This window comes from Rana temporaria, chromosome 1 (genome assembly GCF_905171775.1).
Source record: "Rana temporaria chromosome 1, aRanTem1.1, whole genome shotgun sequence".
NCBI classification, from domain to species: domain Eukaryota; kingdom Metazoa; phylum Chordata; class Amphibia; order Anura; family Ranidae; genus Rana; species Rana temporaria.
Genome location: NC_053489.1, coordinates 257148307 through 257213503, shown reverse-complemented (window position 1 = coordinate 257213503; position 65197 = coordinate 257148307). Strand labels below are relative to the sequence as shown.

General features: G+C 45.0%; 1 protein-coding gene across 1 annotated transcript; it reads right to left on the bottom strand.

Moving 5' to 3' along the window:
• Positions 1 to 26784: 26784 nt before the first annotated feature.
• FITM1 (fat storage inducing transmembrane protein 1) lies at positions 26785 to 63170 on the bottom strand. The gene is made up of 2 exons (XM_040354592.1): positions 62595 to 63170; positions 26785 to 27640 (listed from the first exon to the last, which is right to left on the bottom strand). Exons 1-2 carry the CDS (start codon positions 62786 to 62788, stop codon positions 27022 to 27024), a joined length of 813 nt encoding a protein of 270 aa, XP_040210526.1. The 5' UTR covers positions 62789 to 63170; the 3' UTR covers positions 26785 to 27021.
• Between the last annotated feature and the right edge of the window lie 2027 nt (positions 63171 to 65197).

Below are 65197 nucleotides of genomic sequence, written 5' to 3'. Positions count from 1 at the left end.
GCAGCACCGCCTGTCAAATTCACAGATTAAGGCTGCATTCACATTGTAACGCCGCAAAATACGCCGCATACGCGGCGTTACAATGTGAATGCAGCCTTAATCTGTGAATTTGACAGGCGGTGCTGCCTGTCAAACTTTGCAGCCAAGTTAAAATTGCCACAGCTGCAGTATGTGTCAGCCTGTAGCGTTAGGCTACTTTCACACTGAGGCGTTGTCGGTAAAGCGCCACTATTTTTAGTAGCGCTTTACCAACGTTTTTGCGGGCACTTTTTATCCCCCACTAGCAGCTGAAGAAAGGTTTAAAATCGCCGGCAAAGCGCTGTATTTTGTTTAACTTTTTTTTTCACAAATTTTTTTCATTGCTGTCTATGCCCGAACGCCAATGCCGCCTGAAAAAAAGGGTCCAGGACTTGTTTTCAGGCGGCAGGCGTATGGCTTTTCGGCGTTCGGCGTGAGATGTGAACCATCTCATAGACAGCAATGGATATTCGCCCCTCCAGCGTATCGAGCGTCGCGCTTCAGGCGTTTTGTCGCCTAGGTGTGAATGCAGCCTAAGATCGATGAGGTTGGTGCTGCTGCTGCAAAAAAAAAAAAACAGGCATCTGGAGGCAACAGTAGTGCCTCCTGAGCGCTTGCCAGCCACTGCTATACCTCCCTCTGAGAATGCAACCAACAATAGATCGCTTTTCAGAGGGCTTTTCAGTTTAGGCCCATACGTATTCTTCTACATATTGTTGTTAAAAAAAAAAATGCAATAAGCGTTAATTGATTGGTTTGTGCAAAAGATATAGCGTCTACAAAATAGGGGATAGTTTTATGGCATTTTTATTAATATTTATTTTTTACTAGCAATGGCGGCGATCAGTGATTTTTATCGTGACTGCAACATTATGGCAGACACATCGGACACTTTTGGCGCTATTTTGGGACCGTTCACATCCAGCAATCAGTGCTATAAAAATGCACTGGTTACTGTGTAAATGTAACTGGCAGTGAAAGGGTTAACCACTAGGGGGCTAGGAAGGGGTTAAGTGTGTTCTAGGGAGTGATTCTAATGCCGTGTACAGACGACCAAACATGTACGATGAAACCGGTCCGCCGGACCGTTTTCACCGTACATGTCTGCCCGGGGATTTCTGTATGGTGGCTGTACTCACCATCATACAGAAATCCGCGCGTAAACAATATGCGGGGCGTGTCCACGCCATTGCCGCGACGTGGGCGGCCCTGCCAGTTCAATGCTTCCACGCATGCGTCGATGGCGGACATGTACGGTAGGTCTGTACAGATGACCGAACATGTCCGAGCGGACAGGATTCCAGCGGGCTGTTTTAAAACAAGTCCAGAAATATTTGCCCGCTGGAAAAAGGCCCGGCAGGCAAATGTACGCTGGAATCCTGTCCGCTCGGGCCTACACACGACCGAACATGTCTGCTGAAACTGATCCGCGGACCAGTTTCAGCAGACATGTTCGGTCGTGTGTACGGGGCCTAACTGTTAGGGGGCGTGGCTACGAGTAAAACGTCACTGATCACTGCTCCCGATGAGCGGGCGCAGACATCAGTGACCTGTTACTAGGCAGAACGGTTTTGGTTGCAGAGTATTTAGTTAATATGCAAATACAGTGATACCTATTATAAATAAGGTGCCAAATGTGATATTAAACAGCGCTCAGAAAAATAAGTGAAAATGTAAATCAACAAATATAATATTGGTACAGTGACATAGTGAAAAATAAATAAATAATCCACCCTCTAAGTGAGTCAATATATAAGTGTCCAAAAATCTGTGCAAAAATTGCATCAAAAAATACCAGGTTGGCAAATAAAGTCCATAAACTGCCTAAGTGAACAAAAAAATATATATATATAAATAGTTCATAAATGGAGAACAAAGGAAAAGAAAAAATCCTTCCCGATCTTCAATAAGTGCTTTCACCACACCACAGTGACTGCGTGCTTCCACCACCCATCAGAAATGCAAACTCACCGCAACAAATGGCCTGACACTTTCGTGTTTAGGCACACAGGCTTGTTAACTGACCCCCTCAGTTTAGTTGATAGAACTCCTTCTTTTCATATAGAGTGGAGCATTCAGTTAAACAGATGGAGATCCGAAGCAAAAAGAAAACTCCAAGATAACAGCCATATGCAAATAAGAAAAAGAGAGCACAATAGTGTGATACTGTAACACAACTTTTAATAACACACTACAAATCTCCCAAAGAATGCACTCACAAAGGTAACTCTTGTTACAAGCAGTGTATAAATCCAAAAACTGACACGGTGTAAAACAAAAAATAAAGATATCCTCCAGGTAGTGGTCACAGCGGACCAACGAATAGCCCAAGTGTTACTCACAGCCCTTGTGCAGGTGAACTGGAGCTGCTGCTTAGGTAATTGAGCTGGTGGCAGATTAGACCATTCCACGTTCAAGCTTAGAAAGTTAAGGTATGCGGTTGTGACTTTAGTAATCACTCCCCGACATGTTTCATCGAAATGATTTCTTCATGGGGTTCTAGTATAAACTGTATATGTATACACAGTATATATTATTGATTTGTATTGGACATAGCAGCACTGTGCATGGACTATATGTTGAATTAATACCTACTTTGATATACAGTAGCAGCATTGTGTGTGAAATACAGCAAACACTGTTTAAATAAAACCCTCTTACTTTGAAACTTACGTGATATTCTATATGTCAATAACAGGTTCATAGTAACAGACTATATTTATATGTGAGCCACTTTATTACGGTACTTAAAAGTCAGACACCATGATTATTGTAAAGATGAAGCTAGCATATAGGAATATTTTGGTGTATTGATATATAGACTGTCATATAAGAACAGAGGGCCATATTCTCAGTGAAGTTACGATGGAGTAAGTCAGATACTCCATCGTAACTCCCTTTTTTGGCCAGTGTATCTATGCTCCTGATTCTCAGAATCATTTTTGCATAGATACACTTAAGATCCGCCATCTGTAAGTCACTTACACTGGCGGATCTTAAATGCAATGACGCCGGCCGCCGCTAGATGGCATTTACGTGAAGGAGTCATTTGCGTATGCAAATGATCCTTCTACGCCGATTCTCGAACGAGTTCGCGTCGCGTAACCGTCGCTAACGTCGTTTGCGTAAGCGGAAACTTACTCCTGCTATATGAGGGGTAAGTTTCCGCAAGTTCCCGTCGTGTTTTTTCGTCGGGTACGTCGTTTACGTAAGTCGTTCTTGAATACGACTTTACGTCAATGACGCACACGTCGGCGTCATTGACGTTTTCCGCCGAGAACTGGAGCATGCGCACTGGGCTTTTTGCAGCCCGGCGCATGCCCAGTTCTTTCGCATCGGGGGCGCGCTTCATTTGAATAGAAGACGCCCCCTTGGAGATCCGCCAGGCTACGCCGGGACACTTACACTCCGCTGTCCCAACTTATGGAGCAAGTGTTTGGGGAATACAACACCTGCTCCAGTAAGTTGGGACAGCGGAGTGTAAGTGCCCTAAGCGCAGCAGGCGGATATTTAGAGAGAATATGGCCCAGAGAAGCTACAAATTAACTTTCTTGTGAATTTTTCAATTTAACAAACAATGGTTGATAATTATGTTGTATAACATAATGGTATTCAGTAGGATCAGGGTGGCATATTGGTCAATTGCACAATCCTCTGCTATAGACTTCAATCCACTGTAAACATAAATATTCTATGATTTTATGTTTAAAAACTCTACACTAGGTGTAATGTTTGGGGGACCAGCTTGATCGCAGGACACAGGCTTTTTAAATCAAAACTAAGGTTTATTAAACTTAAATGGCTTAGCAGCAGCAAAAACAAAGGAAATAACAGTCTCACCGACTTGTACAGCTCAGAACTGCTATCGCAGTTAAATAGTCCTTGCAGGTAAGTCCTTCAGTAGCAGGCTTTCAGGCAACACACTGCCAAGTCCTTTCACAGCTTTTCATAGCTTCCACAGCTTTCCTTGTCCACCATTCACCATGCATAGACTCTCCTACACTCCTTCACTCTCACCTGCACTTCCTGTCTGCTTTAAACTACTTCCTTGGACAGGTGCATTAACCCTTTCCGTTCCCTTAAAGGCACCACAGTCCAAACAGAGGGGAAATATAACGTCCTTCCAGGACCCAGCCATGGCGTCCTGTACATATCTCCCCCCTGTGCCCCAACGCCAAGGAGGTGGAGGCAACAGTGGAGCTCAAACAATGGACTCGGGAGAGGGCATCTGCATTTTGATGCAGTCTCCCGGGCCTATGCTCCACTATAAACTTAAACTCTTGGAGCGCCAGGAACCACCTGGTAATCCTGGCATTAGTCCCTTTACCTTGCCTCAGCCACGTTAAAGGGGCATGATCAGAAATTAACCTAAATTTCCTCCCCAAGAGGTAATATCTGAGGGACTCCAGAGCCCACTTAATGGCCAGACACTCTCTTTCAATAATAGCGTAGTTTTTCTCCGCTGGTGTCAACTTCCTACTGAGGAAGACTACTGGGTGCTCCTCACCATGAACAACCTGTGATAATACAGCTCCCAATCCTACATCGGAAGCATCAGTTTGGACAATGAACTCTTCAGAAAAATTGGGCGCTATCAAGACAGGGTGTTGGCACAGTGCTGACTTGAGCTCCAAAAAAGCCTTCTCAGCGTCTGCATTCCACTCCACCATGACCGATTTCCGGCCCTTAGTCAGATCGGTCAATGGAGCCGCCAATGTGGCAAAGTTGGGTACGAACCTCCTGTAGTATCCCACCATGCCCAGGAATGCACGTACCTGCTTTTTTGTGAGGGGGCGGGGCCAACTCTTTATAGCCTCTACCTTGCTGACCTGAGGTTTCACCACCCCTCTACCCACAATATAGCCCAGGTATTTCACCTCCTCCATTCCCAAAGCACATTTTTCAGGGTTTATTGTAAACCCCTCTTTCCAGAGAGAGTCCAGTACTGCCTGGACTTTGGGCAAGTGTGACTCCCAGTCTCTGCTAAAAATGACTATGTCGTCCAAGTACACTGAGGCATACTCCCGATGAGGTCGTAAAATCCTATCCATTGCTCGCTGGAACGTGGCTGGAGCAGTTTGCAGTCCAAAAGGCATTCTTTTGTACTGAAAACTCCCCTCTGGAGTAGAAAAAGCAGTTTTCTTTTTAGCAGCCTTAGTTAATGGGATTTGCCAATACCCCTTGGTAAGGTCTAACGTTGTGATATACCTAGCTGGACCTAGTCTCTCAATAAGTTCATCTACCCGGGGCATGGGGTAGGCATCAAACCGTGAAACTTCATTAAGCTTCCGGAAATCATTGCAGAATCGCAGAGTCCCGTTGGGCTTTGGTACCAACACAATCGGGCTCGACCACTCACTCTGCGATTCCTCAATGATCTCCAGGTCCAGCATCTTCTTTACTTCCTCTGAAACGGCCTTCCTTTGAGCCTCTGGGATGCGGTAGGGCCTGACAAAAACTTTGACTCCAGGTTCCGTGATAATATCATGCTCTATGATACTAGTTAGCCCCGGCAAGTCTGAAAACTTCTCTTTATTTCTCTGCAAGAACTCCTTTGCCTGCTGACTTTGGTATTTAGATAGGGTATTTGCTACTTGGACACTCTCCACCCCAACCTGTGGCTCAAGCCTTGCACTAGCCAGGGAGGTCACCGGTTCCCTGTCTGTCCAGGGCTTTAACAAGTTGACATGATATATCTGATACGGTTTCCTCTTGCCTGGCTGGTGGACTCTATAATTGACCTCTCCCACTTTTTCCACAACTTCAAAGGGTCCTTGCCACCTGGCTAAGAACTTACTTTCCACAGTGGGAATTAGCACCGCTACTCGATCCCCCACTTGGAAGTGCCTTATTTTAGCAGCCCTGTTATAGACCTGTCGTTGAGCCTCCTGGGCTTTTTGCAAATGCTCTTTGACTAGCGGCATCACGGTTTGGATCCTTTCCTGCATTTGGGAGACATATTCCAGGACACTCTTATGCTGAACAGGTTCACTTTCCCACTCCTCTTTAACCACGTCAAGAAGTCCGCGAGGTCTCCGCCCATATACCAACTCAAAGGGCGAAAAACCCGTGGAGGCCTGGGGCACTTCCCGGATAGCAAACAGGAGAGCTGGTAACAGGCAGTCCCAATCTTTCCCATCCCTTTGTACCACTTTCTTGAGCATAGATTTAAGGGTCTTATTAAAGCGTTCCACCAACCCGTCCGTTTGGGGATGGTAGACCGATGTGCGTAGCTGTTTAATCCGGAACAGCTTACACACATCGGCCATAACCCTTGACATAAACGGGGTACCCTGGTCTGTGAGTATTTCCTTGGGGAAACCAGTCCGTGTAAACATCTGGAATAATTCCCGGGCAATGGCCTTTGAGGAGGTATTCCGCAGGGGTAGCGCCTCAGGATATCGGGTGGCATAGTCAAGAATCACCAATATGTAGGAGTGACCTCGAGCTGACTTTACCAAGGGACCCACTATATCCATGGCTATCCTCTCGAATGGGACCTCAATTATGGGCAGAGGGACCAAAGGGCTCCGAAAATGAGTCACCGGAGCGGTCAACTGACAGGTCGGACAAGAGGTACAGTATCTCTTTACCTCTGCTTTCAGACCTGGCCAGTAAAACCGGTCGGTGATCCGTGCCTCCGTTTTTTCAACTCCCAGGTGTCCCCCTAACACATCGTTATGGGCCAGGTCCAGAACCTTTCGTCTATATTGTTGGGGTACCAACAATTGCTCTACCACATTTTCTCTCTCCTTGGTAACCCGATACAGCAATTCATTATATATTGCAAAGTGTGGCCACCTCTCATTCGCACCTGGCTCTTGGGGAACCCCATTTACTACTACAACTTGTTCCCGTGCATGGGCCAAAGTGGGGTCCTGCATCTGAGCAGTCCCAAATGCCCCCTGGGGAACACCCAAATCCGGCAGCGCAGGGGTAGAGGCCACTTCCTCATCCTCTTCCCCCAGCATTGCCCGAAGTGGGGAAGGCTCCTCCCCCTTAGGGTTTTGATAGGTCTGTGGACCACATATCTTGACATTCTCAATAGTATCAACACTACTTTCATCACCATTAACCCAATCATTAGCATTTTCCTCATCTGGGTCCACATTAACATTTGGCAGTTCAGGGTTATCCCTCTCAGCAGCAGGAACAGGGGGGCTAGTTTCTCCCCAGTCTCTGAACTGTTCTCCTTGTTCCCACAGTTTTGTAAACAATGGACAGTCTCGTCCTATTATAACATCATGCACCAAGTTCTTTACCACCCCCACCTCTTGAGTAACAGTGCCACATGCTGAGGCGATAGACAACGTGATGAGCGGGTACTCTCTAGTGTCCCCGTGAATGCATACCACCCGTAAAGTTTTTCTTACCGGACCGATCTTCCCAATCACTCTAGGATGAACCAGGGTTACCATGCTTCCAGAGTCCAACAAAGCCCGGGCAGGGAGGTGGTTCACTTGGACTTCACACTCAAACTTTTCCTCATCCAGGTCGAGGTGTGTGGTGCACACTTTATGGGCACAAAAAGACCCCCTCCGAAGAACCCCGCATTCCATGGGCTCCTCTTGCAGTGGGCAGTGTGTCCGGGTATGACCCCAGGAATGACATCGCCAACATTGTACATCCCCTCCTCTCCGAACAGGAACAGAACGCTGAGGAGGTACCGGGAGTGACTCTTGGCCTTCCGGGGTGTTTGTCCCAGGGCTCCTTGGAACATCCTTTCGAAGGGCAGCAGTTGGTCGAACAGGCCGTGGCAGACTGGGCCCTATGCGCTTGGTAGGTCCGAGCAGGTCCTCCACCACTGTATATCGTTCCACCATCTCAACAAGGAGGTTTGCTGTTTTGGGGTCTCCATGGCTGACCCACCGTTGAAGGTCATCTGGCAGGGACCTCAGGTATCGGTCCAGCACGACCAGCTCCACGATTTGGGGGCCAGACAACACCTCAGGCTGCAGCCATTTTTTTACTAGTTGCACTAGGTCGTGCATTTGAGCCCGGGGTGGCCGATCTGGATGATATTTCCATTGGTGTACACGTTGGGCCCGAACGGCCGTAGTCACCCCCAGACGAGCCAGAATTTCTGCCTTTAACTTTTGATAGTCTTTAGCATCATCTGGTGGCAGGTCAAAGTAGGCTTTTTGAGGATCTCCAGTGAGAAAAGGAGCAATGAGGCCGGCCCACTGGTCCTGAGACCATCCTTCTCTCTCCGCTGTCCTCTCAAATGTAGCAAGAAATGCCTCTACATCATCGCTCAGGGATAATTTCTGTAGAAAATGGCTTGCCCTCACAGTCACCTGGTTGCCAGGGGCAACAGCCGCTTGTTCCCGAACCTGAGACAGCTGCTGCACTGCTTCCTTTAAAGCCGTCACCTGAGCCTGCATAACCCCTTGCTGCGTCGCTTGCTGGGCCGCCAACAGGCGAGTATTTTCTTGCTGCAGAGCCAGCGCCTCTTTGTGGTAAGTTTGTTGTGCCTCCAGCTGGGCTGCTAAGCGCTGATTAGCTTCCTCATTGCGAGTCTGCGCTTGCATGTTAGCCAAGGTCAGCTGTTTAATTAGCTCCTCCATTGCTTCAACTTTCAATGTTTGTGCAGCTTTAACCCAGGACATAAATTCAATGTACTGTCTCTTTAAATGTCAGTTCAATATAAAGTCCAATGCAAAAAGAAAAAAAGTTTTTTTTTTTTTCTCTTATGCCTGTTATTCTGTCCTGCCCGCATTCGAGCACCAGTGTAATGTTTGGGGGACCAGCTTGATCGCAGGACACAGGCTTTTTAAATCAAAACTAAGGTTTATTAAACTTAAATGGCTTAGCAGCAGCAAAAACAAAGGAAATAACAGTCTCACCGACTTGTACAGCTCAGAACTGCTATCGCAGTTAAATAGTCCTTGCAGGTAAGTCCTTCAGTAGCAGGCTTTCAGGCAACACACTGCCAAGTCCTTTCACAGCTTTTCATAGCTTCCACAGCTTTCCTTGTCCACCATTCACCATGCATAGACTCTCCTATACTCCTTCACTCTCACCTGCACTTCCTGTCTGCTTTAAACTACTTCCTTGGACAGGTGCATTAACCCTTTCCGTTCCCTTAAAGGCACCACAGTCCAAACAGAGGGGAAATATAACGTCCTTCCAGGACCCAGCCATGGCGTCCTGTACATAGGGTACGATTCACACTTGCGAATGGGGCCGTTTGTGCAATATTACAGCTCCCACAGCAATTTTCAGCTGCTCACGTGTAATTGCTCAAACTGCTATGGGACTGGATACAGAGTGTTTACCTGAAATAACGACCCCAGAGGCAGAAGGTGGGTTAAATTTGGCCGCAGGCCTTTATTACTGGTATTATTTATTTAAATTTAAACCATATTTTATTAAACAATTAACCAATTCAATATACCATATAACACATCACTTATTAACTTAAACCACCAGCATTCATCAACCCAGTCACTACGACTCAGGTTGGATACACTTTTATTTTTAACTAAACCCCACCAGCCGGGCTTGTTTCCATTCTGACCACCTAAACAAGACCGGCACAACCACCCCGCCTCGCGGCCAACTCCACCATATTCTGCAAATTATTATTGAAAATATTGAGCCCAATTTCAGATAGATGGACACCATCCGATCTGAAAAGCCCCGCTATTCCCCCTTCTAGATCTACATGCCTGAAGGACAGACCACCAATAGTGGGCATGAACTTTGCTATCGCCCTGTTCAACCTATTTCTAACCCTCTCAAACAGAGAGTTCAACCACACCAATCTTGGAACCACTTCGTAAAAAAACAACTGTACCCCAGGGAAGGACTGACATAACTGGCCCAGATCATACTTAATCTGGAACAACAAATCCAGGGACTTACTACACCCTATATCGTTCCCACTGAGGTGGATAATCAAAACATCTGATATTGGCATGGAATAGAACAATAAACCCAGCTCTTCGAACAGATTCTCCCATACCATACCCCTCCTACCATGCCAAAGAATATTCACCAACTTGGGGTCGAAATTCAAACTCCCGGAATACACTCTTCGCAGAGCTCTCCCTTCTGCCCAGAATATGAAAGAGTGCCCTACGATCCATACTGATAGGGCCTGACCTGAAAAATTAAACAAAACAGTGAGGACGAATGTACAATTTATAAGCATGACTGCCATCTACCTATGCGTTTGAGATTGACAACGTCAAGACCTAATCTAGCTGCCTCCGTCGCCGCACCAATACGAAATGAGTGCGAGGAGAGGGGCAACCTTCCCATATCCAGTATGGATAAACACTTGCGAAGAACAGAATTAAACTGGTAACTGGTCAAAGGAAGGCCGTTGTTGTGAATAAAAAACGACCCACCTTCCGAACCCCTGACCTGCAAGAACTGCCTTACTAAATTGACTGGACAAATGGGAGAGCCCGGGAAAGCATGCAGTTTCCTCCACGCACCCTTACCGAACTGGTCCGTTTTTGATCTTGGAACAAAGATTGTAAGACGGGAACCTTCCAAACAAACATGAGACATGTGAATATTGGACTCAGCCTTCTTACTCAGAGACACAAGCTCGGATAACCTAAACGCACCGAAAAACAGTAATGAAAAAACAGGTCGAAAAAGGGTCGCCTCGTAACGCGAAAAACAAACGAATTCCGCTGCCGAGCACAATTTAGCGAGGATAGCCAGAGTTACCGCCATTCTGTTATCCCTGTTGTATGCACCTCTTCTATAGCCCTTCAATGCCTGGCTTACTCAAAATAAAGAAGTGCATGGGGGTTGGTTATTCAGCTTTCCAAAGAAAGAGACCACCGCCAAAGTTTTATTAACCTGGGACCAGGATACAGAGCTGGCCAGCAATTTGTTTAAAAAAGACAAAACCAAACCTTCAGAAAAATCTAACTGATCCTCTCCCAGAGAAACGAAGTGAGATAGCCACAGCCACCAGGCCGATGAATACGCTGCCAGAGTAGCGGGGGCGACGGACTTCATAATATTTGCCCAAACCAAATCTAGATCAGTTCCCATAAATGAGCAGGACACTGGAAACCTTCCTCGTCCGCAGCTGGAAACAGCAACTTGAATCTCCTCATCTGTAAACGCGAGAGAGAGTCAGCAATGCCATTCTGTTTCCCCGGCAAATAACGAGCCTTGATCCAAGCATTTAAACTCAGACATTTGAAAACAAGGTACCGAATCAGCGAAATGGCAGGAGGTGATTTGGATGATAAACAATTTATAGCGAAAAGCACCCCTTTATTGTCAGTGCTGAAAAGTATTCTTCTATTCACAAAATACTTACCCCATATCTCCAATGCGACCAGAATGGGAATGTTCTTGAGATAACCTTTTTCCCGCCAGCCAGGATGCCATAGCGAAGCGCACCAGTGGGTCCTCCATATGGCTGAAAATCCCACTGAACCCGCTGCGTCTGTGTATAAACAAAAATCTTCGTCTGATACAAACTCTGAGGCCGGGTACACACGGGCAAACATGTATGTTGAAACCGGTCCGTCGGACCGTTTTCACCGTACATGTCTGCCCGATGGCTGTACTAACCATCATACACAAGTCCGCGCGTAAACAATACGCGGGGCGTGTCAGCGCCGTCGCCACGACGATGACGCGGCGATGACGCGGCGACGTGGGCGGGCCTGCCTTTTAAATGCTTCCACGCATGCGTCGAAGTCATTCGACGCATGCGAGGGACGGCGGGCGCTCGGACATGTACGGTAGGTCTGTACTGACGACCATACATGTCCGAGTGGGCAGGATTCCAGCGGACGGTTTTAAAACAAGTCCAGGAATATTTGCCCGCTGGGAAAAGGCCCGGCGGGCAAATGTTTGCTGGAATTCTGCCCGCTCGCACCTACACATGACCGAACATGTATGCTGAAACTGGTCCGCGGACCAGTTTCAGCATACATGTTTGGTCGTGTGTACGGGGCCTGACTGAAAAATTGCTCTGCCGTTGAAATTAACCAAAAATTGCGACCAAACCAGCAAATCCTACCTGATCTCCGCCGAGATTCTGATATGGGAGGAGGGGGATTTAAATCCCGAAATAGCCAAATAAAGGCGCCTCGAAAATATACGCCCAACGGGCAGTATTCTGGCAGCAAAGGCCAACAGACGGAGCAATTTTTGGATTTCTTTTAAGATGGACTTCTTTTTTCTGATTATGATGCACAAATAGTCCCTTAATTGGGTGACCTTCTCAGCTGGTAGCTCAAATTCCATTGCTACTGTGTCAATGGTAATGCCCAGAAAAAACAAACCGCGTTGTAGGGTATATCGTTTTTTCATGGGCCAAAGGAATGTTGAAGGACCCACAAATCTTCAAAAAAGAAGACAACACATTTGAGCATTCAGCGGCAGAAACCCCCAAAAAAAGGAAGTCATCCAGATAGTGTAACAAAAAGGATAAGACAGAGTGCCTCTGCACCACCCATTCCAGAAAGGTAGCGAAGGACTCAAAATATCTGCAGGAAAGTGAGCAGCCCATTGGAAGGCATCGATCAAAGAAAAAACAGTCATCAAAAACAAAACCTAAGGAACTGAAGGACAAAGGGTTAATGGGTAACAAACGAAAAGCTGACTGAATGTCGGTCTTAGCAAGAAAAGCTCCCTGACCTAGCAAACAAATTTTAACCAATGCATCGTCAAACGTTGAATACTTCACTGACGACATTTCCTCACTGATTTGATCATTCAGAGAATCCCCTTTTGGCGAAGACAAGTGATGTATCATCCGAAACGATCCTTGTTCCTTTTTAGGAACGATCCCCAAAGGGGAAACTCTGAAATTTTTAAAAGGGGGGTGCGAAAAAGGACCAGCAATCCTTCCTTCTTGTGTACCAAAAATTCTGAATGAACAAAATAGTAGTGCTAAAAAATAACTAAACGTTTCTAAATATTAAACAATACATTCGTGATACAAAAAATATTGTGAGGAATGCAGGAATATATAAATAAAGTGAAAAAATTGTATAAATATATATGTGAAAAAGCGTCCACATAGAAAATCCAAGGTGATAATATTCCAGGTGAAAACAATTAAAGTGTCCAAAGGAAAACAAATCTTCAAAAAATCTTCTTAACCACTTGACCACTGGGCACGTAAACCCCCTTAATAACCAGACCAATTTTCAGCTTTCGGTGCTCTCACAATTTGAATGACAATTACTCAGTCATACAACACTGTACCCCAATGAAATTTTCGTCCTTTTTTTCACACAAATAGAGCTTTCTTTTGGTGGTATTTAATCACCGTTGGGTTTTTTATTTTTTGCGCTATAAAAGAAAAAAGACTGAAAATTCGGTAAAAAAAAAATTTTTTTCTTTGTTTCTGTTATAAAATTTGGCAAATTTAGTATTTTTTCTTCATTCTTTTGCATAAATGTGAAAGATGAAGTTACGCCGAGTAAATAGATACCCAACATGTCACCCTTCAAAATTGCACACGCTCGTGGAATGGCGCCAAACTTCGCTACTTAAAAATCCCCATAGACGACGTTGCAGGGTATTGCGGAGTATTGTGGGGTATTGTGGGGTATTGGGGAGTATTGTGGGGTATTGCGGAGTATTGTGGGGTATTGCAGGGTATTGCGGGGTATTGCGGGGTATTGCGGAGTATTGCGGGGTATTGCGGTGTATTGTGGGGTATTGTGGGGTATTGCGGAGTATTGTGGGCATTGCAGAGTATTTGGGGGATTTGCAGAGTATTTTGGGGTATTGCACAGTGTGGGGGTATTGCACAGTGTGGGGGCATTGCAGAGTGTGGGGGCATTGCAGAGTGTGGGGGCATTGCAGAGTTTGGGGGCATTGCAGAGTATTGCACAGGGAGGGATCGATGGCTGGATCTGTGACTGCATGTGTCACAGATCCAGCCCGCAGCAGCAGCAGCGGGAGCGCGATTCTAGGAGGACGTACATTGACGCCCTCCTAGAGTTAAGCAACCGCCTTGTAGACGTATTTCGTCTATAGGGCGGTTGCTAACTGGTTAATAAGAGACCTTTCACCACACCAAAGAGCTCAGTGACTCCACAACCATAAGAATTGCGCTTACCAATGCGATATGCCTTGCATTCTCATGCTTGGCACAAACAGCAAAATATTTAAAAACTGACCAATTCCACCAGTGATTCTCACAAGCCGAATCGTTGTTCCACATGAAAGGTAAAGTGACTCCAATGGTGAAGTATATCAAACTTGTTTATTTAACCACTTGCTGATGACCGTACGACTTTGTACGGCCGCAGCGCGGCTCTCAATCTCTAACAGGCCGTCTTTTTACGGCCGCCCCTTTGCTCGTTCCCCGCGCGCACTCCCGAGCGCGCAGCGGGGAACTGCTGTGCTGGCCGTGTCCCCTGGACACAGCCAAACACAGATCGCGGTAAATAGCCAATGGCAGAGCGGCTATTTACAGCGCGATCTGTGCGGCCAATGAGAGATGATCTCATATGTAAACATATGAGATCATCTGTCATTGCCGGCTCTCCCCTCCTCACACAGACACCGCGTGTGAGGAGGGGAGAGAAATCTGTGAGTAACCAGCGATTAAAAAAAAAAAAAAATGACTAACCAGTGCCACCACCTGTGCCCCCACAGTACTACAGTGCCCCACACAGTGCCCCCCACAGTACTACAGTTCCCCACACAGTACCCCCCCAGTACTACAGTGCCCCCCACAGTGCCTGCCACAGTGCCCCCCACAGTACCACTGTGTGCCCCCCCAGTACCACCGTGTGCCCACCAGTACCACCGTGCCCACCTGTGCCTACCAGTACCACCGTGCCCACCAGTACCACCGTGCCCACCTGTGCCACCATGCCCACCTGTGCCACCGTGCCCACATGTGCCCACCTGTGCCACCAGTACCACCTGTGCCCAGTGCCCATCTGCCACCTCAGTGCACATCTGCAATCAGTGCCCACCTGTGCCACCTCATCAGTGCCCACCTGTGCCACCTCATCAGTGCCCATCTGTGCCACAGTCAATCAGTGCACATCAGTACCCATCTCATCAGTACCCATCTCAGTGCCATCTGTGCCACCTCATTAGTGCCATCTGTGCCGCCTCATTAGTGCCATCTGTGCCGCCTCATTAGTGCTATCTGTGCCGCCTCATCAGTGCCCACCTGTGTCCACCAGTACACAGGCCTCATCGGTGCACATCAGTACCCATCTCATCAGTACCCATCTCAGTGCCATCTGTGCTGCCTCAGTGCCATCTGTGCCACCTCATCAGTGCCATCTGTGCCACCTTAATCAGTGCCATCTGTGGGCATTCCTGGCTTGTTAGGGTCTCAAGAAATGAGAGAGGCCTTCAGTACATCAGGTGTGATCAGATGTGATAATTTTTTATGATTTGCACTATAGCTTGTAGACTCTAAAACTTTCACACAGACCAAATAATTTCCAAAAATGTTGGGTTATTTTTATCAAAAAAATGTAGCAGTATAAATTGTGGCCAAAATTTATGAGGAAAAATTAATAATTTGCAAAATTTTATCACAGAAACTAAGAAAAAAACATTTTTTTCCCCAAATTTTCAGTCTTTTTTCATTAATAGCGCAAAAAATAAAAAACGCAGAGGTGATCAAATACCACCAAAAGAAAGCTATATTTGTGGGAAAAAAAGGACAAAAAAATCATTTGGGTACAGTGTTGCATGACTGAGTAATTGTCATTCAAAGTGTAAGAGCGCTGAAAGCTGAAAATTGGTCTGGTCAGGAGGGTGTTTAAGTGCCCAGTATGGAAGTGGTTAAAATCAGTAAAAAAGCTTCACACATTGCACTCACATTTGATACAGCAAATCAAGGCACTTCAATAGTGAACTAAGCAGCGAGTTCCTCACAGGTGATTATCTTGTTGCATTATGGTCACAGCGGACCTAAATAAAAACCGTCAGCCTCACCCCCTGCTCCGTTCGTCTCACTCGTCACTTCACACACTACACATGCGATGGTCGGTACTCGGACACTTTCTTGGTGTGCCGTGTAACTTTCCCTAGACTAGTTTCGTCGCTCTGGACTTCTTCACGCAGTTCTTGCAGTTCCTTAAAAATGTTTTCCCTAACCACCTCAGGGAAGTCTAAAGCGGACTTTAAGTTTCTACCTATGTCACAACCTTGACCTTCAAAGGGAGGAAGAACAAAACCGTCCCTAAACCCTTCATATAGCAGCTGGGCCATCTGCCTGTCTGTGTAAATTTGCAGCCACGGAAGCATTCTTTGCAGGCTCACCGGGGATAGCGCCTTTTGGAAAGGATTCCCTGTACTGCGGCTGGTTAGCGATGGCCATTTTTTTTAAGCATTTGGTAACGGGATGTGACCCTGCGCAAAAGGCACACTCATGTCTGTATCTACAACTACGCGGGAATCTGCATTGAGCATCATTGAATGAAAAGCATATGCCTTTCCTATATGCAGCACCTGGTGTACCTGAGGCAGAGGGCTGTGGCTTTGGGTTAAAACGCTCTCTGTGGCAGAAAAAGATTGAGCCATAGCCCGATATCTTTTGATCCCCATGCCAAATTTGGGTGCACCGCTAGTTTCTGACGAAACGATTCATCGTATACAAACCATACGACACCCCCAAAATTTGTGTAGGCTTCCAGAACAATGTCCAAATGTTGCAGGAGACTCACACTTTTCTCAGGACACTTTTCACATATAATACTAGAATATATCAAAAAGGCCTGCAACCAATTACTGAAACTTCTGGACACCGGCCTGCGCCTATCCTCATCACCTCTTTCATCCTTTTTTTCTTTAAATAAAGACTCTTTTGCAGAAGGTAAGAGTGACAGTAAGTCCACAAACTCACCTCTGACAATTTTTTCCTTCATAGCTAATGACAAATGATATCCCAAAGGTGAAAGCGTGGATGGCAACGCTTCCCTAGCACAGGTTTCTGGTACATTAACAGGAATATCGGGCCAGATTCACGTAGAATTGTGGCCGTGTAACGTAACCCGTTTACGTTACACCGCCGCAAGTTTTCAGTGTAAGTGCCTGATCCACAAAGCACTTACCTGTAAACTTGCGGCGGTGTATCGTAAACACGTCCAGCGCAAGTCCGCCCAATTCAAATGGGGCGGGTACCATTTAAATTAGGCACGCTCCCGCGCCGGACGTTCTGCGCATGCTCTGTTCGCAATTTTCCCAACGTGCTTTGCGAGAACTTACGGCGGCCAGACGTGTTTGTGAATCGTGACGTGCGTAACGTACTTACGCCGAAAAAAAAAAAATCAAAAGCGACGCGGGAACGACGGGCATACTTTAACAAGGTGGAGTAATTTTACACCATGTTAAAGCACACCTAACTTTGCGACGGGAAAAAAATACTTGCGCCGACGTAACGACGGGAAAAACCTTTGTGGATCGCCGTAACTGCTAATTTGCATACCCGACGCTGGAATACGACGCAAACTCCCCCCAGCGGCGGCCGAAGTATTGCATCCTAAGATCCGACGGTGTAAGTCAATTACACCTGTCGGATCTTAGGGCTATCTATGCGGAACTGATTCTATGAATCAGCCGCATAGATACGACAGGAGATACGCCGTCGTATCTCCTCTGTGAATCTGGCCCATCAACACTATTTACAGACTGTAACACCAAAGGGGCGGCTAAATTACCCCCCATTCCTTGCCCCCCTCGCACCTCCTCGGGGCTAGCCCATACTGAAGCTGCAGAGCAAGGTGCATTCTGACTAGCTGCAGGCAAATTAGGTGACATACCCGCAATCAGGGAGGACAAAGAAGCAGTTAAAGAGGTTAACAAGTGTAATTGAGTCAAATTATCGTTACCTGGACCTGGTGCAGTCGTCTGGGAGCACACCACAGGTATCTGCTGTGCCTGAAGGGATGACTGGGTGCTAGAACCCTGGCTGCCTCCCCTAGCCCCAGCTGTCTTTTGTGTCCTGGTGGCGCTGCTGCCGAGACCAGCCAGCAGCCTGGAATCCCTTGCGCTGCTGCCTGCTGCTTGTGACACTTGTCCTGGGACCTGTGGGAAAAAAGACAAAGAAGATGCCGGCTGTCCGCTAGGGGGAGCTCCCGACCCCCTGCCGCGTCCCGCACGCTGTCCTCCGCTTCTTTCACCTTTCTGTGCCCCCCTTCCCGAGGGTGGCAAGCTGTCTGTGGGCGCAGGGGAGAACCTATTTGACCTCCTGCACTTGGTCGGGAGAGGATCCGGGTCATCTACAATCGCTGGGAGGGTAAAGGCCGCCTCCTCCTCCATGCTTCCAATAGGAGCGTCGACCGCTGGAGTGACAGCTTCCAGGTCCAACGACCATGCAGAAGCTGCAGACGGCTCCAATAGGCGGGGAACGCTGAATGGGGAGGAGGGCTGCGCTGAGGCGACGACAGAGACAGACGCTGGGATGACCTCCGGGGAAGAGGCTGAGGCAGCCGACCCGGACTGCTCTGAGGAGAAGGAGCCTAGCAAATACCGGCGCTCTGTACCTGGGGACAAAGAGAGGCACTGCTGCATCCAAGCCTCGCCATCCTCAGCCCCAGCTCTCTCCAAAATGCGACGGACCAGGCTCTTCATGGCAATTTCTGGAAAAGCAGGAACACAGGTAGGGGTCACCTGAAGTTCTGGCTGCTGTAGCCTGTTGCCCTGGCTTAAGTAAACGTTTCCCTTTCCAGAAGGTTCCTCAGTGCCATGTGACCTGATCCTAAACTCTCATTGGGCCCTGGCTAATTCACCTGAGCTTTTACCTTACAGGTGTGAAGGGGAGGGGCCACCCCCCCCCCGCCCACAGGGGCCTAAATTACCTATTATTCCCCAGGTGAGGGAGAGGGGGAACTATAAGCTTCCCCTCTGCAACATCCCCATGTGCTCAGGGAGCTTAGAGCAGCTCCCCTCACATACATTACCTGTGAATGATTGGCTTGGACACAGACAGTCTGCATTCAGGAACGCTCATTCCCAGGTAATGGCTCCACTTTCCTGGAGGTCAACTTTCTACCCTTGAGGAGGCTCGGAATCACAGTATCAGAAACACCTCTATCCCTAGGACATGGGCTTTAACAGCCATGCAATCAAATCCAGCAACCATATTGCAGGATGGAAGATCGGACTTAACACAGCAAATCCGGCTAATCTAAAAAAAAAGCCCACGCTCCTCTACCAGGATACTTATTTTGTCGGTATACAACATTCTTCTTGGCAGTGCAGTAAAAATCACCAGAATGCATTCAAGCATATCCTGCAAAAAAAGAAGAGGTAGCAGTTGAAGTGAAGGAAAGGTGTGGATTAGGTAAAACTGATCCCAAGGAATCGCCAGGGAATGTACTGCAAATGTCTAAAGATCCCTGGTTCGGAACCTGTTTAATTTGTTGTCTTGATCTGGCATCTCCCAGTGCAGAGATCTCTGCGAACATCACTGGGTGAAAAGCCCAAAGCCCATTATCCCAGATTCAGCTTCTGATGGCTAAGAAAATCCACTTGACAATTTCCATGCTGGGAACGCACAGTGGAGAGGGTCGGAACGTGAGGTTCTGTGCAAGACAAGAGCAGGCCTGCTTCCTAATGAGCAGCTTGACTTATTGTCCCTCCTAATAGTTGTCTATGCCACAGCCATGACAGGAGACCCCAAAAGGCAGACAGACCAGTGTGAAGGAACCAGCCAAATTGGCCAAAGTTCCAGGATATTGATCAGCAACTTCCGCTCTTCTGATAAACCACATCCCCTGTACTGAGAAGTTCCCCAGAACAACTTCCCAGCCTGGTCTTTGTAGCAGTGACAGCTGGTGCTCAATATTTTGGGGGGCAAACAAACCTGCCCCTCACTCGCACCAGACAATAAACCCCCCTTGGGAGACGGACGGAAGTCGGAGGTGGTGCAGGCTCCTGGAAACTGCCCCCCGCACAGACGGGTCGGATGCCATCCATGTCCTTACCTTAGAAGGGTGGTGCTGGTGATCTGGGGTAGGGCTCCTGGAAGCTGCCCCTCCACCTGCTGCAGTGTGCCGTGACACCGGGCAATTGCTTCTCCTCCCAGCCAAACAGGAAGTGGGTCCTAAGGCTCCCTGGCCAATCAGGCCTCAGGACCCCCGTCCTGATTGGCGGGAGAAGAATCAGGAAGACAATAGCGGATATTATTTCGCTATCGTCACACAACTGGGTGGGCTCAGGGTGCAGTTCTCTGCATCCTGAGCCCACCCTTTTTTTAAGCCAATTAACGCCTCAGGCTCTAATCACGTGCTGCTTCAAAAAAAAATTGAAATGGGAGTCCTTTTATCATTTCCCCCTTTTTTTTTTTTGTGATTTACATCTACATACAGCTGAATGTATCAGGTTCCACGTTGTTGTTTTTGGAATGTTCACAATTTTTTTGTGAAGGGGTGTCCCCATTTTTAATACCAAATACATCCAGTATCTGTATAAAATATATGCCCATAGATGCATCGAATCTCAGCTGGTCCCTGTTGAATTTGCCTAATTTCAATCTATGTATGGCTGGCTTTACCCAATCCATGGTGTTAGAAATAGGTGAGGAATAAGGGGCACTAAGCCAACTACAGGCAATCTTTAGGGAGACATACAGAGGCATCCATTAGCTAAGGACACTAGCTAAAACGGAGGCTTAGCTGTGCTGGGAGGAGTCATGGCAGAAATTATTTCTTTTTGTGGCCAGTGTCCACGCACTTGGGGGTAGCAGCCTAGTCCAAGTAGACATGTGTATGATATATTTGATGTCTATCTGATGACCTGTGCTGTTTTGTATGATTAAAGCAAAACTTTACAAATGACAACTTGATAAAAAAAATAATGTTATTTAGCAAGGAACATTTCACATTAATAATTATGCTACCAAAATGAGTGTGTGCTGTAAATTGTGTCCAACGCTGCTCCTGTTTCTTCTTGCTGAAGGCTGCCATTTTGCTAAAGCCCAGAGCCCTGAACAGCAGTAGATAATAAAGTGGAAGTAAACCCATCGATTTACCGGTTTCAAAAAACAGTTACATTCCTAGAATGTTGACATTGCTAACTGTCACATTTGCTTCTGTCCTCAACCAAACTGTCAAACCATCAAATAACTGGTGCAGCACCTCGGCAGTTGCAGATCAAACAGAAGCAGCTTCCTTGGCTGTAAAGGATAGTAGGGTTTAATTTCTGCTATAAGGCTGTCAGCAGACCGGCCTCTACAAACTCAGCAGTGCCTAAAAATAGAGAGCAACTGAGCATGTGCAGAGCGGGGTGAAAACAGTGAATTACAGTGTGCGGGGACCGCCCTGTCAGCTGATCCGCCGTCGTATCTCTGAGATCCGACGGTCGGATCTATGCGACTGATTCATAAAAATCAGTTCCGCATAGATCTCCCTTAGATCTGACTGGTGTAAGTGACTTACACCGTCGGATCTTAGGCTGCAATCTCCCGCCGGCCGCTAGGTGTAGCCTCGGCCTTTTACGCGTTGGATATGCAAATGAGGAGAACCGCCGATTCAGAAACGAACGCCCGCCCGTCGCTTTTTTTTTACGTCGTTTGCGTTCGGGTTTTTCCGGCGGATAGTTACCCCTGCTATATGAGGGGTAGCTAATGTTAAGTATGGCCGTCGTTCCCGCACCGAGTTTCAAATTTTTACGTAGTTTGCGTAAGTCGGTCTGGAATACAGATGGCCGCAATTTACGTTGCCGCCGAAAACAATGACGTCATTTGGAGCATGCGCACTGGGAAATTTCGCCGGCGGCGCATGCGCAGTTAAATCGGCGCGGGAACGCGCCTGATTTAAATTGTACACTCCCCCTAGCCGCGGAATTTGAATTCCGCCGGGGGAGTAACGATCCGCCGGTGCAAGTTTCGAGGTAAGTGCTTTGTGAATACTGCACTAGCCTCGCAAAATTGCACCGGCGGATCGTAAATCACATAGATTAGCGGATCTTTAGATCCGCGTAATCTATGTGAATCTAGCCCACGGAGCGGATCATTACTGATCCGCCCGTGTGAAAGGGCCCTTAAGCTTTAACAATAAAACCTAGAAGCTGATTGGTTTCTATGCAGAGCTGCACCAGATTTTGCACTCTGCATTTTTATATGTAGAATGTCCTTTTAATTTAACAACATTGACAAGTCTCTTTAATAAAAATAAATCATACCTTTATTTAAATAAAACATTTTCGGCAATTGCATAAACTGGGATGTTTTTTAACCCCTCCTCCCCAAATATTTATTGAAATATACACTTTTTAGTTTATATAAAAGGAAAGTCATGTACTCCCTTAATTACAGGTTTTATGTTTCTTATTTTTTTCTCTTTTTGGTGGTACATATTTTGTCAAAAACATTATATTTTATTGCTATTATTACATTACATCAGACATATCAGCAAGGAGAGTCTTTATACTGCTGGTCCAAACCAGGGCAAAGTACAGGTAACAGATATATGCCCGGATTCACAAAGCACTTACGCCGACGTATAACAAGTTACGCCGACGTAAGTGCAAATATGCGCCATCGTATCTATGCACAAGACCCACAAACAGAGATGCGCCTAAAACCAGGCTACACCCCGCCGACATATCTTGCTTACGCCGGCGTAGAGTGGGCGCACATTTAGGCTGGGAGCATGGTGCCACTCCCATTGATTAGTCATTCAAATATGTAAATGAGGGAAATACGGCGATTCACGAACCTGCGTGCGCCCGACGCAGGCTACGAGAGGTGCGCGTAAGTTGTACGTCCGGCGTAAAGTTAAGCCCCATAAAGGAGGTGTAACCCAGCAGCAGACATGCAAAGGTCTGCACCAGGGAACACAAGCCGGCCAAGCCGGCGTATTTTACGTTGGACGTGTGTCTGGCTGGGCGTAGGTTACATTCATGGCGTACGCATTGCGTATCTTAGGCAGTTGTTCCGACGTGGTTGTGAGCACGGGGATGCGTCCATGTCACGGCGCATGCGCAGTTCGGTAAACGTACTTGTCCATCATTTGCATGGGGTCACACCTCATTTGCATGGGTCAAGCCCACTTCCACCTGCGCCTTTGAAACCTACGCCCAACTCTCTGTGAATCCGGGCCATCTTCTGCTAAACAGTGCATTGGAAAGCAAAGCGTTATATCAAATCTGAGCCCATCCTATAAGGGTATTTTTGTCCATCGGACTATTATATTTTCCTATTAAAATTCCTGCAGATATATCTGGGATGTGCAATAAATTTTCATTAGAAAAAAAAAAATCAATTGAGCACTGAAAACCTAATTTCAGTTCTCTTAAAATATCAACAGAATCTCTTTGACTTTATCAGATAATGAGTAAAACATACGTTTGTGCAGTGGCGGCTGGTGCTCCATTTTTTTAGGGGGGCGCAAGCAAAATCACAAACACCCCCCCCCCCCAACGTCACTCACCCGTGATTGGGCTTACAGACAGACGGACAGAGATATAGATAGATAGATAGATAGATAGATAGATATAGATAGATATAGATATAGAGATAGATATAGAGATAGATATAGAGATATAGATAGATAGATAGATAGATAGATAGATAGATAGATAGATAGATAGATATAGAATAGATAGCTAGCTATAGAATAGATAGATAGATAGATAAATAGATAGAAATAGATAGATATAGAATAGATAGATAGATAGATAGATAGATAGATAGATAATAAATAGATAGAATAGATAGAGATATAGATATAGAATAGATAGATAATAGATAGATAGAGATATAATAGATAGATAGATATATAGATAGATAGATAGATAAATAGATATAGAATAGATAGATAGAGATATAATAGATAGATAGATAGATAGATAATAGATAGATAGATAGATAGCTATAGATATATAATCGATAGATAGATAGATAGATAGATATAGAATAGATAGATAGATAGATAGATAGATAGATAGATAGATAGAGATAGAATAGAGAGATAGATAGAGAGATAGATAGATAGATAGATAGATAGATAGATAGATAGATAGATAGATAGATATAGAATAGATGATATAGAATAGATAGCTAGCTATAGATATAGAATAGATAGATAGATAGATAGATAGATAGATAGATAGATAGAAATAGATAGATATAGAATAGATAGATAGATAGATAATAAATAGATAGAGATATAGATATAGAATAGATAGATAATAGATAGATAGAGATATAATAGATAGATAGATATATAGATAGATATAGATAGATAGATAGATAGATAGATAGATAGATAGATAGATAGAGATATAATAGATAGAGATAGATATATAGATAGATATATAGATAGATAGATAGATAGATAGCTATAGATATATAATCAATAGATAGATATAGAATAGATAGATAGAGATAGAATAGATAGATATATAGAGAGATAGATAGATAGATAGAGATATAATAGATAGATAGATAGAGATATAATAGATACATATAGATAGATAGATAGATAGATAGATAGATAGATAGGATAGAGATATAATAGATAGATAGATAGAGATAGATAGATAGATAGATAGATAGATAGATAGATAGAGATATAATAGATAGATATAGATAGATAGATAGATAGAGATATAATAGATAGATAGATAGAGATATAATAGATAGATATAGATAGATAGATAGATAGATAGATAGATAGATAGATAGATAGATAGATAGATAGATAGATAGAGATATAATAGATAGAGATAGATAGATAGATAGAGATAGATAGATAGATATAGAATAGATGATATAGAATAGATAGCTAGCTATAGAATAGATAGATAGATAAATAGATAGAAATAGATAGATATAGAATAGATAGATAGATAGATAGATAGATAGATAGATAGATAGATAGATAATAAATAGATAGAATAGATAGAGATATAGAATAGATATAGAATAGATAGATAGAGATATAATAGATAGATATATAGATAGATAGATAGATAGAGATATAATAGATAGAGATATAATAGATAGAGATAGATAATAGATAGATATATAGATAGATAGATAGCTATAGATATATAATCAATAGATAGATAGATAGATATAGAATAGATAGATATATAGAGAGATAGATAGATAGATAGATAGATAGATAGATAGATAGATATAGAATAGATGATATAGAATAGATAGCTAGCTATAGATATAGAATAGATAGATAGATAGAAATAGATAGATATAGAATAGATAGATAGATAGATAATAAATAGATAGAATAGATAGAGATATAGATATAGAATAGATAGATAATAGATAGATAGAGATATAATAGATAGATAGATAGATATAGATAGATAGATAGATAGATAGATAGATAGATAGATAGATAGATAGAGATATAATAGATAGAGATAGATAGATAGATAGATAGATAGATAGATAGATAGATAGATAGATAGATAGATAGATAGATATAATAGATAGATAGATAGAGATATAATAGATACATATAGATAGATAGATAGATAGATAGATAGATAGATAGATAGATAGAGATATAATAGATAGATATAGATAGATAGATAGATAGATAGATAGATAGATAGATAGATAGATAGATAGATAGATATAGATAGATAGATAGCTATAGATATATAATCAATAGATAGATATAGAATAGATAGATAGAGATAGAATAGATAGATATATAGAGAGATAGATAGATAGATAGATAGATAGATAGATAGATAGATAGATAGATAGATAGATAGATGGATAGATAGAGATATAATATATAGATATAGATAGATAGATAGATAGATAGATAGAGATATAATAGATAGATAGATAGAGATATAATAGATAGATAGATAGAGATATAATAGATAGATAGATAGATAGATAGATAGATAGATAGATAGATAGATAGATAGATAGATTTAGAATAGAAAGAGAGAGATATAGAAGAGAGATGAGAGAATACACACAGCATGAGCTGCATGACTCTAGGAGGTTGCAGAGCTGGGAACCCTCGTGTTACACATACTGGAGATGTGTAATAACACTAACAGCCCCATCCAGATTACTGTCCCCAGGAAATGTGCTAAAAGCTTCTCAGCCCTTCACTGTACTCCCCTCTCCTTCTACATCCCAGATCCTCTACACACAGGACACTGCTGCTGCACGTTCTGAGAGCACAACACAAGAGTTCTCTGCCTAATTACCTGCTAGCAGCTCAGTGAGATGTCCCGATGTTCAGACTAGCCAGTAGCCAGGATGAGTCACTGAGAAAACCGGAAGTGATTGGCTGGTCAGATAAAAGCACCGCCCTAAGTCCTATGGACCAGCCAATCACTAACCACCAACAGGACACCACATCCAGCACAGAGTGGTTGTGCGAGCGCGGAGCTTTGCGCTCCGTGGGCAGTATAAAAGCCAGCCGATAGATTTTCTTGCGGCTTGCCCAATCTCACGATTTCGATGACATCATGCTTCCCACAGCACCTCGGTGGCCGGCGCTCCGCCCCCCCCACATACACACACTTAAAGGGACATGTTATAAAAAAAAAAAAAAAAGTCATTTTTTTTTTTTTCATTTTTTTTTTCATTTTTTTTTTTTTGTTGATGAGTAGCTTTGGGGGGGCGGCGCCCCTGCGCCCACTATGGACGGGCCGCCACTGCGTTTGTGCACATTATCCATATTTTAAATCTACCGGTATTCATATGCAACCCAATCAAATTATTCAACTATTTAGCTTCATTTCAGTATTGGTTCAATATTCTGCAAAACTCCAGTCATTCTGAATGCCCATGCTAATGGTTTTTAAATTGTTGTTCTCATAGAGTTCATGTCGAAGAAAAACTTTTCGAGCTTCTTCTGGTAGTCTTTATTTTAATCTCTACTCGTCATGGATACACTTTTTTGATGACTAAGGTTAATTCAGTTGCTATACTTTAAATCTTCTCCCGTTTTTTTATATTGTAGCTGCTCGTAGTAACCAAATATGAATGAAAATCTATTAGTAGGCAATAGTTTACTTTCAGATCATTTGCATAAAAAAATCGGAGAAATGTTATATTTAAATTCCATATAAAATGTTAGATCTTCTTCATTCCAGTTTGTTTCTACCCCCTGCAAATCTGGGAAACATTCCATGCCCGGGTGGCCCAGGAGAATAGAATGTGCGGTACCAGCCACGATATGTAATGTGCCAAAATAAGGTTCCCATGGCTACACCAACCACACTCTGTGTATATTCATGTGTATAAAGAGCTGTGCACATCAAAAGCAAGTTGTAAAGCCCCAGAAGACTGGCATTCAATAGGAAGACTAAACGCAAAGAAGTTCCAGCTGGGTATCCCCTTTTCAGGTAGCGCACAAACACAGATAGCTCTTCTGCCAAAGACAGGCTGCATAAGGTGAGGGTGAAGGTCTGCCGAGAAATATGGTAGCCCTGCCATTGATGTCCTTCGGCCTGGCAGGTTTGCCTAGTTTCCAGTCGTGGTAGAAACAGTGTACCAGGTGGCATTGGTTGAAGACAGGAACCAGTCAGATCCTCCAAGATTCGGAAGAGGAAGGGAATGCATTGACATAGGGTTGTAGTTATGCCAAGTCTTGCAAGATGCATGAGACATAGCAGTGGACGACGAGTGGGGACCAAAGACACAAGCAGGACAAATCCAGACAGGAGTAGAAACGTCCATCCACATGAGCAGTGCACAAACTTCCTGTAGAAGGGAAAACAGTGAGAGAGTGTACTTTATGATTGAGGAACATTTTTACTGCTATGATTTGACATAGTAAGAATGATAGGAAAGATAAACGTTCCCCTTAGTGAATGTGGTGAAAAAGTATCCAACTCCCTTGTCTCCTCCTCCCATGCTTGTCTCCAGGACTTCTCCAGAGCCTCTCCTGTCCTCTGGAATGCATTACCCCAATCTGTCCAGCTATCTCCTACTCTGTCTACTTTTAGGCAATCTCTGAAAACTCATCTCTTCAGGGAGCCCTATGCTGCCTCCGGCTACCAACCAAATTTTCTACTCCCCTCATTGGTTCATCCCTCACAGTCCCTACTTTTTGTTTCACCAGCCCCTCCCTCTTAGATTGTAAGCTCACAGGAGCAGGGCTCCTCTTACCCTCTTTTTTTGAATTGTACTGTTGGTGTAGTGCAGGGATATGCAATTAGCGGACCTCCAGCTGTTGCAGAACTACAAGTCCCATGAGGCATAGCAAGACTCTGGCAGCCACAAGCATAACACTCAGTGATGAAGCATGATGGGACTTGTAGTTTTGTAACAGCTGGAGGTCCGCTAATTGCATATCCCTGGTGTAGTGTCTCCCCAGATTGTAAAGCCCTGCGCAAACTGTTGGCGCTATATAAATCCTTTATAATAATAATAGAAATAATAATAATGGCAAATCCACTGTGCACTTCTAAGTGCACTGCAAGTGCACATGGAAGTGCAGTTGCTGTAGATCTGAGGGGGACTGGCAAGGAAAAAAAAAAAAACAGCATTTTAGCTTGTACATGATTGAATTATAAAGTCAGGATCGGTTCCCCTCATTTCAGATCTTCCTCTCAGATCTACAGCGAGCGCACTTGTAGTGCAGAGTGGATTTGCCTTTAGTAAATCAACCCCAATGTGTGTAACTAAAAAAATCATTAAATGCACAGCTGCTGTCTAATTGATATGTAATAAACTTTAGGGCCCTTTCACGCGGGGGGCTGTCCGTCGATCCCCGCTGAGCAGGCAGATGACAGGTCTGTCTCTGCATACTGTACAGGAACTGACCTGTCAGAGCACCACTCTCCCCTATGGGGGATCCGATGACGACAGACCATAGAGTCCATTGTCACCCGATCCGATAGACCGAAGGAAAAGTAGGGGTTTCCTCCATCACACTTTGGCAAATCGGAGCGGGTCGGATGTCAGCGGGCATGTCACCGCTGACATCCGTGGCTCCATAGAGGAGCATGGAGTGCCCGTTCAGGTCCGCCTAAAAAACGGGCAGGCGGACCTAAACAGTCCACCCATGTGAAAGGGCCCATAGTGTGTTAAATATACCGTATTTATCGGCGTATACCGCGCACTTTTTTCCCCTTAAAATCAGGGGGAAATCGTGGGTGCGTCATATACGCTGATCCACGCTTCCCGCGCTGTGTTTGAACGCCGCCGCCGACAAATACCGAGCGCAGTACACTCGGCCAGGCTCGGCTCCCCTCGTGGTCACGCCCTGTGCCGCCTCCTAGCCTTTATGCGAGAGAAGCCGAGCGTGGCCGAGTGTACTGCGCTCGGTATATGTTGGCGGCGGCGTTCAAACACAGCGCGGGAAGCGGGGATCGACTCAAAAACAGCGCGGGAGAAGCGGGGAGGACACCACCAAGGCCGCAGACGGACGCTGGACCGGACAAGGCCGCCGATGGATGCCGGGCAAGACACCGAGGAGGGGCATTCAAACTGTAAGTATTTTCTTTTTTTCCTGAAATTTCCCTTCCAGGTTGGGGGTGCGCACTATACGCCGGGGGGCGCTTTATATGTAGATAAATACGGTACTAAAAGGCAGCGCTGTTGATAAATAATATGTTAGTGCAATTAATCCTAAACACAATGGGGTTGATTTACTAAAGGCAAATACACTGTGCACTGCAAGTGCACTTGCTCCAAAGCTTAGTACATGAGGTAAAGCTTCACTTTGCAAAGAATAACCAATCACATGCAAGGAAAATAAAACACAGCATTTTTTGCTTGTACATGATTGGATAATAGAAATCAGTAGAGCTTCCCCTCATTTCAGAGCTTCCCCTCAGATCTAGAACAACTGCACTTGAAATGCACTTGCAGTGCACAGTATATTTGCCTTTAGTAAATCAACCGCAATATGTAGCACGCAAAACAGAAATAAAAATCCCCATAAATTAATTGTGATAACCATATGTCAAGTGCAATCTGTTTACACATACCTTCAAAAATTCATATATATAACACACTACAAACTGAATCCAGTACCAACTGTATTAAATATACTCACCAGAGGTAAGTGCTGGTAATGTTATAAACCAACTAGTAACGCATTCCCCTCTGGGAGTAACAATCTGCAGCATCCGTAGTTTTCACCTTCAAAACCTCCTAAAGCCATCAATCAATCCATCCATCCACTTAGTAAAAGCACTCACATTTTTGTGTGTCTCCGCTGACACAAGTATAAAATGTATAATCTTTAGAGCCGAGTTGGTTATGGCTGCAGTCTCTAGCCGCTAGCTCAAACCCGCCGTGCGTGGTGACGTCACGATCGAAGCCCCGCCCTAAGCATTTCATCATCTGACATCTTGCAGGGGCAGTAGGATGCATGCCATCATCCACGCCATTATATGCATATAGTGCAAATACATTGCGACACTGTAAAAACATCTTGTAAAAACTAAAAAGGAGCGGCATATTTGATACACTCCTAATGCATTAAAAATTAAAGTGCCAATCTTATGCCTTAAAGCGGAGTTCCACCTAAAAATGGAACTTCCGCTTAATCCACTCCTTCCCCCCTTAAATGCCACATTTGGCATGTCATTTTTTTGGGGGGGTCAGGAGGAGTGGGACTTCCTGTCCCACTTCCTCCTTCCGCTGAGGGGCTGGTAAGGCGAATAGCTTAATCGCCTTATTGCAGCCCCTCCCTGTAGGCGAGCGCCTGTCCAATCGGACGGCGCCGTGCCGCTCGCGCATGCGCAGTGGCGCTCGTGCAGTGGGTGCCCGGCCGTGAAGCCGAAAGCTGTCACTGCCGGGTGCCCACACTAGGAATGAAGACGCCGGCCGGCGAGGGGGGGCGAGGAGCGGAGCCCCCTGGCCGGCGCGTCGCTGGAACCGTGGAGCAGGTAAGTGTCTGTTTATTGAAAGCCAGCAGCTACACTTTTTGTAGCTGCTGACTTTTAATAAACTTAAAAAAAGGCTGGAACACCCCTTTAATATGCCACTAAGGACTAGTACTCGTATATCAAAGTCCACCTAATAAATAACGGAGCATTTAAAGGGGCCGTGTGAACCTAAAGTGGCATTCTACCTGAAAACATTTTTGGGAAGATATAAAAAAATGTATGTAAAACCAAATAAAAAAAAATCAATAAATCCAACTCAAAAAAATATACATGCACACAATAAAATCTGAAAAATAATTAAAAATAAAATAAAAAAACAAAAATACAAAAATTACAAGAATGGGTCTAAAATGTAAAAAATGTATTCAAGCCTTTTGGTTACAATGTATCCATCTTAAATATCAAGCTTGTTTCTTTTTTTGAAACTTATTTCAACATATCTTTCCCTCTCAAATAGGTGGTGATTTTATCTATCCAATTAAAAGTCCATAAACTAGGATCTTTGTTATGTTTTAATTCAAAGTGTCTTGGTACGATATGTTTATCAAGCCATCTTTTATGTTGTTTATATGTTCTCCTATCCTAGTTTTTAATTTTTTCATTTTTATATTGTGCTCGACAGGGACATTCCAACATGTATACAACATGGGAAAATTTACATGTAATTAATTGTTTTATTTCATATTCTCTTTGTGTTGAAATTTTGTCCTTTTATTTCTGTCTTTCCTTGTAGTCTTATAAGCTTTATAGAAATATTACATTTTCAAAAACATTTTGGGCTTTTTTAGGGGTTTCAATAAGATAATGCGCAATACAATTTGGTTTGTTGGGGAGAAACTCCCTTAAGGTCTCATCCTTTAGCCAGATGGGCCAAAATTTTCTTATAATTTTTTCAGTTTGCTTGGACTGTGTGATGTAGTCTGTAATCAAACCACAACGCATGGCATTCTTTTATTCTTTAGTAGAGAGTCTCTATTCTTCTCTACAACCTTCTTCCTTTTTATCTCTAAAAGGGAACTATAGGCATATATTGGCGTGGATGGCAGTGTACGTCCTACTGCCCCTGGAGGACGTCAGATGATGAAACATGTAGGGCAAGGCTTCAGATAGGGTGTCACCACGCACATCGGTTTTGAGCTTGCGGACAGAGGCCAACTTGACCTCAAAGATTATACGTTTTTATACTTGTGTCAGTGGAGACACACAAAAATGTGAGTGCTTTTAAGTTTACAAGTAATATGTTTTACACTATGGGAACTTTTCTCCCCTGACATTTGGATAGATAGACTGATGGCTTTAAGAGGTTTTGAAGGAGAAAACTATGGGTACTGCACATATGAAATAAAAAAAAAATTAGTTCAGAAATTAAGTTATGAGTAATAAAATGGAATACAGGAAAAAAGTAATGAACACGCTAACTGAAATGTATTTAATACTTTGTACAAAATCCTTTGTTGGTAAGGACAGCTTCAAGATGCCTCCTGTGCGGAGAAACTAGTTGCATGCATTGCTCAGGTGTGATTTTGGCCCATTCGTCCACACAGTCTTCAAATCTTGAAGGTTCCGTGGGCCTCTTTGAATGCTGATCTTTATTTCTTTCCATGGATTTTCTACTGGATTTTAGTCAGGTGATTGGCTGGGCCATTCTAGCAGCTTTATTTTTTTTGTTTGAAACCAATTGAGAGTTTCCTTGGCTTTGTGTTTGGGATCATTGTCTTGCTGAAATGTCCACCCTTGTTTCATCTTCATCATCTTGGTAGATGGCAGCAGATTTTTATCAAGAATGTCTTGGTACATTTTTCTCTTCATCCTTTCTTCAATGAAATTAAGTTTGTCAGTACCATAATGCTGAAAAACAGCCCCACACCATGATGTTCCCACCTCCAAACTTCACTGTTGGTATTGAGGTGTTTTTGGGGTGATGTACAGTGAATGAATGAATGAATGAAAAACTTATATAGCGCGGCACATGCGAACTGAATCGCCTCTGGGCGCTGGTTGTTCGTGTCTCAAGACATCAGAAGAGCAGAGTTTTGATCTGCTTTCTGAAAGACAGGTGGTTTTGCTCCAACCGAATGCTGGTTGGTAAAGCATTCCATAGCCTGGGACCTTGGAAAGCAAACCTTCTTTCTCCTTTGGACTTGTATTTGGTTTTTGGAACCTTGACCAGATTTTGGTCGGTGGATCGCAGAATGCGGTTGGAATTGTGAGGTTTGATCTTGTCGCATAGATATCGCGGAGCCTTCCCATGGATGCACTTATGTGTCAGGCAGAGTGCTTTGAATGCAATTCTGTCTTTCACTGGCAACCAGTGAAGGGATCTCAGTGAAGGTGAGATTGATTCCCATGATTTTTTCCCAGTCACAAGTCTTGCGGCCGTATTCTGTACGACTTGTAGACGAGCGATTTGGTACTTAGGGAGCCCGAGGTAAAGGGCATTTGCATAGTCCAGTCTGGAATTCACAATTGTTCCCACCACGACTGCTACGTCTTCTTTGGGGATAAATGGAATAAGTCTGCGAAGTAGGCGCATCAAATGGTGCGATCCGCTGACTACTGACCCTATTTGTGCGTCCATTGTCATGAAGGTGTCAAAAGTGACTCCTAGACTTTTGACTTTGGAGCTAGGGGAGATGATTTGTCCCAGAATGGGCGGTGGTATCCAGTTTGTTGCCAGTTGACTCTTCCGACTGGCGTGAAACATAAAAAGTTCTGTTTTAGAGCTATTGAGTTTAAGATAACTCTTAGTCATCCAGTTTTCTATTGAAGAGAGACATTTCTCTAATCTGAGATGATGATCCTTTTTGTTGCAGATGCGAAAATACAGTTGCGTGTCGTCTGCATAAGAGTGATAGAGTAGTTCTTGGCTACTGATAATATCAAAAAGAGGACGAAGATAGATGTTGAACAGCACCGGTGATAGGGGGGATCCTTGGGGGACCCCACATGGCACCGTGCGTTTTTCCGACGTGAAAGATCCCAGTTTCACTGTTTGTGATCGGTTTCCAAGAAAAGAGGAAAACCATGGTAAAGCACCTTCTGCGACTCTGGCTACTTCTGCTAGTCGCCTCAGTAACAATTTATGGTCTACTGTGTCGAAGGCTGCGCTTAGGTCCAGCAGAACCAGGAGACAAGATTCTCCTTCGTCTGCGGCCTCAAGCGCATCGTCCCATATTTTCAGTAAGGCCGTTTCCGTCCCGTGTCCGGGACGGAAGCCTGATTGAAATGGATCAAGTAGGTTGTGGGTATCCAGATGCTGTTGCAGCTGTTGTACCACCACTTTCTCCATTATCTTTGAGAGAACATTTAGGCCTGTTATGGGACGGCGGTGAGTTGGGTCCATGGGATCCAAATTAGTTTTTTTCAAGATGGGCTGGATTGTGCCCTCTTTCAGCAGGGATGGCACTATGCCTTCCTTAAATGACTGATTTATAAGCTGTGTGATGGGAGGCGCCAGGATGTCGGCACATTCCTTCAGTAGCTTGGTGGGAATGATGTCATTGGGTGCTGTGCTGTTCCGCAACGCACCAATGATATTTTTGGTGGTATTGACGGAGATTGGTTCCAGAATGAACTTTGTTGATTGTAGAGGGTTTCTGTCGGTGTTTTGTAGTTGATTGAAGAGGGGGCTGAGCGGAGTATTGTTTTGCAGAATACTTACCCGAATTCTTTCAATTTTGTTGATGAAGAAATCCGATAGTTCATTACAGAACTCTTGGGTGTCTGAAGTGGGGACTTCAAGACATCCCGGATTCATGGTCTGGGTGACCATCCTGAAGAGTTCTCGTGGACGGTTCATGGCGCTGTTAATCACCATGGAAAAATGATGTTTTTTGGCTTTGAAGATTTCTTTGTGATTTCTTTGTGATATTGTGTTGTTATTGCTTTGTAGATGGTGAGGCGATCTTCTGAAGGGCTTCTTTTCCAGGCGGCTTCCGCCCTTCTGCGCTCTTGCTTCAGTAGCGACAGCTGGTTATTGAACCAGCTGGACTTTTTTTCCCGGATGCGGACTTTGCGTTTTGGTGCTACTAAGTCGGCTGACTGTAGCAGAGCTGCATTTATGGCATCCAGTGTATCTGAGGCTGCTAACTGAGGAGGAATAGCCACAATTCGGTTTCCCAGGGTAGATTTGAAGAGTTCCGAGTGGAGCTTCTTCTGAGATCTAGCCCAGTGTATTGTCACCGGCTTGGGTGCTTTTATAACTAGTGGAATTTTGGAAATTGTGAAACTAATTGCATGGTGGTCTGTCCATGGCAAAGGTTCATTACCCAAAATGTTTATTTTCAGATTTTGTCTGAAAATTAGGTCGAGTGTGTGACCTGAAGCATGCGTGGGTCCGCATATAAGTTTCTGTAGTCCTAACCCTTCCAGGTGGTCGATGCAGGCATCCGCGATGGGATCCTGTGAGGAGTTGGCCCACAGATTGAAATCCCCGAGCAGCAAAAGATGATTGCTGTTAAGGGAGTAAGTGGATGTGAACTCCGTTAATGATGGTAAAAACTGCGATTTGGGTCCAGGTGGTCTGTAGCAGAGGAGAATGTGCACAGTCTCCTGGGAGTTAGTTTGAAGTTGAAGAGTAAGGGTTTCCATAAACGGTAGAGGATTTTGAAGGACCGGCTTAGTGATTGCAATATGAGACTTATGAATCACCGCAAGGCAGTGGCGGAATTATCGTAGTCGCAGCAGTCGCATGTGCGACTGGGCCCTGTAGTTCCACCAATTCAGGGGGGCCCGCCACCCGCGTGAGGGGCGCACCTAACTGTCCTGTCACTGTGTGTTGTCGGTTCGTTCCGACGTGGGGAGGGGGGCTTTCGTCAGCTAAGGGGAGAGAGAAGGCAGCGCTGAGACTGTGGACCGCCCCGCCCCCGCCTATCCAGAGACAGAGAATGTAGGGAGGCGGGGCGGACACTGCTTACACCAATTGAAAGAAGGTGGGGGAGGAGCTGCAGGAGGTCGCGGCCACTGTGTAAAGAGAAGAGACACGGAGCAATGCAGGGGAAAACTAAGTGGAAACTGACAGCAAGTAAGTCTCTTATCCTGGCACCCAGTCAGTGACAGTCTCCACCACCACTGCTGATTCTATCCCACCCCACCACTGCCACTCATCCCATCACCCCCAGCAATCTCACTCATCCCCCCCCCCCAGCACTGACACTCATTCCTCCCTCCACCACTGCCACTCATCCCATCACCCCCAGCAATCTCACTCATCCCCCCCCCCCAGCACTGACACTCTTTCCTCCCTCCCTCCACCACTGCCACTCATCCCATCACCCCCAGCAATCTCACTCATCCCCCCCCAGCACTGACACTCTTTCCTCCCTCCCTCCACCACTGCCACTCATCCCATCACCCCCAGCAATCTCACTCACCCCCCCCCCCCCAGCACTGACACTCATTCCTCCCTCCACCACTGCCACTCATCCCATCACCCCCAGCAATCTCACTCATCCCCCCCCCCCAGCACTGACACTCATTCCTCCCTCCCTCCACCACTGCCACTCATCCCATCACCCCCAGCAATCTCACTCATCCCCCCCCCAGCACTGACACTCATTCCTCCCTCCACCACTGCCACTCATCCCATCACCCCCAGCAATCTCACTCATCACCCCCCCCAGCACTGACACTCATTCCTCCCTCCACCACTGCCACTCATCCCATCACCCCCAGCAATCTCACTCATCCCCCCCCCAGCACTGACACTCATTCCTCCCTCCCTCCACTACTGCCACTCATCCCATCACCCCCAGCAATCTCACTCACCCCCCCCCCCCCAGCACTGACACTCATTCCTCCCTCCACCACTGCCACTCATCCCATCACCCCCAGCAATCTCACTCATCCCCCCCCAGCACTGACACTCATTCCTCCCTCCCTCCACCACTGCCACTCATCCCATCACCCCCAGCAATCTCACTCACCCCCCCCCCAGCACTGACACTCATTCCTCCCTCCACCACTGCCACTCATCCCATCACCCCCAGCAATCTCACTCATCCCCCCCCCCCCCCAGCACTGACACTCTTTCCTCCCTCCCTCCACCACTGCCACTCATCCCATCACCCCCAGCAATCTCACTAACCCCCCCCCAGCACTGACACTCATTCCTCCCTCCACCACTGCCACTCATCCCATCACCCCCAGCAATCTCACTCATCCCCCCCCCAGCACTGACACTCATTCCTCCCTCCCTCCACCACTGCCACTCATCCCATCACCCCGAGCAATCTCACCCCCCCCCCAGCACTGACACTCATTCCTCCCTCCACCACTGCCACTCATCCCATCACCCCCAGCAATCTCACTCATCCCCCCCCCAGCACTGACACTCATTCCTCCCTCCCTCCACCACTGCCACTCATCCCATCACCCCCAGCAATCTCACTCATCCCCCCCCCCAGCACTGCCACTCATTCCTCCCTCCCTCCACCACTGCCACTCATCCCATCACCCCCAGCAATCTCACTCACCCCCCCCCCCCAGCACTGACACTCATTCCTCCCTCCCTCCTCCACTGCCACTCATCCCATCACCCCCAGCAATCTCACTCATCCCCCCCCAGCACTGACACTCATTCCTCCCTCCACCACTGCCACTCATCCCATCACCCCCAGCAATCTCACTCACCCCCCCAGCACTGACACTCATTCCACCCTCCCTCCCTCTGCCACTCATCCCATCACCCCCAGCAATCTCACTCATCCCCCCCCCAGCACTGACACTCATTCCTCCCTCCCTCCACCACTGCCACTCATCCCATCACCCCCAGCAATCTCACTCATCCCCCCCCAGCAATCTCACTCATTCCCCCCCCCCCCAGCACTGACACTCATTCCTCCCTCCCTCCTCCACTGCCACTCATCCCATCACCCCCAGCAATCTCACTCATCCCCCCCCCCAGCACTGACACTCATTCCTCCCTCCCTCCACCACTGACACTCATTTCATTCTCCCTAGCGCTGCCACTCATCCCATTCCCCCCAGCAATCCCACCCACCACTCATTCATCCCCCCACCACTGTCACCCATTCCTCCCTATCTCCACCACTGACACTCATTCCTCCTCCCCCCAGCACTTCTACTCATCCCATTCCCCCCAGCAATCCCACCCACCACTCATTCATCCCCCCACCACTGTCACTCATTCCTCCCTATCTCCACCACTGACACTCATTCCTCCTCCCCCCAGCACTGCCACTGATCCCATTCCCCCCAGCACTGCCACTGATCCCATTCCCCCCAGCACTGCCACTGATCCAATTCCCCCCAGCACTGCCACTGATCCCATTCCCCCCAGCACTTCCACTCATCCCATTCCCCCCAGCAATCCCACCCACCACTCATTCATCCCCCCACCACTATCACTCATTCCTCCCTATCTCCACCACTGACACTCATTCCTCCTTCCCCCCAGCACTTCTACTCATCCCATTCCCCCCAGCACTTCCACTCATCCCATTCCCCCCAGCACTGCCACTGATCCCTTTCCCCCCAGCACTGCCACTGATCCCTTTCCCCCCAGCACTGCCACTGATCCCATTCCCCCCAGCACTGCCACTGATCCCATTCCCCCCAGCACTGCCACTGATCCCATTCCCCCCAGCACTGCCACTCATCCCATTCCCCCCAGCACTGCCACTCATCCCATCCCACCAGCAGGGGCGTATGTACAGGAGTTGCCAGGGTCACAATTGCATGCTCCAGGGTTTCAATGCGGCCCCCTGTACACCTGGATAGGAGGGGCTGCATATAGAGGAACCTATCCCTAAATGTTCCTTCTGCAGCAGCTGAAAGGCTGCAGAAGGAAAATGAAGGGGAATGGTTCCTCTATATCATGGATATGCAATTAGCGGACCTCCAGCTGTTGCCAAACTACAAGTCCCATCATGCCTCTGCCTCTGGGTGTCATGCTTGATGCTGTCAGAGTCTCGCTATGCCTCATGGGACTTGTAGTTTGGCAACAGCTGGAGGTCCGCTAATTGCATATCCCTGCTCTATATGCAGCCCCTCCCCCGTGCTATCCACCACCTGCTGCCCCAATCTCCTGTGTACTCTTTGGCCCCCCCTCCCCCACAGTGCTGGCGGGTTCCCCCCTCTCCTCTCCTTCCTGGCTGCTGCGGGGGGATATTTTCTGCATGGAGCGTGGGGAAGGGACCAGTAAATGTGTAATTTACCGGCTCCTCCCTTGCCTTAATGAATAGGGATCACTGACCCAGTTCATTTATAACTGAGACATGGTAAACTATGTTTACTATGCTTCAGTTTGTGAATGAACAGGAAGCTCTGTATAGAGCTATTTCTGTCCATTCATTCTGTGCAGCTGTGGCTGCAGAAATGGAGATCGTGTCCTCAATCTAATTTCTCTGTTTCAAAGATGAAATATCAGAGGTCTGTTTAGACCCCTGATATCACACCCACAGTCCAAATTTCCCATCGCGCACATTCCTGGAATGCACGCTTAAGGTACTGGATGCTGTAGCGACCGCTAGATGGATACTGGAGCCTGTAGATATTGGCCAGCACATCAAGGATCATCAATTTCATCCAAACGTTTTTTTATTCAAAAAAGCTCACATCACAAAACAATGTAGTACAACGTTTCGGAGCCATGTAGGACCCCTTTGTCAGGGGTCCTGCGTGGCTCTGAAAAGTTTCACTACATTGTTTTGTGATGTGAGCTTTCTTGAATAAAAAAACGTTTGGACGAAATTGACGATCCTTGGTGTACTGGGGAATATCCACATATGATATCTCACCCAAGCCCCCCCCCCCCCCCCAACGGGCTCCTAAAAAAAAAATAGAAAAATAAATAAAGTGGTAACAAATAAAATAAAAAAAATACTGACACCAGTGTCGGTTGTTACTAGGGTCCCAAAGGTCGCACTTGCGACCAAGCTCTGGCATTCTGCCACCATGGGTGTGCCCCGACTCGTAGTCAGGGGGGGCCCTTTATGGTTTCTTGCACCCGGGCCCTGAAGGTTCTAGTTACGCCTCTGCCGCAAGGCCTCCTCCTCTTTGCCCTATTCTGTTTTCCGTTAAGATGCGATAATTTACTGGCACCAGTTCTCCGAGAATGGTGTTACAGTCGTCTGAATGCCAACTTTCTGTAATAAAGAGGCAGTCTAGATCGTTGTGTAGTAAGAAATCGTGGATTTCTGATCAGTGTTTTACCGCCGATCTAGTGTTAATCAAAGCACATGATATGTGCTTGAGCTGTGTTGAATGGTTGAAATTTTTGATGATCGATCGACGATCGAATCTCAAAAGTTGATCTATTTTTAAGGCCTTTTTGGTGACGGCAGGTAATGCTGTTGCGAATCGTCTCAGACCCCAAATAGTTTCTGCAGAGTATCGCATTTTAACCATTGTTGCCGGTGCAGGTGTTGCGTGAGAATGGAGAGAAGATTCTCTGAATCCTCACTCTCGGCTTTTTTGGTCCAGAGGAAGGCAAAAAAACCCTGGCCGTGCTGGCCAATGTGCTGCGGCAGGGAAAAAAATTCCTTCCTGATCCCTGAAAGACGATCGGATCAATCCCTGGATCAAACACTGTTAGATTGTGGAGGGGAAAAGGGGGGGATGCGGGGTGTCACTGTTGCTGGGGTGTACCAAGATGGCCGCCAGACAAAACACAGGACCCAGGCTAGGGGGGCTGTCAGCTGGGTAAAAAAGCTAATTTTACCGATCTGGTTGCTGATCGGGGGATGGTGGGGACCTCTAGGGGTGCAGGGGAGATAGTCCTAAGAAATCTGCACTATTTGGTGGCGTGTGCAGGGTGTATGGTCGGCACGCCGGTAGGCCGCGGCTGAAGCCGCGGACTTTCCTGAGGCGCGGCGGCCGCGAAAAGGACCAGGCTGGCGCGGGCGTGTAAAGACGCCGGAAAGCGCCGAAAATTCACCCAGGGGGGGTGGCTGGGGGCCACCACAATCGTGGGTGGCCGTACAGGCGGCGATGCCGAGCGAAAGCGGGGCAGAGAGCCGCAGTGAGGGGCCTGTGTGACGGCTGTCCTGAGAAGGACGGTCGTCAATGGTTCCCCAGGATGGCAGGCCCTGAGAGACAGGGTCTTACCTGCGGAGAAGATGGAGTCCACGTGGAGAGAGGAGAGAGGAGCTGGTTCCTGGTTCCTGAGAGAGGAGCTGGTTCCTGGTTCCTGAGAGCTGCGGTTTTCCTCGTGCAGCACAAGGTATGCAGAGCCTGCCTAGCTTCTGACTGCCAGGTCTGGGTGAGAGCAGGCTCGTAGTGGAAGGTCCGGAGCGCCCTACTCCACCACTGACACTGACTGACTGACTGACTGACCTTTGACCTTCAAACATGGTGTGTATAATGGCATCCAAAGAATTCAATTTTGGTCTCATCTGACCAGACTATATTCTCCCAGTGTTTAACAGGCTTGTCTAAATGTTGTGCAGCAAACTTTAAACAAACTTCAACATGATTTTTCTCCAGCAATGGAGTCTTGCATGGTGAGCGTGCATACAGGCCATGGCTCTTGAGTGCATTACTTATTGTTTTCTTTGAAAAAATTGTACTTGCTAATTCCAGGTCTTTCTGAAGCTCTCCACAATTGGTCCTTGGCTCTTGGACAACTCTTCTGATAATTCTTTTCACTCCTGTCAGAAATCTTGCGAGGAGCACCTAGTTGTGGCCGGTTTATGGTAAAATGATGTTCTTTCGACTTCTGGATTATGGCCCCAACAGTACTTATTGGAACATTCTGAAGTTTAGAAATCCTTCTGTGACCAATGCCATCAGTATGTTTTGCAACAATAAAGTTGCCTAAGTCTTGAGAAAGCGCTTTGCTTTTACCCATCATGAGAGGTTTCTTGTGTGACACCTTGGTAATGAGACAACTTTTTATAGGCCATCAGTTGAGACTGAACCAGCTGATATTTATTTGCACTGACAAAGGGACAGGATTGCTTTCTAATTACTGATAGACTTCAGCTGGTGTCTTGGCTTTCCATACTTTTTTACACCTCCCTTTCTTCATGTAATACTTTTTCCCTGTGTCATTCCAATTTATTACACATAACTTAATTTCTGAACTCATTTGTTTTGGTTTCTTTGTATGTATGGATTGCATGGGTTGTTACAGACATGTGGTAAAAATGTCTTGTTAATAGCACCAAATATGATAAATAATAATGAATATTCATTACATATAATCAACATGATTGGTACAAAGAATTCAGAAACAATGATACAGATCATCATATAAGCATAATTAACAGGATAAATAGGTCATACATCCTAGATAAAAGCCAATACATAGTTAATCTGAAAATTCAAAATTCATAATTTGGGCAAGCTGGTTTTAGCACCCTGAATTGGAAACTCTACGCTTTTCATGGCTTACAGCCACTTATCAGGAGTAAGATGCAAGATTATACTAGGAAAAATGAATGGATAAAATGACCATTAGTATATATAGTGCCCTCTAGGGGAAGGAGATAACAAATACAAACAACTGGTTAATTACCGTATTTATCGGTGTATACCGCGCACTTTTTTGCCCTGAAAATCAGGGCAAAATCGTGGGTGCGCGGTATACGGCGATACCCGCTTTCCCGCGCCGAGTTTGAATACTGCGCCGACATATACCGAGCGCAGTACACTCGTGTATTGTCGGCCAGTCTCGGCTCCTCTCGCGCTGACATCCTGGACGTACAGGACGTCAGCGCGAGAGTAGCCGAGCCTGCCCGACAATACATGATTGTACTGCGCTCTGTATATGTCGGCGCAGTATTCAAACTCGGCGTGGGAAACGAGCGGGGAGGACGCGAGGACGCCGCAGAAGGACGCCGGACCCGACAAAGAGGACACCCGAAGCCGCAGACGGACGCCTGACTCGACGAGGCCGCCAATGGACGCCGCGCAAGACACCAAAACTGTAAGTACAAAAAAACTTTTTTCCACAGGAATTCGGGGCAACTTTAGGGGTGCGTGCTATACGCGGGAGCGCGCTATAACCCAATAAATACGGTACTTACAAATCAGTTTATAGGCTGTGCTCAGCTTTTAGATGGGATTATTCCCATTTATCCTGTTAATTATGCTTATATGACGATCTGTATCATTGTTTCAGAATTCTTTGTTCCAATCATGTTGATTATCTGTATTAAATATTCATTATCATATTTTGTATGTTAATTCATCTTTTTTGGTTTAATACAATTATATTATAATCACTATCATTATTATTATTGTTTATAATATATTATGCAATTCTCAACCATGGATTATGGAATTCGATTGTGTTATCAAATGATATAAATACTGTATATATATATTTCATGTATCATTGCAATGACAGGCCTCATGTAAAGTCCCATCACCTTTCCTTCTTTTTGTACCAATATATTAGGGATTGCATGCCATTGTTGGTTATGTCAGGTCACATTTACCTTTAGTTGTCCCAATACTTATTTTACCTGCTGTATACAGTGGGGAAAACAATTATTTGATCCCCTGCAGATTTTGTACGTTTGCCCACTTACACAGAAATTGAGGGTCTATATTATTTAATCATAGATGTACAGTGAGGGAAAAGGCATTCGATCCCCTGCTGATTTTGTTCATTTGCCCGCTGAAATGACCAGTCTATAATTTTAATGGTAGCATTGTTTTAACAGTGAGAGACAGAAAAACAACAAAAAATATCCAGAAAAACACATTTCAAAAAATGTATTTGCATTTTAAAGAGTGAAATAAGTACTTGATCCCCTTTACATCAGCAACATTTCTGGCTCCCAGGTGTCTTCTATACAAGTAGCAAGCTGAGATTAGGAGTGCACTCTTAAAGCGGAGGTTCACCCTCAATCACAACTTTATATTACTAGGAACTGCAGCCTTAATAAATGTAGAATCCACGTTTTTTTTTTCCAAGAGGTCAATGATTACCTTGATTCAGATGATTTTATCTAGCTTCCGGGTATTGTTCCCCGCAGGAGTGGGCATGTCGCTCCTTTTCCCCGACGGCCCAGTGTGTCATGGGAGCTGGGCGCAATGTCTCCTGGGAGTTATGTGTCAAGATTCCCAGGAGATGATGTGTACTCGCAATAACTCTATCTCGCGGGTCAGGTGACTCCACAAGCGTCCCCGCTCCCAGGAAGTCTTTTCTTGTGAGCTTCACAATGCCCACAAGCAAGATGGAAAGATGGGAGAAATTTTATAAGTTGTTTTTTATCACGGAAAACAAAGCATTGCTATTGGATGCGGCTAGCAAGTGAGTGTTACATTAACATGTTTGTTACTATGTATTTCCCTTTGAAAGAAAAAAAACGAGAATCCGCGGAACCTCCGCTTTAAGGCTGGGTTCACACTGGTCCGACAAATGCTCCAACATTGGGAGCTCATGTCGCATGAGGCCGGGTTCACACTGGTGCGACAAACGCTCTGACATTGGGAGCTCATGTCGCATGATGTGTGAAAATCAATGTTTCCCTATTGGAGTCGTCTTAACTCCGATACAAGTCGGTCCGACTTTGAAAATGCTCCCTGTATTAATTTGGCCTGACTTTGATCCTACTTCAGCCTATTGAATATCATTGAATTCGGTTCAAAGTCGGAACACCATCTTGCTTGCTCCGACTTTGACTTGTGCTCTGATGATCTTGAAGGGGAACTCCCCGCCAAATTTTAAATAAAAAAACGGCATGGGTTCCCCCTCCAAGAGCATACCAGGTCCTTGGGTCTGGTATGGATTTTAAGGGGAACCTCCTACGCCGAAAAAACGGCATGGGGGTCTCCCCTAAATCCATACCAGACCCTCATCCGAGCATGCAGCCCGGCCGGTCAGGAAAGGGGGTGGGGACGAGCGAGCGGGAGAAGAAGCCGAAGAGAGCGGATAAGTCAGAAGAGAGCCCCGGAGTTGCCTAATAAAATTACTTTAAAAACCTGTCTAGTGTTTTTTTTTTTATTGACACTTTTTCCCCCAGGTGAATGGGTAGGGGTATAATGTACCCCATTCTCTTTCACATAGGGTGGGGGCTCCCGGATTCCAATAAGCCCCCCACCTGCAGACCCCGACAACCAACAGCCAGGGTTGTCGGGAAGAGGCATTTGTCCTCTTCAACATGGGGACAAGGTGCACCCACCCCCCCCCCCATGTTGAGGGCACATGGCCTGGTACGATTCGGGGGCGCTCGGTCGTCCCCATCTCCTTTTCTGACCGGTCGGGCTGCGTGCTCGGATAAGGGTCTTGTAAGGATTTTGGAGGGGGAATCCATGCCGTTTTTTTATTTAAAATTTGGCGTGGAGTTTCCCCCTCAAGATTCATACCAAACACAGTGCCTGGTATTGGCGGGGATCTAAGTCGGATCCCCGTTCATTAAAGTCGGACGCGTCTCTGACTTCAAGTCGCAGGGCAAAGTCGGATCCAAAGTAGTACGACTGTCGTGTCATACCAGTGTGAACCGGGCCTAAAGGAAGTACTCCTAATCTCAGCTTGTTACCTATATAAAAGACACCTGTTCACAGAAGCAATCAATCAAATTCCAATCTCTCCATCATGGCCAAGATGAAGGAGCTGTCCAAAGATGCCAGGCACAAATCTGTAGACCAACACAAGGATGAAATGAGCTACAAGACCATTACCAAGCAACTTGAGAGGTTGACAACAGTTCTTGCGATTATTCACAAATGGAAGAAACACAAAATAACTGTCAATCTCCCTCGGTCTGGAGCTCCTCCTGGAGTTTCAATGATCATGAGAACGGTGAGGAATTAGCCCAGAATCTTGTCAGTGATATCAAGGCAGCTGGGACCATAGTCACCAAGAAAACAATTGGTAACACTACACCGTAAAGGACTGAAATACAGCAGCGCCCACAAGGTCCCCCTGCTCAAAAAAGCACATGTACAGTCCCTTCTGAAGTTTGCTAATGAACATCTAAATGATTTAGAGTAAACTAGGTGAAAGTGTTGTGGTCATATGAGACCAAAATCAAACTTTTTGGCAGCAACTCAACTCGCCGTTTTCATAAGAGAAGGAATGCTGCCTATGATCCCAAGAACACAATCCTCACCATCAAACATGGAGGTGGAAAGAATATGCTTTGGGGGGGGGGTTCTGCTAAGGGTACAGGACAACTTCACTGCATCAAAGGAACGATGGACAGGCCCATGTACAGTCAAATCTCTTGGGTGAGAACCTCCTTCCCTCAGCCAGGGCACTGAAAATGGTTCATGGATGGGTATTCCAGCATGACAATGACCCAAAACACATGGCCAAAGCAACAAAGGAGTGGCTCAAGAAGAAGCACATGAATGTCCTGGAGTGGCCTAGCCAGTCTCCAGACCTTAATACCACAGAAGATATGTGGCGGGAGCTGAAGGTTCGAGTTACCAAACGTCAGCCTTGAAACCTTAAAGCAGACCTTCAGTAATTTTTTTTTTCCTATCTATTAAATCTTCTGCCCTTGTTGTTTTACTGCCAGTAAATACTTTATACAGCCCACTTCCTGTTTCTTGTCTGGTAAAAAGCTTAGGCTTATGACATCATGCACAGCTCTCTCTCTCTCACTCTTGTAAAAGTTTGCCAGGAAGGGAGGGGGGATGAGTCACAAGAGGGATAATGAGCGCTGCAGAGCTGGGGGTGTGCCTCTATGTATCTGTGTAAATCCAGGAAGTGAACAGGCAGCAGCTTCAGCTGCCCACAGTTAAAATGGATGCAGTCAGACTCAGTGGAGGGAGATTTCTGCAGCATATTTGGCAAGTACAGAATGACAGTATATATAAAATAATATGCAAAGTGGTTGGGGGGAAGCTTTAGAATGGCAAAGATGTTTTATTACAAATTATGTGAGAAGAAGATCTGCAAAGAGGAGTAGGAAAAAAATCCCTCCTGAGATGTGTGCAAACCTGGTGGCCAACTACAAAAAAAGTGTGACCTCTGTGGTTGCCAACAAGGCTTTTGCCACCAAGTACTAAGTATTTATTTCACTCAATAAAATGCAAATCAATAACTTTTTTGAAATGCATTTCTCTTGATTATTTTGTTATTCTGTCCCTCGCTGTTAAAATAAACCTACCATTAAAATTATAGAATGATAATTTCTTTGTCAGTGGGCAAACGTACAAAATCAGCATGAGATCAAATACTTTTTTCCCCTCACTGAATTTTAAATAATAGAGACAGAATATCAACCAAGAGTCCAGAAAAAACACATGATACAAATGTTATAAATTGAGTTGCAGTTCAGTGAGTAAAATAGGTAGCTGATCCCCAAGCAAAACATGACTTAGTACTTGATGGAGAGGTAAGATGTTTCTGGTAGTTGGTGGACCAGGTTTGCCCACATCTTAGGAGGCATTTTGGTCCACTCTTCTTTACAGATATTCTCGAAATCCTTAATGATTCTTGACTGTCGCTTGGCAACTTGACGTTTCAGCTCTCTCCATAAATTTTCTAGAGGATTAAGGTCTGGAGACTGGCCAGGCTACTCCATGACCTTTATGTGCTTCTTCTTGAGCCACTCCTTTGTTTCCTTGGAGGTATGTTTTGGGTTATTGTCTTGCTGGGAGGTATTCTTATGCCGCGTACACACGACCGTTTTTCGGGTTGTAAAAAATGACGTTTTATTTTTACTGTCATTAAAAACGATCGTGTGTGGGCTTCAGAGCATTTTTCGGGTTCTGAAAAACAGGCAATTTTTTTCCCGAACATGCTCTATTTTTTAACAACGTTTTTAACGTTGTCGTTTTTCAGGTTCTAAAAAATGGTCGTGTGTGGGCTTTAACGACCTGAAAAATCCATGCATGCTCAGAAGCAAGTTATGAGACGGGAGCGCTGGTGAAACTAGCGTTCGTAATGGGGTAAGCACATTCATCACGCTGTAACAGACAGAAAAGCGTGAATCGTCTTTTACTAAAACAAAATCAGCTAAAGCAGCCCAAAGGGTGGCGTCATCCGAATGGAACTTCCCCTTTATAGTGCCGTCGTATGTGTTGTACGTCACCGCGCTTTGCTAGAGCATTTTTTGCTGTTTTAATGATCGGGTTGAAAAAAAAAATTGTTTTTTCTAGAGCCTGAAAAACATAATTTTTTACAACCCGAAAAAACGGTCGTGTGTACAGGGCATTAGGGTCATAGTCAGCATTTTTCTTCCTCCAAACACGGCAAGTCAAGTTAATGCCAAAGAGAAACATTTTGGTCCCATCTGACCACAGCACTTTCTCCCAATCCTTCTCTGAATTCTTTAGATGTTCAATAGCAAATGTGCTTTCTTGCCTTGTGGGCGCTGCAGGATTTAAATCCATGACGGCGTATTGCGTTACCAATGGTTTGGTGACTGTGGTCCCAACTGCCTTGAGACCATTCACAAGCTCCTCCTGTGTAGTTCTAGGCTGATCCCTCACTTTTCTCATGATCAACCGTACCCCATGAGGTAAAATCTTGCATGGAGCTCCAGACCGAGGACGATTGACGATTATTTTGAGTTTCTTTCATTTGCGAATAATCGCTCAAATGGTTTTCTCCTTCTCACCAAAGTTTTTGCTGATGGTCTTGTAGCCCATTCCAGCCTTGTGCGGGTCTACACTCTTGTCCCTGACGTTCTTTAAAGGCTCTTTGGTCCATGATGGTATGATGGTGTATTTGAATGGAAGAAAAATTCTGTGGACAGATGTCTTTTATACACATAACGAGTTGTCATTAGGCGCCCCTTCTTAAATTAACAGTACTAATCTGTGTACCAAACGAGCACATGCTGTAGCCAATCTGTGGGCGCCGGAATTATTGTTGGTTGGTAGGGGATTACACACACACTATATTACCAAAAGTTTTGGGACACCTGCCCTTACCCACACATGAACCTTAATGGCATCCCAGTCTTAGGTTCACACTTGTACGATTAACGCTCCGACATTGGGAGCACGTCGCATGATGTGTGAAATGGTTTTTTTTTTTTTTTTTAAATGGAACTTCACTCTCTCAATCAACATTGACTATTTTTAATCCTTGTGCTACTAGCTTTAGTAAATAGCTGAGAAAGTATATAATTTTTACCGGCGTATAACACACACTTTTTTCTCCTGAAAATAGGGGGCAAATCACGCGTGCGTGTTATACGCCGATCGTTGGATGGGAACGAGAGCCGCCGGAATCATCGAGCCGCCATCTCCTGATTCCTCAGCTCTCACGTCACACACACAGTCCCGCCTCCGCCATTGGACTAGTGTTCTGCCAATCACAGGAGCTGGTCGAATGACTGCCGACCGAGTAAACAGGAGATGACTGCTTGGTGATTCCAGGCTGCAGATGGGCATTAGGCTGCATTTATGGGAGATTGGCTATAGATAGGCACAAATAAGGCTACAGATGGGCACAGTTTAGGCTCCAAATGGGCGCATATCAGGCTGCAGATGGGCGCATATCAGGCTGCAAATGGACGCATATCAGGCTGCAGATGGACGCATATCAGGCTGCAGATGGACACTAATCAGGCTGCATTGATGGGCACTGACCATTTTTTTTGCTTTAAAGTGGTTTATTTGAAAAAAAAAAAAAAAAATCCTGAAACTTCCCTCTTAACCACTTCCATACAGGGCACTTATACACCTTCCTGCCCATACCAATTCTTAGCTTTCAGTGCTGTTGCACTTTGAATGACAATTGGGCGGTCGTGCTACACTGTACCCAAACTAAATTTTTATCATTCTGTACCCACAAATAGAGCTTTCTTTTGGTGGTATTTGATCACCTCTGGGATTTTTATTTTCTGCAAAAAAAATTTAAAAATTACCGAAAATTCTGATTTTTTTTGTTATAAAACACTGTAAATAAGTAAGTTTTCTCCTTCACTGATGGGCACTGACGGGCACTGATAAGGCGGCACTGATGTGGTGGCATTGATGGGCACTGATGATGGGCACTAATATGCGGCACTGATAGGCAGCACAGATGGGCATTGATAGGCGGCATGGATGGGCACGGATAGGCGGCATGGATGGGGGGCACGGATGGGCACTGATAGGTGGCACTAACGTTTGTGTCGTACTAATGAGAGTTAGGCTAAGAGCAGATAGATTCTAGGAAGTACATGCCAGCGACATCTAGATCTCTGATGAATCATCTGCCCTTACTCAAGATGGCCACAGCCAGAAACGCTAGTGGCTGTTTTTCAAAGTGATTTCATAGCAAATAAAGTATGGAGACATAGATGGATGGTGGAGTTACAAACATCCAACTAACGAACGACTCCTACTTACAAACAGAGGGAGACAACAGAATGTGAGAGGAAATCTCCCCCTAGGAAGGGAAATTCTCTCCTGTAAGAGTTATTATGGGAAAAAGGTGTCTCCACTAAAGCTTATCACCAAGGCTTGTTTCCACAACAAGCCAAAATTTTCAAAATCCAATTATCACAGGGACAATACCCTATTGAGCATCTGTGGGGCATCCTCGAAATGGAAGGTGGAGGAGCGCAAGGTCTCCAACATCCACCAGCTCCATAATGTTGTAATGGAGGAGTGGAAGAGGACTTCAGTGGCAACCTGTAAAGGTCTGATGAACTCCATGCCCAAGAGGGTTAAGGCAGTGCTGGGAAACAATGGTGGGCACACAAAATATTGACACTTTGGGCCCAATTTGGACATTTTCACTTAGGGGTGTACTCACTTTTATTGCCAGCGGTTTAGACATTAATGGCTGTGTTGAGTTATTTTGAGGGGACAGCAAATTTACCTTGTTATACAAGCTGTACACTCACTACTTTACATTGTAGCAAAGTGTAATTTCTTCAGTGTTGTCACATGAAAAGATAGAATAAAATATTTACAAAAATGTGAGGGGTGTACTCTCTTTTGTGAGATAACGTACCTTTATAAATGCACAGAAAATAATAAAGCTAGCTATACTCCTAAATTTCAGTTGATTCTTGTTGAATCGGCCAAAATTCAAGACGTGGGTGGCCCCATTGGACACCACCCAACTTGTAAAAAGTTGATTTAAAAATGTACTGAGCTGGCTGCAGAATTATCATTTTCCTATCAGATGTTCAGGTAGGAAGACAACCAAGGTTTCTGAGCATGTCTGAATAAAATAGCCAACACTACTTATTCCTCTATCTACACCTAAACGTGGATGGAAGAATCTATTGATTTTCTAAAATTGTATGTCTAGCCTTATACTATATTTTAATGTACTCATTTTAGGTAAAACATGAAGCACAACTTAAATGTACACCATATAGTGTAAATCATATGGCTGCTGCACAGGAATCCTTGGCAGATGTACTCTGTATAGGTTTCTAAATTAGGAAATGGAAGCTGAGCTGGTTGATGATGTAAGGTGATGTGGACAAAAAGGTGCTGAATGTCATTTCTTCTTTTAGTATTAAAGGGGAAAAGCTTAGTACCCAGCTATTATGTGTATATATATATATATATATATATATATATATATATATATATATATATATATATATGTTATAGATGAAAAGGCTAAATGAAAGAATCACCCAGTGACAGAAGTCACCAAAACAGTACGTTGTATACAGTTTATAATTTTTCACTGTTCCTTTCCCAAAGCTGGCCATCGGTGGATTGAAATTCAGGCAGTTCAGCAAGGGCCAGCTGAATTTTAATCCATCTATGACCTTTCCCACTCAGAAGTTGATCTTACAATCACCTTCTCTCGAACTGGAATGCTGAAAATTGTTCATACGAACAGAGCCTTCAGCCAATCAACAATAAGTGTATTCTGACAGGGAAGGAGTCCCCGCTGTCAGAATACAATAGCGCACCCGAGAGGATAGCTCGATCCACATTACTCGTGTGCCTAATGTAAATAAAAAAACACATCCCTCTATGGCCAGCTTAGAGGATAGTTCAGCAGATCGTGGTTGCAATGCCAGGATCCTTTAGACTCTCTGTACAATGTCTGACCATACCTCCGATATGGGCAAGCAGTTACTGAATTGCAGGAAGAATCAATGAACTACAAGGACGCTCACCAGCGCCCTCGCAGTTTATTGAGAACTACAAGCTGTTGGCTGACAGTAGTTGTAGTTCATTCATTCACAGAACTCTGAATGATTTATGTGGCTGCATGGGCAAAGCACTGTTTTTAAGTTGTGAAGTGGGTGCGGGGAGAGGATCCCCTGCCCGCTATCAAAGGGGGAGGGAGATGCTGCAATATGTTATATGTTTCAGCAATAAATATGGAAGCAACATGTAGCATGTTCCAAAGGTGAACTTAGCCTTTAAAGTGATTGTAAAGGATCGTTTAAAAAATAAATAAAATAACAAACATATACTTACCTCCACTGTGCAGCTCGTTTTGCACAGAAGGGCCCCAAACAACGACGTCTGGGCTCCTCCTCACTTCGGATAACCCCTAGGAGAAGCTCTCTCCTGGGGGTTACCTTACGGGCGTGCTCCCAAGTCCAGCATTCCGCGTCTATAGACACGAATGCCGGACTCGCGTCATTGGATTTGATTGACCGCAGTGGGAGCCAATGGCTGCGCTGCTATCAATCTATCCAATCGGGACACGAGACACCAGTTACAGATGGTGTGCTCGTTCCCGAACAGAAGATAAAAGCGTTCAGGTAAGAAAAACAGGGGGCTGCAGCACTAAAAAAGGTTTTTCACCTTAATGCATAAAGGTGAAAAACCAAGAGGGTTTACAACCCCTTCAAGAACAAATCTGTCAGTAAAGTTGATTGGAAGATAATGTGGCTAAAATTGTATCACTTTAGATAATAAATCAGGGAGGCAGAGTGATTGCAGGGGATACCCAGAAACCCACTAAGACCCCTTTCACACTGAGGTAGTTTTCAGGCATTTTAGCACTAGAAATAGCACCTGTAAAGCGCCTGAAAACTGCTTCCCATTCATTGCAATAGGTGCTTTCACACCCAGGCGGTGCGTTTGAGGGACGTTGGAAAAAGTACTGCAAGCAGCATCTTTGGGGCAGTTTGGGAGCACTGTAAACATTTTCTAAGTTAATGAAAATGATTTGTCAGGTTGAAAAAAATAGATAAATGTCAATATACAGTATACTTCTTCAAATCCATTAACTTAAAATCAGGTGTTCCAGATTAGATGCCAGGGAGTATGCAGGTGGAATCGTCCTATTTAAACCTTCAACACGTAGGGTCTGGAATTTTCTTTGCTATTGTGTGGTGTCATACCAAGATACTTCTACATGCAGGGCCCATCACTTTCAGGTAATCTCTGCTTGAGCGATTACATGAGTTGCCATTGGGGTTCCTGTCTAGGCCTAGTTTGCAAGTGTGACTGAGGCCTTAGGGCTCGGTTACACTGGCATCACCCTCTGAAGAACGATTTGCAGTGGATCAACTTTTTAAGGGCGTTTGTCAGGTAGTGAGGTGGCATTATATTACTTCCTCGTCCCCAGATTTAACTCCTAAAAAACAATACCACCATGCTGCAACTGCATGCATTATACGTGGTTGTGGCACAACCCGATTCTGTTACATGGTACGTGTTCAGTGGGCTATATTGCCCGCCAAATGAGACAGAGGGGATAACTAATGCAGGGCCATGATGCAAAGCATCATGGCCAGAGTATTTTTTACACTCGTCTGCTGCCTTTGCAGTTTATGGGAAAAATGCAGCTCAACCACGTGAACTGCTTTGTTTTTAATCATCCCTCAACTGTAAGTGTAATCAAGGCCTAAGGCCCCCAGAAAGAAGGTTGTGGATGCCTAGGGAGTCTGGCAAAGGATCACCAAATGATTTGAAATAAATAATTTTGCTGTTTAAAAAAATAAAAAATACACGTGATTAGATTTATAGATTTCAAATCGATCGCTGATTTGTCAAGGACTGGCTGGCTCAGCAAATTCAGCCTGAGAGCTGATGTTTGATATTGTAAGAATTCTCAAAATTTTATTGCAGAATCTGCAGGTAACTCTTGCAACAGTTGGTATCAAAGTTTATTCATCTATAATTAGATAGAGACTGGACCAATTTAACCTGCATGGGAGGTGAGCAAAACAAAAAACCTTTGCCGTCCAAAAAGAACATTACAACAAGACTACAGTTGTTTTACCACAGTAACATTACACAAGTTTGACACAAACCAAAGACGGCATTTGAGGAGAAGATATTTATACTAATTGTGAAACATGGTGGTGGAAATGTTAAAGCTGACCTTTAGCCTTACCTTTTTCTTCCTCATTTGTAGCAGGTGCTCTCCTGTGTTCAAAGTTAGTACTTTAATTTCCCTGCTCACTGTCAAACCCCCGATTCCAGCTTCTGAAGCTGTAGCAGCTACCTTGGCCCTGCTTAATTTCAGGCTTAAACAACTGTACACATCCACATTAGTCCTGTTTGCCCATCTACTACACCTATTCACTTTCTAAACTGTTCTTTGGTCAGCCTCATAAGGAGTGGGCAATCTTTGTAGTGCTCAGTGTTATTTGTGGGTGTATTATTGTTGCATTCGCCTACAGGTCACACAAAATTGGCATACACGTGCTCAAGAGCCTGTCCATTGCTTACAATGGCTCTTGGAAAAAAAAAAAAAAAAAAACCTTGGGAGGAATGGTGCAGTTTTCTGTGATAACAAACAGGTATATTTTGAAAGTGATAACTTTTCTGTGCTACAGGTTTTATCAAGGATTCCTTGTTAAATACAAGGAATACAAAGGATAGCCCAGTGTAATATGTTGCATTGAAAGGTTACAGTACACAAGATACAATGCATTCCCATGCATCAAATATGCAACATTTCATGAAGCTATGATGCACTGCCTTAATACAAGTATCAATTGGCAGAAGAGAATAGAAATAGGAAAAAGTGTGTGTGTGAGGACAACACCTTCTTAAAGCGGTGGTTCCCCCCAAAACAAATTTCTAACAATACATTCGTAAGACCCGTTACACTGCGTGTAGGCTGGCTTTTGTTTTTTTTTTTTATTACATACCTCGATATCGCCATTTCGTCCCTTGGCGGTGGGCGTTCTTAGTTGATTGACGTTCCTCCGACGGGCGCATACTGCGCGTCACGACTTTCCGACAGAAGCCGAACGTCATTGCGCAGGCGCCATATAGAGTCGGCTCTATACGGCGCCTGCGCAGCGACGTTCGGCTTCTTTCGGAAAGTCGTGACGTCACGTATGTGCCCGTCGGAGGAACGTCAATCAACTAGGAACGCCCACCGCCAAGGGACGAAATGGCGATATCGAGGTATGTACTAAAAAAACAAAAACAAAAGCCAGCCTACCCGCAGTGTAACGGGTCTTACGAATGTATTGTTAGAAATTTGTTTTAGCGGGAACCACCCCTTTAAAGAGGGCCATTTTATAATTCAGTATGGCGGTAATTGTAGTGTTGGACATCCGCCATGATACTCTGGATCAAACCTCTTGTGGATCTAAGTTGGTGGATTTTCATGCCTTTAGTAAAGTCTGGTTGCCATAAAGATGGGTATCATGAGCTTAAACTCGGAGTGCGTGATTCCCTTTGGTCACTTAAAGCAGAACTACACTACATCTGAGCACCACAAACTAAAAACACTAAGGGCTCTTTCACACGGAGCGGACCGTTTCTGGGTCCGCTCCGTGTGTCTCCGTCGGCTCAGCGGGGATCCCCGCTGAGCTGTCGGCGGATAGGGCGGTCCCCGCACACAGTGCAGGGACCGCCCTGTCTCAGCTCCGCTCTGCCCTATGGGAAACCGGATGCAGACGGACCGTCTGTCCGTCTGCATCCGTTCCGTTCCGCCAGACGGAAGAAAAATAGGGTTTTCTTCCGTCCGAAAACCGAATGCCGACGGATGCGGACGCTAGCTGATGCTCCATCCGCTAACGGACGCGATCCCATAGGGATGTATTACAAGTCCGTTAAAGGACTTGTAATAAAGGACAGGCGGAGCGGACGTCTGAAAGGGGCCTAATTCATTTTTAATATTAAAAGCAAAGTCCACCATCCATTCATGTTACAATGCTTTATTTTGCTGAAAAATCACTTTGAAAAACATCCCCTAACATTTCTGATGGTGGCCATCTTGAGTAAGAGCAGATACTTCATGTAGCATTTACTTTCTGGAATCAATCTGGACTTAGCTCAGTCATGCAGGCAGAAGGGTGTAATTAGCTGAGAAAACCCCCCCTCCCCTCCTGTAGACTCCTGGGATGTATGACATAATTTGCCTATCCCTGGAAACCAGGAAGTAACTAAACAAATTTAAAAGGTTAAAACTAGTAAATATGATACACTTTTTAATCTACTATTGCTAGCAACATAAAGATTAACAATAGTCACTGTTGATTGAGAGAGTGAAGTTCTACTTTAGGGAATAATGCTTTTACTGAGTTTTTATTGAAATGTTGCCAGAAAAGCACACATAGCATACTGTAGCTATTCAACCAAAGATTGTGCGCCACCAGACAGATGTGCCGTATATGCTGAAATTAATTTGGAAATGTGATGATACCAAGTACCACAGAGAAAACAATAATAAAGTTTATCTATAGACTAGAGGAACTAGTGTCTGTTGTCAGTCACATCTGGGACTAGTCTTTTACTTCAAGATACTGCCAAAGTTTCTCCTCCCATTTGGAAGGCTATATAGGGCATAATCCTTAAAGGGGAGTTCCACCCACAATTTCACTTTTTAAATATAAATACCCCTGTAATACACAAGCTTAATGTATTCTAGTCAAGTTAGTCTTAAACTAAGGTCCGTTTTGTTAGGTTGTTACCGAATTTAGTTTATAATCTAGAAATAGACCGTGGCCATCTTAAGTGTGGGCATCATGAAGCCAGACTGTATGACTTCCTGGATTTCAGCTTTGCATATCTCGCACATGCTCAGTGCACAAGCAATGTAATAGGTTTCAGTCAGGTTTGCAAGGACTACTGGGAAACATGATGCCTATCCCAGAAACCCTTGCAAATAGCCTAGGCAAATAAGGAGGAGGAAGTAATAAAGGACTACAAAATAAAGGTATTTACAAGCAACAAATTAAATACAAATTGTCCATTCTGAACACTATGAGATTAGAGCATGCAGCACAGACAAACATAAAAAAATGGGTGGAACTCCACTTTAAGGCATGAGGATTAAACAATAACTTGTCATTCAATTCATTTAACTAAATGTTGATTGGGGTGGAGTGGGGGCAAAATAATGTGTTTTTTGAATAGATCACACTTCAGCCTTAAAGTAGTTGTAAAGTCAGGTTTATTAAACTTTAATGCATGCATTAAGACAACAAATATTCTGTGTGTAGCAGCCCCCCTCATACTTACCTGAGCCCCCTCTCTATCCAGCCATGTGCACGAGTGCCTCAGCCATCAGAGATTGGCTGAGACACAGCAGTGGCGCCATTGGCTCCCACTGCTGTCAAAGTCAGTTGGCCAATCAGGAGAGAGAGGGGGCAGGGCCGAACTGTGGCTCAGTGTTTGAATGGACAAACAGAGCAGTGGCTTGGCTGCCCCCATAGCAAGCTTCTTGCTGTGGGGGCACTTTACAGGAGGGAGGGACCAGGTTCACTGAATAGGGACCTGGGAAGAGGAGGATCTGGGCTGCTCTGTACAAAGCCACTGCACAGAGCAGGCAAGTACAACATGTTGATTATTTTTAAAAGAAAAAAAAAAAAGACTTTTGTATCACTTTAACTCCAGGTCTTAGTTAATTTGGCCCAAGCAGGTCCAAATGAACTATTTCTTTCCCCAATACATGTAGCGGGTGTATGTGCTACATAAACTGTATGTAGCATCAGCTGCATACAGTATGTACTGTTGTGTTCCGGGAGCGTGACCCTGCGTCTGGGATGGATGATCTCCACAGCCATTAAAATAAGTATTTTATTCATTCATAAAATACTAAGCCTCATGTGAATGGCTGAGCAGTGCTCTGGCAGTGAGACAGGAAGTTCACATGCAGCTGCCAGAACACTGTGCTGTATAGTTTATTTAACTGAAGTTTTTTACACTTTAGACCCCTTTCACAGTGGAGGCATTTTTCAGGTACTTTAGCACTAAAAATAGCACCAGAAAAAAGCCTGCAATCTCAGTGTGAAAGCCCGAGTGCTTTCACAACGGGGTGCTGCGCTGGCAGGACGTCAAAAAAAGTCCTGCAAGCAGCTTCTTTGAGTCGCTTCAGGAGCAGTGTATACACCACTCCTAAAGCGTTCCTTCCAATTTAAATCAATGGGAAGTGCCGCCAAAGCGCCTCGGCAGCAGCACTTTTAACCATTTATTCAGCCGCTAGCATGGGTTAAAAGTGCCCGAAAAACGCAGATAAAGCGGCGCTAGTTTTAGTGGCGCTTTACCAGCATTTTTCGGGCACTGGCAGTGTGAAAGGGCCCTTATACAGCACACAAAGTCACTGCATGCGTTAGCAACAGAATTGTTCGTTTGGACCAGATTGTTCCAAAGATCATTTAAAGTTCACCAAAACCTAGACTTAAGCTGGCCATAGACGGCTTGCATCTCAAATCATGTATGGACAGGCTGATTGTATCCATCTATCAATCTTGGGTACAACCAACATGTCGGATTTTTGCCAACGCAAGTGACGGCTCCTGCATCCACCCCACCGGGAGAACACAATAGCTACACGGGTGGGATTCTCCCGTTAGCACTGACTGTGTTGATGGGGGTAATCGAATTTTCTTTCCTGCAGCCTGTGGTTGCAGGAATGAGAATTGTATCATCTATGGCCAGCTTTAGCCTTTAAGGCTTCAAAGTTGCTTCATTGGCTGAGCAGCTAGCAGTAAATAGATTGATATGATATAAAATTCATACAGTCATGTCCATAAATATTGGGACATATACACAATTAATCTTTTTGGCTCTATACACTACCACAATGGATTTGAAATGAAACAAACACGATGTGCTTTAACTGCATACTTTCAGCTATAACTTGAGGATATTTACATCCAAATCAGGTGAATGGTGTAGGAATTACAACAGTTTGTATATGTGCCTCGCACTTTTTAAGGGACCAAAAGTAATGGGACAATTGGCTGCTCAGCTGTTCCATGGCCAGGTGCGTGTTATTCCCTCATTATCCCATTTACAAGGAGCAGATAAAAGGTCCAGAGTTAATTTCAAGTGTGCTATTTGCATTTGGAATCTGTTGCGGTCAACTCTCAATATGAAATCCAAAGAGCTGTCACTATCAGTGAAGCAAGCCATCATTAGGCTGAAAATAAAAATAAAAAAAAACATCAGAGAGATAGCAAAAACATTAGGTGTGGCCAAATCAACTGTTTGGAACATCCTTAAAAAGAAAGAATGCACCGGTGAGCTCAGTAATACCAAAAGACCACGGAAAACAACTGTGGTGGATGCTCGAAGAATTCATTCCCTGGTGAAGAAAACACCCTTCACAGCAGTTGGCCAGATCAAGTAGGTGTATGTGTGTCAAAGTCAACAATCAAGAGAAGACTTCACCAGAGTGAATACAGAGGGTTCACTACAAGATGTTAACCATTGTTGAGCCTCAAAAACCGGAAGGCCAGATTAGAGTTTGCCAACAACATCTAAAAAAGCCTTCACAGTTCTGGAACAACATCCTATGGACAGATGAGACCAAGATCAACTTGTATCAGAGTGATGGGAAGAGAAGAGTATGGAGAAGGAAAGGAACTGCTCGTGATCCAAAGCATACCACCTCATCAGTGAAGCATGGTGGTGGTAGTGTCATGGCATGGGCATGTATGGCTGCCAATGGAACTGGTTCTCTTGTATTTATTGATGTGACTGCTGACAAAAGCAGCAGGATTAATTCTGAAGTGTTTTGGGCAATATTATTATCTGCTCATATTCAGCCAAATGCTTCAGAACTCATTGGACGGGGCTTCACAGTGCAGATGGACAATGACCCGAAGCATACTGCGAAAGCAACCAAAGAGTTTTTTAAGGGAAAGAAGTGGAATGTTATGCAATGGCCAAGTCAATCACCTGACCTGAATCTGATTGAGCATGCATTTCACTTGCTGAAGGCAAAACTGAAAGGGAAAATGCCCCAAGAACAAGCAGGAACTGAAGTTGCAGTAGAGGCCTGGCAGAACATCACCAGGGATGAAACCCAGCGTCTGGTGATGTCTATGCGTTCCAGACTTCAGGCTGTAACTGACTGCAAAGGATTTGCAACAAAGTATTAAAAAGTGAAAGTTTGATTTATGATTGTTAATCTGTCCCATTACTCTTGGTGCCCTAAAAAGTGAGAGGCACATATACAAACTGTTGTAATTCCTATACCGTTCACCTGATTTGGATGTAAATACCCTCAAATTAAAGCTGAAATTCTGCAGTTAAAGCACATTCTGTTTGTTGTATATCAAATCCATTGTGGTGGTGTATAGAGCCAAAAAGGTTAGAATTGTGTCGATGTCCCAATATTTATGGACCTGACTGTAGTTAATGTATGCTCAATGACAATGTGAGACCATCCATCCGAACTTAAACGGAAAATAAATCTTTCAACACAACAACAATCCAACACACACTAGCAAATCTACCAAAGAATAGTTTAAAGCCCTGATTTGAAATTCCACTGAAATGTTGTGGATTTAAAACAAGCATGTAATGCAAGGAAACCATCTTGCAACTGAAGGAATTTTGAAGATGACTGGTGAAAACATTAATGTCAGAGAACAGTGGGTAGATATGCTAAATGCCTACAAGAAGTCCTTTCTGCTAAAAAGGAGCAATGCTAGCTTCTAAGGCCAAGAGTATACTTACTTTTTCCACAGTACATCATCACATAAATTTATATTTTTTTTGATAACTGATTGAAACAAAAGTTTCCTTGTGCATTTAAGAATATCGCCTTTATCTGAGGGGAACTGTTTGAATAAAGTTTGTTAAAATATGTTGAAAACGTCAACAAAATTACAGGAGGTTCCACCCAAAAGTGCAACTCTCGCTTATACGCTTCCTCCCCCCCCTTCTGGTGCCACATTTGCCACCTTTCAGCGGGGAATGGGGGACCTGCTTTTGACAGCCCCCCTTCCCCACTCCTCCTGGAGGTGGGCCACGGCCCGATCTCCTGGAAGTTTGGCCCCCCTCCTCCTTCCCCTGCCGCCAGGCCAATTAGAAAGCGCAGCGAGCTTTGCGCAAGCGCAGTAGGGATACCGCTGTGAAGCCGAAAGGCTTCACTACCTGGTTCCCTTACCAGGAATGGTGGCGGCAGCACCCAGGAGTCGATCCGAAGATCAGCTGGAGTGCCGACATCACCGGCTCCCTTGACAGGTAAGTGCCCCAATATTAAAAATTAGCAGCTACTTTAATTTTTTTCACCCAGGCTGGACCTCGTCTTTAACTTTTCCACAACTCTACAAACCTACTGGATTTCTGGCAAGATTAACTTTTTTTTGTTGTCATTTTTAAACAGTTTAAACAAAATTCTAACAGACTAAAAGAGAAATAAGCTTCATTATTGGGGTTTAGGCCCGGTTCACACCAGTGCGATGCGAGAACCCTGCAAATCCAGTGCGGGTTCCCGTATTGCACCTGAATCGCACCGTGGTTTACCGCTACGGGTGTCAATGTAACGTTAACGACACCCCCAGATCGGTTCGCAGATCTGTGAAATGGTGCAGGAATCTGATCGCATAAGTGTGAACACCCATGTGATCCAATTCCAGTGCGGACCACAAAAAGGGTCCTGCACCATTTCGGTGCGAATGTGATACGATTTCAGCCATACAGTTTGTATGGCTGAAATAGCATTGCATGTGATCTAAACAGTAATGTGGTGCAAATCACATGTGATGTCTGGCATCGCACTAATGTGAACTGGACCTTACATACTTATATCATTTATAATATATCTGACATTTTTAAAACACCCACTTCAGGTAAATCTTCCTTTTGCGTGCGTTTTAAATGATGGTGATTGTTTTACTACCAACTCATTTTTTGTAAAAGTCACTTTTTTTTTATCAATTATACCAATTTCTGAAATTCACTGAATTGTACAAAGGGGCACATTTTAGTTATCCAGGGGTGTGATCAGATTAAAAAGAGAATTGTTGGGGATTGTTTCAAAAATGGTCTTTAACTGATGAAAGATCTTTTTGTGTCAGATTTTTTTTTTTAAACCATTAAATAGCTAAAATCATCTTCTTGAAATAAACAGTAAATGATCCCGTGTACCAGTTCTCACAAATCCCTGTCCATGTGTGTGTTTCGTCTGCATTATCTGGGAGCCAGAAGATGGCTTGGCATTTAAATACAGAGCGATAGCTGGCAATATAAATAACCATGGAATGTAGAGTAGCAGAAAAGCAAGTCAGAGAATTGCTTGGTAAGTGAATACATTTACAACACACTAAACAGTAGCATATGAGCTTTACAAAAATAGTGATACTGTAGATGGTACTAGGGAAGATATATTGCTCCAGGAAGCACATTATTAAAAAGTCGATCATGTGAAGCTATATAGAATTTTGTCATGTGTTATTATCTGCGCCAATTATAAGTGCGGAGGTGACCGTTCACAAAATTCATCCAGGACTTTAGTCAGTTAGGACAAACAGGCAGCCCTGGATTTTATGGTTGAAAATACATTTGTGTGCCTGAATTTAGTTTGGCTTGATCACATAGCAGGCACTGAGTGGAGAGGGTTACTTCCCATAATAAAGTTTAGGATGCAATATAAAAGCAGGCACTGAATTAAATTATGCCAGTCGAGGCCTTTTCTTTTTTCCCCCCTATTAGATATAAAGCACAGATATGTACAAGAACACTTAAAAAATCCCATTTGTACTTTGTTCCATTATCTATCGCTACTTAATGTTGCAGATATGAACTACTCACATTATTACAATTAAGTTTACTATATGCGCCCATAGTCACATGTCCATGCATAAAAATATACTCACACATTGAAGAAGTTGTTGGAGTTGGAGAAAATGCTGCGGGGGTTACCAAGTCCCTGAAGGAATGGAGTCACACTGACCACTGCTGCCAGCCACAAGTGATACCCTCTTCTCATACACACACTGCCCAGTATGCGGGCACATACCTGCGAGCAGATACATACCAGGGCACAGATAGAGTTTGTAAGTGCATTCATGTCAGAAGAGGCACCAAAAGGAAGAAAGATGGAAAGATTATGATGTCCTGTGCAGAAGTAGGAGAAAAGTGCCAGAGAAAAGCTAGCTGCAGTAATAATGAAGACAAAACTGCAGGGAAAGGAGCTACATAAGTAATCTAAGTGAGTGCGAGACTGCAGCCAGGAACAGAGAAGCTGCAAATGGCCATAAGACACACAGACATTCACATCACAACACAAGCTCGCTTAGGAGACATGAAGCAACAAGCACAAATCACACAAGCCGAGAACCACACTGGTCAGGGTCCTCTCCACAACAGCTGTTATCCTGCCCTTCACCCCCCAGGAAGGACGACACATATCCCATCCCCCTATCAGCTGCTGAGTCCCTCATATATGACACCGGGACTCTGTCCATGGCATACTGTAAAGAACGCGGAAACTTTTTTAATGCAGAGGTAACACTGATACTTTTTGGAAAGTACCCCTTTTAACTGTTCTCTGGCAACATCCAATAGTATATTTGTAGGACCTTGCCATACGAAAACAGCCTGGTGCATAAGAATATGAAGACAATATGACATAAACATGACAGGTTTTATGGGTCCTTTGGAAATCTGAAAGAGACAACAATACTGTACATCCTCCCACTGCTTTCTCACGTCACACTTCTATACATCTCTGTCTGCTTCCATTTTTTTCCTTTTTGTACATAGCTTATATAACAATCTTCTTAAAGCAGAGTTCCGCCGAAAAAGAGGCTACCAATACTGCAGGTGCTGACTTTTAATATATGGACACTTACCTGTTCTGGGCGCCCACGATGTCGGCACCCAAATCCGTTCTGTCCCTCGGCACTCAAGTGGAGGCGCCGCCATCTTCAGTAAGGGAATCCCTACTGCACATGCGCGAGTCGTGCTGCGCTATCCCACTGGTCCCTGCTGTCTTCTGGGACCTGTGTGTCGCCCAAAAGACAGCGAGGGGGGAAAAGTAGGCACCGAACGTGGTGTAGGTCGCCGCGGTGACGTATGCCTGGAAGTGGGAGCAAATACCTGGATTATACAGGTATCTGCTCCCTCCTCCCCCCTGAAAGGTGCCAAATTGTTTTTGTTGGCAGCATGATATTAACAGTCAGTGGATATTTATACTGCTTAATACTCTTAAATCTGAACTTTTCTCTCTCAAATCAACATTAAAGCGGTGGTTCACCCTCCATAACAACATTTTAGCACAAAATTAGGCATAGTAGCGCGAGCTACAGTATGCCTGTATTTATTTTTTTAGCCCCGTACTCACTGTGCAATCGTATATTGAAGATTCCGACTCCCCGCGGGGAATGGGCGTTCCTATGGAGAGGGAAGGTGATTGACGGCCGGTTCTGGCACGTCACGCTCCCCGAAGACAGCCGGATGTAGGTCTCGGCTCTTCACGGCGCTATACGGCGCCTGCGCACAGACTATGCGCAGGCGCCGTGAAGAGCAAAGTCCTATTTCGGCTATTTCTGGAGAAGCGTGACGTGCCAGAGCCGGCCGTCAATCACCTTCCCTCTCCATAGGAACGCCCTCTCCCCGCGGGGAGTCGGAATCTTCAATATACGATTGCACAGTGAGTACGGGGCTAAAAAAATAAATACAGGCATACTGTAGCTCGTGCTACTATGCCTAATTTTATGCTAGAGGAAAAAAAAATTTTTTTTTTTTTATAGGGTGAATCCCCTCTTTAACTAATTTTCAATCCTTATGCTGCAAGCCTTAGAAGGAGATATTTACTTTTCTTTTCGGTTTCTTGTCAAGGCCAAAATGAGTCTTCATGGTCATTTTTTTTTCCGTCTGGAGGAGTACTTTCTCTGCTAGACACACCCTCGTCCCTGCATGCCTCATTTAAAGGCAGATGGATTCAGGAAGTAAATGCTACATGAATAATCAGCCCTTACTCAAGATAGCCACAGCTAGAAATGCAAGGGGGGGGGGGGTCGTTTCTTAACAAAATAAAAAATAGGAGACATAGGTGGGTGGGTTTGCCTTGATTAGTAAAACTTAAAGGGCTTCCAGTTATTTCACCTTAATGCATCCTATGCATTAATGTGAAAAAACATCTGATAGTTTCCGGCCCCCGAGCCCCCTGGTTTACTTACCTGAGCCCTCGAAAGTCCTGTGTCGAGAACGTGCTGGCTTTTTGGCTCTTCTCAGCCCAGGCTTCTCGGCTCTCCACTGGATAGATTGATAGCAGCGCAGCCATTGGCTTCCGCTGCTGTCAATCAAATCCAATGATGCGGGCGCCGGGGGGGCGGGGCCTAGTCCGGCATTCGTGTCTATGGACGCAAATGCTGGACTTGGGAGCGCACCCGCAAGGTAACCCCCTTGGTAAAGCGCTTCCCAGACGGGTTATCTGATGCAGGGAGAAGCCGAGACAGCCGAGGGACCCCAGAAG

What these genes read in the sequence shown, in the direction of transcription:
- FITM1 (XM_040354592.1), bottom strand. Translation starts at nt 62,788, where the DNA reads ATGAATGCACTTACAAACTCTATCTGTGCCCTGGTATGTATCTGCTCG. An exon ending in TCCAACAACTTCTTCAATGT is followed by an intron (nt 27,641 to 62,594) that starts GTGAGTATATTT and finishes TCCCTTCTACAG; the next exon opens with GAAGTTTGTGCACTGCTCAT.